The 69,145-nt window shown below is 38.2% G+C and overlaps 7 protein-coding genes and 1 pseudogene across 10 annotated transcripts; 5 read left to right on the forward strand and 3 right to left on the reverse strand.

Moving 5' to 3' along the window:
* Window positions 1-5,514: 5,514 nt before the first annotated feature.
* LOC117625654 (G-type lectin S-receptor-like serine/threonine-protein kinase SD2-5) lies at window positions 5,515-7,163 on the forward strand. Its single transcript, XM_034357181.1, has 2 exons — window positions 5,515-5,898; window positions 6,018-7,163. Exons 1-2 carry the CDS (start codon window positions 5,515-5,517, stop codon window positions 7,053-7,055), a joined length of 1,422 nt encoding a protein of 473 aa, XP_034213072.1. The 3' UTR covers window positions 7,056-7,163.
* A 2,087-nt stretch (window positions 7,164-9,250) lies between these two features.
* On the forward strand, window positions 9,251-11,993 carry LOC117626150 (40S ribosomal protein S13). Its single transcript, XM_034357796.1, has 6 exons — window positions 9,251-9,390; window positions 9,629-9,705; window positions 9,829-9,901; window positions 10,704-10,842; window positions 10,939-11,125; window positions 11,702-11,993. Exons 2-6 carry the CDS (start codon window positions 9,683-9,685, stop codon window positions 11,733-11,735), a joined length of 456 nt encoding a protein of 151 aa, XP_034213687.1. The 5' UTR covers window positions 9,251-9,390; window positions 9,629-9,682; the 3' UTR covers window positions 11,736-11,993.
* Window positions 11,994-25,603: 13,610 nt separating this feature from the next.
* LOC117625656 (glutamic acid-rich protein) lies at window positions 25,604-30,284 on the forward strand. Its single transcript, XM_034357182.1, has 4 exons — window positions 25,604-25,937; window positions 26,028-27,691; window positions 29,351-29,547; window positions 30,040-30,284. Exons 1-4 carry the CDS (start codon window positions 25,604-25,606, stop codon window positions 30,155-30,157), a joined length of 2,313 nt encoding a protein of 770 aa, XP_034213073.1. The 3' UTR covers window positions 30,158-30,284.
* A 4,764-nt stretch (window positions 30,285-35,048) lies between these two features.
* Window positions 35,049-35,684, forward strand: LOC117625657 (VQ motif-containing protein 31-like). Its single transcript, XM_034357183.1, has one exon. The coding sequence runs from the start codon at window positions 35,049-35,051 to the stop codon at window positions 35,682-35,684; it is 636 nt and encodes a 211-aa protein (XP_034213074.1).
* Window positions 35,685-35,741: 57 nt separating this feature from the next.
* On the reverse strand, window positions 35,742-42,009 carry LOC117626128 (uncharacterized protein At5g08430-like). Of its 2 annotated transcripts, none has more exons than XM_034357779.1 (6): window positions 40,766-42,009; window positions 40,144-40,203; window positions 38,351-38,401; window positions 37,157-37,227; window positions 36,710-36,987; window positions 35,742-36,351 (listed from the first exon to the last, which is right to left on the reverse strand). In XM_034357779.1, exons 1-6 carry the CDS (start codon window positions 41,627-41,629, stop codon window positions 35,930-35,932), a joined length of 1,746 nt encoding a protein of 581 aa, XP_034213670.1. In that variant the 5' UTR covers window positions 41,630-42,009; the 3' UTR covers window positions 35,742-35,929. The 2 variants fall into 2 exon arrangements, with proteins under 2 accessions (XP_034213670.1, XP_034213672.1); XM_034357781.1 differs by having other exon boundaries at window positions 35,742-36,348; window positions 40,766-42,008.
* An 8,899-nt stretch (window positions 42,010-50,908) lies between these two features.
* On the forward strand, window positions 50,909-52,506 carry LOC117625658 (annotated as a pseudogene).
* Window positions 52,507-57,759: 5,253 nt separating this feature from the next.
* LOC117623792 (dolichyl-diphosphooligosaccharide--protein glycosyltransferase subunit DAD1) lies at window positions 57,760-60,613 on the reverse strand. Of its 2 annotated transcripts, XR_004585226.1 has the most exons (6): window positions 60,382-60,613; window positions 60,246-60,293; window positions 59,167-59,254; window positions 59,032-59,075; window positions 58,679-58,825; window positions 57,760-57,868 (listed from the first exon to the last, which is right to left on the reverse strand). XR_004585226.1 is itself a non-coding variant. In XM_034354773.1 (5 exons), exons 1-5 carry the CDS (start codon window positions 60,475-60,477, stop codon window positions 58,742-58,744), a joined length of 360 nt encoding a protein of 119 aa, XP_034210664.1. In that variant the 5' UTR covers window positions 60,478-60,611; the 3' UTR covers window positions 58,568-58,741. The 2 variants fall into 2 exon arrangements, 1 of the variants encoding a protein (XP_034210664.1); XM_034354773.1 differs by lacking the exon at window positions 57,760-57,868 and having other exon boundaries at window positions 58,568-58,825; window positions 60,382-60,611.
* A 675-nt stretch (window positions 60,614-61,288) lies between these two features.
* On the reverse strand, window positions 61,289-65,556 carry LOC117625748 (pyruvate kinase, cytosolic isozyme). 2 transcript variants are annotated; one of them, XM_034357290.1, is made up of 4 exons: window positions 65,335-65,556; window positions 63,318-63,660; window positions 62,644-63,105; window positions 61,289-62,404 (listed from the first exon to the last, which is right to left on the reverse strand). In XM_034357290.1, exons 2-4 carry the CDS (start codon window positions 63,573-63,575, stop codon window positions 61,592-61,594), a joined length of 1,533 nt encoding a protein of 510 aa, XP_034213181.1. In that variant the 5' UTR covers window positions 63,576-63,660; window positions 65,335-65,556; the 3' UTR covers window positions 61,289-61,591. The 2 variants fall into 2 exon arrangements, with proteins under 2 accessions (XP_034213181.1, XP_034213182.1); XM_034357291.1 differs by having other exon boundaries at window positions 61,399-62,404; window positions 63,318-63,654.
* Window positions 65,557-69,145: the final 3,589 nt, after the last annotated feature.

Raw genomic sequence — 69,145 nt, forward strand, 5'->3', positions numbered from 1 at the left:
CATCCTCCTTATTAACTAGCTTTGATATTGAATCCATTTGATATTTCCTTTTATTTAAATGAATATAAGCACTATTTGATATTCCCTTATCAGTAGGACCTGATGCAGACATGGGAACAAGTTGCCTTAATCTAATACCAGATGCCAGTTGCAACCTGTTATCTATTGTATTTAGATGAGCTTAAGCCATCTCTAGCTATAGGGCAAATGTCAGCAGGATATATTCTGACACGTGTAGCGCACCCAGAGTGTACACGTGGCACATGCCCCATTTTTTCCATGATGCCACTCAAAGTCTTAAAGGACCCTGCTGATGCCCACTACAGAGAATGGCACTCGATTAATGTTTTAACACCCAACGCATTTAGATGGGCGGGTGTCCCACAAGCAGGCGCAAGCTGCACTTGTACGCCATTTTTACTGCACAATAATACAAGCAAAATCGTTTACAAATATTAAGTTATTTCACTATAAATCAGATTTTTTGTTCATATTTGAGGAGGTTATATCCGAGTAGGTTAATTGGTAAGAGACTGTGTGTTTATTTTTTCAATAACGCTACGGGCACCAACTTGTTTACCAATTTTTGAATACCAACACATGTGGCACATGACATGGCAACCTATGTCATCTGCCACCTCATTTATTTTAATTACATAATTTGTTATATAAATAAAAGAATTTCACACCGAAAAAAGAAAAAAGAAAAAAGAAAAAGAAAAAGAAATTCTTTTATTTATATAACAAATTATGTAATTAAAATAAATGAGGTGGCAGATGACATAGGTTGCATTGTCATGTGCCACATGTGTTGGTATTCAAAAGTTGGTAAACAAGTTGGTGCCCGTAGCGTTATTGTTATTTTTTACACTCAAATTCGAACCTCTCTCCCCCCTTATGCAATTGAATAGTATAGAAAGATTTGTCAATATTTAACAAAATTTTCTTTTGAGAGATTATAATTGGTTAGACCACCTTAATTCTCCTTGGTTAATGCTGCCTTATCTTGCATAGATTTCTAAAGTCAACTCTTTCAAATGTGAATCCCAATAGTTTTGGAATTCTTTTTTATGTATTTAGGAGTTTCCCAAATCTTCACAATCTAACAAAAATTTATGAGAATTTTTGGTGAATTAATGCCCTTTACCAAAAACATCCTCACGTGGGCAGCCTGTAGAGAATCACCTTTGAATACCTTAACTTTTTATTATACCTTACCAAGAATATTCATAAGCCATTCCAGCGTGCCATGAGTAACCCCACTAACTTCCCCACATTTGCAGATATTAGAGCAACTCCACCCATGAGGGCAAAGTCTAAGGCAAGGGCAAGCAAGGGCTGCCACTATTCACGTGAATAGTGTCAACCTTACCATTTGTGGTTCCACCTACGAGGGCAAAGTCTAGGGCAAGTCTAGGGCAATTACTATTTATTGTACTTTATTTCCTATTTTTTTATACTTTAAATCATTAATTTTGATAATCTTTTGTAATTAAATTTTCGGATGAGAATCTCGGTTGCCACGTGTCTTATTCCAGATAAAATTTTTGGATATTCATTAATAAAAATTATAATCTTAGATTTCCGATAAAATTTTCACCCTCTAAAATTGTGCCACGTGTCCCATGTCAGATAAGATTTTCAAATATTTTTAAAAAATTATAATCTCATATTTCAGATAAGATTTTCCCCCTCTAAAATTGTGCCACGTGTCCCATGTCTGATAAGATTTTCAGATATTTTTTTTACAAATAGTGATCTCAGATTTCAGATAAGATTTTCACCCTCTAAAATTGTGCCACGTGTCATCTCTATCTTCTGAATCCTTCTATAAAACTACACCATCAACACCACTCCTCTCACACCATCTCTTATATATTCCTTCATTTCTCAGATTTTACAAAACACATTATACTCTCAATGTCAAACTTCATGAGGGTGTTGGAGAGGCAACAGAAAGAATGGGAAGAAATCCGGCATAGACGTGAGGAAGAAGATCGGGACGCTGATGAAGAAGAGGAAGAAATGCTTGAAGTAGCGGCGGTGTGTATGATGAATCAATCAAGCCAACACCATCGTCGTCGTGCCCCGAATGTGGACAGACGCAGAGAGTCTCGGGGTAAGAATCTCTTGGAGGATTACTTTATCCCAAATTCATTATATCCTGCTCATAAGTTTCGAGAGAGATATAGAATGCAGCCACATTTGTTCCAAAAAATCATGCATGATATTTGTAATTACGACACATACTTCATTCAAAAGCATGATGCTGTTTGAGTTTTGGGTCTTATCCCGGAGCAAAAACTTACAGCTGCTTTGCGGATGCTTGCTTATGGGGCATCTGCAGAGCAGGTGGATGAGATTGCAAGGATGGGAAAATCTACTATCCTAGAGTGCTTGGTGAGATTCTGTGATGCAGTGAAAAATTTGTACACGAGGGAGTACCTTCGCAAACCCACTCCGAGGGACCTGCAAAGGCTTCTACAAAAAGGCAAGGCTCGAGGTTTCCCAGGAATGATCGGAAGCATCGATTGCATGCATTGGCAGTGGAAGAATTGTCCTACTGCGCGGCAAGGAGAGTATGGGAATCGGAAGGGCAAAAAAAGTATCATTTTGGAGGCCGTAGCTTCATTCGACACTTGGGTTTGGCATGCCTTTTTTGGGGTTGCCGGATCTCAGAATGACCTCAATGTCCTTGGTCAATCCCCGGTGTTCGACGAGGTATTGCGAGGTCATTCCCCTCAGGTCACATACCAAATCAACAATACCGTATACTTTGGTGCATACTACCTTGCCGACGGAATTTATCCTAGGTGGACGACATTCGTGAAAACAATTCTGAATCCCCAATCCGAGAAGGAAAGAAGCTTTGCTTCCTTTCAAGAAGGTTACAGGAAAGACGTGGAAATGTGTTTCGGTATCTTGCAAGCTCGTTGGGCAATTATCAGGGGTGCTGCTCGGATGCTAGACGAGGAGGTGTTGAGGAGTATTATGATGACTTGCATCATCCTCCACAACATGATTGTGGAGGATGAGTATGACTACGATGCTCCAGAGGTGTTTGAACCCGATCCTATGAACACGGCGTTGACAAGAATATATGAAAGGCCGATAGGACCAAATGGACTACCATTGGAGCCCGAACCGTTACTTCAGGATGGTCGATTCAACAACCCCATGATTGATCGTTATCAAGAAATGCAATCTTCATATGTTCACGAAAGACGTCAAGTTGACTTGATCGAGCACTTGTGGCAGATGAAAGGCAATCACAATGGATGAAGGCTAGATTCGTGCTTTGTTTGGAATTATGCTTTGTTTTTAATTATGCTTTGTTTTTGTGTGTTGTGTTTTGTGGAATTATTGCGAGGTCTTTTTTATTATTATGCTTTTATGTATGGTTTGTTTTGTGTGTTGTTTGCAATAAATGAAGGTTTGTTTTTAATTAATCTTTGTGAGGAATGCTCAAATGTTTTTAATAAATAGTCCAATTATAGAATGCTTTTTTGATTGAATAAAAAAGAAACAATACAACAAATTAAAGGATAATACAACAATTTAAAAAAAAATACAACAATTATTAAAAAATACAACAATACAATCTAATGGTTTTCATCATTTAGCCAATCCGTATTGCTAGGACCGTCGTCATGGAAAAGTTTTCTTCTCATCACATCCCTTCGTTTATGCTTCCAATAGGCCTTTGTTTCAGGAGACATATGGCTCGTATCCATGGCCATGATTTTCATCTCTCTTTCATCGTCTTCTTTTTCTTTTGCATGTTGCTTTTCAATTGCAAAGGCTTCCAATCGTGCCTTGTCCGCTTCATCTCTCCTCAAGTCTCTCTCAAATCTTAGAGAGTTGTTCTTAGCTATTTGCTCGAATATTTGAACACAATCAATGTTCGAAGTGGCCCCTCTCTTGGCCTTTGCCGCCTTTCTCCCAATAGGTCTCAGCGGACGTGGGAGTGGTGACTCCGTTTCCATTGGGGAGTCCAATGGCGAATCGGTTGATGGCGATTCATGGAGCGGCGTCTCATGCAACACAACCGGGGGTGCGGTAGGAATAATTTTGAATCTGGAACAATCCTTGACAATTTCCCAACATTGGAAATGCACAAAACTTTTTTTCCCTTGCCCCGTGGCGCCAAACCACATTTGTGCTTGTATGATCTATTCAAAATAAATAATTGGAAGTGCATTAAAAAAATATACAATGCAAGAAATTATAAACTATTTTGAAATGCAAGAATAAAATTGATTATGTAAATAAATATAGACAAATTGAAAATGCAAAAACAAAAATAAAGATTATGCATGAAATTATAAACTATTTTGAAATGCAAGAATAAAATTGATTATGTAAATAAATAAAGCCAATTAGGAAATGCAAAAATAAAATAAACATTGTGCAACAAAAAATAAATAGAATATGCAATAAAAAAAAAAGTTACATTAAATTGATTAAAATGGCAATTAAAAATATTTTACCTCATCGGAAAGATTCGCACCGCTCCGAATGTTCTCCCTTGCTTTTGTCAAGGCATTTCTCCATTTCCCTAACTCTTTGTTTAGAATTTTCCATCTACTAGACAAAGCCATTTCGGTCCGAATGGAACCCGATCTTTGACAAAATTCTCCATGAATTTTGCTCCACATATGATGGAACTTCATCTCATTGCCCATGATAGGGTCATGACTAACGTTCACCCAAGACTCGCACAACGCAATATCTTCCTGGGTTGACCACGAGCCTCCGATTTCGACAGAAGATGCCATTTGTTTATTTTCTACAAATGGAAAGTAGTACAAAAATGTGAGTGGATATTAAAAAATATTGGAAGGAGAAGAGTTTGTATGTAATTGGTGTGGAAAGTGGAAAATATGAGTAGAGAGTAAAAAATATTGGAAGGAGATGAGTTTGTATGGAGATTTGGTGTGGAAAATGAATTATGTGAGTGGAGAGTAGAAAATATTGTATGGAGAAGAAATTGTATGAAGATTTGGTATTGAAAGTAGATAAAATGGTTAGGTATTTATAGGGAAAAATACATACTTTTTTGGTATTTTTTTAAAAAAAATTTCAGAATTTTTTCGGATTTTCCGTAGGAATTCTGAAAAAAATCCAATCGGAGCCACTCGATGTTGACACTTGGCAGGTAACCGTTGGTGGTGACGTCACGACGACGTCAGAGCAGGTAAATTCAAATTTTTTTACCGTTGGCGCGTGTAAAACGTCACGACGACGTCAGCGCACGGAATTTAAATTTTTTTACCGTTGGCGCGTGTATTACACGCGCCAACGGTAAAAAAATTTGAATTTACCTGCGTTGACGTCGTCGTGACGCCAGCGCTGACGTCACCAGAACTCAGACTCGAGCCCAGTCGATTTTCTGCCATTTGGGCCTGCCCAGGCTTCGTGCCTACTCTTCTCAATTCTTGCCAGAAAAGAAAAGAAAGGAAAAGGGAAATCTCAATGCCTTGCTAAGCGAAATTTGAGACTGCAAATTCACACATGCAGCTCTATTTGTTCATTTCTCTCTCTCTTTTCTTCACTTATGGCCATTCCAAAACAGATATCTCTCTTGGGTACCAGCTCACTGTGGCAGTGCCTATTGAATACAGTTTAGGATTCATTGGGAGAGCTTTTTTGATGGAGACAAATGAAATCACACAAACTTTTAAAACTGCATTAAGTGTTGAAGCTGTGAATGACAAATACTCATGCTCCTTGGAAGTCTGTCTTGGAGATGTCAAGGTTTGGAACTCTGGTCATTACTCAAAGTTTTATACTTCAAATATGTGCGTCCTTCAACTCACCCAAGATGGAGATTTGAGGTTGAAGGGTCCAAAAGACAGAGTTGGATGGAGAACTGGGACTTCTGGACAAGGTGTGAAGGTAAAGCTATAGCCAAAAAGAGAAAAAAAAAAAAAACCAAGAAATTTATGTTATTTTTCCTGTTTATGTGATCAATGTTGAAATATTTTTTTTTTGCTTTTTTGGTCATTTTGATGCAGAGGTTGCAGATATTAAGGACAGGAAATTTAGTTCTGCTAGATGGGTTGGGCAATATCAAGTGGCAGAGTTTTAATTTTCCAACTGATGTAATGCTTTGGGGTCAGAGACTAAGTGTGGCTTCTAGGTTGATTTCATTTCCAACCAACTCCACTTCATACTACTCACTTGAAATTGAACAGAGCAGGATTGCTCTCTACTTGAATTCTGGTAAGTGGAACTATTCCTATTGGGAATTTAAGCCTACCAAGAACAGAAACATCGCTTATGTTCAACTGGGTCGCAAGGGTTTAGAGTTATTCAATGACAAACTAAAGAAAATTGCGCAGATTCATCCATCTGATCATCAAACAGTTCAGTTTGGTCAGCCCCTGAGGTTCTTAGCATTGGGGAACAGAACAGGAAATTTGAAGCTATATTTTTACTCACCCAGCATTGCTAAATTTGATGTTGCTTTTCAAGCACTCAACACCACATGTGATCTTCCATTGGCTTGTAAGCCTTATGGGATTTGCACCTTGTCCAGTGCTTGTTCATGCATTCAAGTTTTGATAGCTGAAAATGAGACCAGTAGAAGTGGTAATTCTGATTGCAGTCAAGGAATTTCAGGTGGGTTTTGTGGCAATGGCAAGACTAAAGCAGAGATGCTTGAATTAAAGGGTGTTGGTAGTGTTTTGAGGGGTGCTCCTAAAATAGTTAATGTGAGCAAAGAAGCATGTGCTAATTTGTGCTTAGAAGACTGTAATTGTACATCTGCATTGTATTCAACTGCAAAAGGAGGCATGGAAGTAGAAGAGTGCTTTCTTTATGGAATGGTAATTGGGGTTAAACAGGTTGAAAGGGGAAGTGGATTGAGCTACATGGTTAAGGTTCGAAAAGGAGCTCATGGGGGCCATGGAAAGTCCAATTTGAAAAGGTGGGTTTTGGTCCTGGTGGGAGTGGTTGATGGGTTGATTATTCATCTGGTTTTTGGAGGCCTTGGCTACTACTTGATAAAGAAGAGAAGAAAACACACATTGCCTAATGGCCATAACAATTGACTCTAGGTCTTCTTGTCAGTCAGATTTCAAGGCCATGATACTATTTTTTTTATTTTTTTTTTATTTTTATCTTTTCCGAATTCAAGTTAGAAAGGAAAGGAAAACACAGATTTGGTTGTTTTTGAAATGTTCATAAGAGAAACAATGTGATTTTGTTCAAACACTAGAATTTGCAATTCAACAGCTAAAACCAATTTTTGTTTTCTGGGTTAGGCAATTTCTCAAGGATTAGACTCAAAGAGTTGCATTATGTAGGAGAAAAGACATTGTCCAAATACAAGTAACATACCAAGATGTACAAGTACTTCATCACATGAAAGAACGCTACATATTTTTTCTTTTTTGTAGATTTATATTGTGGTAAATGATAAATAATTATTCTTTCGCAGTTTACTAAAATGCTTGGGGTGTTCTGGAAGAAGGAAAGTAGATGTCTAGCGAAAAAAAGAGTGGGGGAGTGGGGTGTTCAAATAACATTGGATGGGAAGCGATGTGAATGACAGCCTGATTTTCACAAAAGAGAGTCACATGGTATGTGGATCTTTAAAGTCCAAATCATTGAGAAGTCCTTGGAGCCAAATTAATTCGCAAGATACAGCAGCCATGCCTCTATATTGGTTCAGCATTTGAACGAGCAATAACACTTCGTTTCTTGCTCTTCCATCTTACCAAATTTCCTCCAGTGAAGGTACAATATCCTGTGGTAGATTTCCGGTCAACTTGGCACCGTTAGGTAACGAAGAATCCGTTTGATTGCCTGCAGGTGAGTTGATCGAGGAGAATGTATGAATTGGCTTACTAAGTTTACTACATGATAGATGTCAGGACGAGTGATAGTAAGATAACTAAGCCTCCCAACCAGCCTCAGATAATAACTAGCATCTGCCAACAATTCTCCATCTAGACCAAGTTTGGCCTTGCAGTCAATTGGGGTAATAACTAGTTTGGTTCTAGCATTCTAGTTTCTTGAAGAAAATCTAGCACATACTTGCATTGATTAAGAAATAAAACTTTGCTTGAGGAGGCAATTTCAATACGCCAAAAATATTTGAAGGACCCTAAATCCTTAATAGCAAACTTCTTGTGAAGAAAGGACTTGAGTTTATGAATCTCTCCCCTGTTGTTGCCTGTAACAATGAGATCATCAACATATATAAGTACCACCAATCTTCCAGGAAGCCCAATTTTAACAAACAGAGATGAATATGCATTACTTCTCTTGAAATCTATACTTTCAAGAACTGAACTTAATTTAGCATACCAAGCTCGTGGGCATTACTTTTCTTGAGAATGACTAGGCAACAAGCTCATATCTTTGCTACAGGAGCAAAAGTTTCCTTGTAGTCTGCACTAAACGTTTGAGTAAACCTTTTAGCCACCAACCTTGTCTTGTGTCTTTCAATGGATCCATCGTTGTTAAACTTGGTTTTATAAATACATATGCAACCAACCACTTTCTTCCTTTGGGCAACTTGACAATGGTCAGGTTTGATTTTCATGAAGAGCTTTACGTTCTTCTCTCATTGCATTTTGCCAAATCAATTGGGAATTTTCCTCTTGAAAAGAGCTGGGTTTACAAGAGCTTGAAATTTTGCTTAGAAATTTTGCTTGAAAGTTTGAAACTCTATATGTAAATACCCAACCTCTTCTTCATGATAGAACCTTCGTTTGGGAGAGAATAACCAAAAAAGAAGAAGAAATATGAAGAATGAATTAGAAGCTATCGTATTTACCCATGACGAATATGAAGAATGAAGTTAGAGATTTGGGAAGTGGCTTCTCGATGTTTTAATTTGTTTTTGTGTTTTTTTTTTATATGGTTTGAACAATTTTATGAAGACTTTTATTTTGTGTTTTGTTTATGAAGACTTGTATTTTGTGTTTAGTTTTATGTTTTGAACTTATGATGGATACACTATTAATTTTTTCTATTTATATAATTTTTTAAATATATATTATTTTAATCGCCCCTATTGATGTTGTGTATGTATCTTAGTTTTTGAAATTTTACCGTATTGGCGTACTCATATCCGTGCAACATAAGACATATCCATTGAAGATGCTCTAACAAAATGGTGTCACGTTATTTACTCAAAAAAGAAAAAGTAAAATAAAATGATGTGCAGTGAGAAATTTTGAGTGGTTGGAACTTTATATTAGCATACACCTGCACACACGCGATATAATACTCGTCGCGTTAGTAAACCCTAACTCTTTTCTTCTCTCTATATCTCAGCATATTTCCGCCGCGCAACCCTCTTTTCTTGTTGGCCGCCTTCTATTATCTTCCTTGTTCTAACAGAACCCATCACCCCTTCTTCTCTCTCCACTCTCGGTACGTTCTATTTTCCCCACATTTTCTTCTTGTTGGGTTCCAATGCATTCCACAGATATATAAATTTTGGGTGATAATATTGCTTTTTTTGTTTGGTTTTTATTTCTTTTTGGGTTTAGTTCAGAATTGCAGTTGCTGTTGTGTGGGGATTCAAAATTACAGATTTGTAATGTTCATACTTAAGAATTTGACAGTTTGAGTTACTGAATTTCGTTAGCCACCTCTCTCTTTATTTTAGGGTTTCTCGGCAGGTAACAGAGGGCGGCAAAACTAGAGTGACCAGAACGGCACCATGGGGCGTATGCACAGCAGAGGGTTCGTTATTTTCTTGTTAGCTGAACAAGCTCTGTAAATAAGCTCCGTGAAGCCTTCTCGCCTTCTGTTGATATGTTTGAGCTTGACCACTTTTTGGTGTTGTACTTTGTGCTGTTTTTGCAGTAAGGGTATATCGGCTTCGGCTCTTCCATACAAGAGGACCCCTCCGAGCTGGTTAAAGATCTCAACTCAGGATGTGAGAAACCTTAACTCAACTAGTTTGGTTTGTTGTGATTTGTTTGGTTAATGTGAATTGAAGTAAGTTTTGAATATTTTGCTCAATGTCATTCCCCACTTTTGGGAAAAAGAACAAAACAGAAGCTGTTATTACCCAATTGGTTTCAGACAGTAAAGGATTGTTTTACGTTTTTTGGGTCTTCTTTAGTCAATTAGCAACCAAACAGAGCCTTATTAGTTCAACTCTGCCTGTCTGTCTGTCTTTCATCTTCATTGAATGGATTGATTAAACAGTGAGAGAATAAAAAAAAAGGTAGCAGATTCTTTTAATGTAATTTGGGTACATCTTTCCTTGCTGTTTGCACCAAATGAAACCTTGAGGCTGGTTATAGTGTACTACACATAGTAGTGATGTTCTAATTAGCATGAATTTTTCGTACTTACAAGTCTGTTAATGTTGCGATTGTAGTTGGCATCTTTGTAATTCTAACATTGAAAACAAAGCATAATGACCTTTTCTTTTGTTTGGTTCTATTTGAGTGGTTTTTGGCGTTTTAGAATAATCAAAACTTAGTTTGTTTTCTGCGTTCCATGTTCATATAATCAATTGTTATGCCTTTATATCTAAAATGAATGGCCACGTACCTTTGTGTCAATGGAAAACGCTGCAAACCCATTCCTCTCTATTGAGTGAATGAGAGTATATTTGGTTGTCTGTTAACTACTGATATTTCTAAGATAATTGATTCCCAATGCAAAGGAACTAAACACTAATTACCATTTTGTGTATTATACTTACCAAGTTGTTTTTTATGTTTAAGGTTGAGGAGAACATTTGCAAATTTGCCAAGAAGGGTCTAACACCCTCTCAAATTGGTGTCATTCTGCGTGATTCTCATGGGATTGCTCAGGTGAAGAGTGTTACTGGAAGCAAGATATTACGTATACTGAAGGCACATGGTGCGTCTTCTCCTGGTTTCTGTTCCATGTTTTGTTTTTATATTTGAACACAAATGAGTAAATGGTTTCGTTCTCCTTTTTTCTTTGCTGGGTTAGGTCTTGCTCCTGAAATACCTGAGGATTTATACCACCTCATCAAGAAAGCTGTCTCAATTAGGAAGCATTTGGAAAGGAACAGGAAGGACAAGGATTCTAAATTTAGACTGATTCTGGTTGAGAGCAGAATCCATCGCCTTGCTCGTTACTACAAGAAGACAAAGAAGCTTCCACCAGTGTGGAAATAGTAAGTATCTTTTCTTCTTCTTTTTTCTGTTTTGGAATCATTTTGTCTTATTCATGGGACTGTCGTAGGGGTTTCATTAGCCTCACTTGAAGACACCTAATGGAATTCTTCTCTAACACTAGGTAGAGTGTGTTAATATCCTATATGGAAAATAGATGTTGCCATAGCTCCGTAAACAATTTAGGATTCTTCTGCTTACTGTGTATTAATTTGCCTTCCGCGAAACATTCACAATCTGAAGAACTCATTATATGTGGCAAACTAATAGTTTTATATGCTGTCCGCAAGAAACTTATACATTTCTAGAGTGCTTTTCCCTTGGAGATGAAATCTATGTGAGATATGTCAAATATTAGCGTTTGGTTTTCCCCCAATTCCATAAACATGCTAGTTATAGGGTGGCATCTGTGACAATGAGACTGGAGCGGTTCTCCGTTAAGTTATCTTCTTTTCATGACTGGTTATACAAATTTGCGCTACGAGCATTGCTTCTGCTGTTTGATCATTTCAATTATATCTTATTTTGTGTCAATAGTTGTTCCCTAATTGCTTATATCATTTGATCTCTTTTTGCAGTGAATCTACCACCGCCAGCACCCTTGTGGCGTAGGTCAGATATGATTGGCACCAAGGCTTAGGTCGGATATGATTGGCACCAATTTCGGGTGTGGCCACATTAAAAAAAAGGACTAGTTTTTAGTTTGTTACTTGTTTGCTTCAAGTTGGGAATTTTATGAAAATCTGGGTTGTGGAACTCCTTGGTAGTTGTTTTTTGTTCGGATATTTAAGAGTTCGGAACTTCTGTTTTGGCGGATTTATCTTTTATTTTTCAGTTGGATCATTTTAAGTCGTTGCATCAGTTTGATCATTTTAATGTCGTTGCATCAGTTTGATCATTTGTCCTCATGAAAATGATTTGGAATGAGCTTCGAGAGTCATTGAACATGAAGACAATGATTTTACATTTTCAATAGTACAAAAAATTGAATTTTTTTTTTTTTTTCTTTTGAATCGTGAAGAAAAGGATTGCATGACCATGAATTAGGTGACAAGTTTGAACAGGATAACCAAATTGCCAATAATTAAAAATAAAGGGAAATTTTGATATATACCATATAAACTTTGAGGCATGTGTGTGTAGGGGTGGGTGCTCAAATTGGCAAAACGGAAATTGGAGTTGAACCACACCGAACCAAATTGGAAAAAAATCGAGTTGATCAAAAAGTCACCAACCGGTCAAAAACCGAATTGGATCAGTTTTGGATCCGGTTCTATGTCTTCAAAAATCGGATCGGAGTGAATCGAATTGGTCAAATTAAAAAAAAAATAATTTTAATATATATTTATATTTAATGCTATATTTTTAATTTTACAAAAAAAAAAACTAATATTTATTCAAGTTCAATTTCAAAATATCTCTCTTTTCTAACTTTAATATTTATTTTTATATGAAATTGAATAATTTGTTAATTTTCAAGTAAAAAAATAATATTTTCAGTTGAGAATTGTACTAAAAAATAATTTTTATAATCCGATTCAAAACCGAACCGAAATCGGACGTTGTTGAATTTTTTTTATTAAAACCGCACCGAACCAAACTGGATGAATAGTACATAATCGGTTCTAATTTGAGGCAAAAATCGGTCCAACCCGAACTGTGCCCACCCCTATGTGCGTGATTATCACTTGTACTTGCACTTTTAATTTTTATTTTCCGTTATGTCAATATATTTTATAAGAATTTTTCTATTAAAAAAATAATAATAATAAATTATCCAATGACTTCTTTGAGCCTCCTTCCTCCCCTACCTTGCCATACACCCTTCAATCTTTGATGGAAGGTTGGGAGTAGTGGCGAACCTATTTTGGTGCACAGAGATGCAGTTGCATTTTCACTCGTTATATGTACTTCAAATTGTTCCTCTGCTCAACCTGATGGTAATACCTTAGCCAAATTATGTATGTTGCGTTGTTGTTTTGGGCCAAGGCACTAAAAACAAGCTCTAGAGAAGAAATAGTATTTGGCGGGCTTTCAACAAAGGCTTGCACATTTCTTGACTTTTAATTTAAACAAGGATTCTTTCTTAAAGCAATTCTTTTTGTGGGCTTTAAAACATCAATTCTTTCTTAAAGCAATTCATTAAACAAGGCATGCATTTTGTGGGCTTCAAGCAATTCTTTCTTTTTTGATTTGAGGTTTTCATGATATGAAACCTCGTCGTCAACTATTGTAGGTTAATTGTAATGTTTTTTTTTTTTTTTTTTTGGTTAAAATTTTTTTTTTATGACTTATGAATGACATTAATATTGTTTAAATTATAAGGATATTTGGTTGTCAAATTTTTTATATATGAAACTTTTAGACTTTTAAAATTGCACATTTGATAAAAAAATTCCTGGGTCCGCTAGTGGTTGGAGGAGAATTAGTTTCATCAAGCTCGGTCTAATCAGCTGGTTTGAGCTAAAACCAAGTGGTCGTGATGGTGTTTTTGTTGGCGTGACTTGTAGACTAATTAAACTTTCTTTGCACACCAAGGATCTTCATATTAATTGTAATTGATTTCCCTTTTATTTTTGATTTCTTACTGTAAATAGAATTAAGCGTTATTACTTTTCTTGACTTTCAAGGTTTTCTTGTACCATAAATATGACCTCATACAAGGAGAAGAATACACAGAAAATTCTCATAAACACATATTCTCTCATAGTTTCTCATATATTAGCATGGTATCAAAGCAACAATCTTGGGATTGCTAACGCTAGTTTCATACTGTAAGAATCCCACATCAACCAACGGAGAGGGGGTTATGTGCCTTATATGTGCACACCCGCATTCATCTAGCACGAGGCCTTTTGGGAGCTCATTGCCTTCGAAGTTGTAGGAACTCCGAAGTTAAGCGAGTTGGGAGCTAGAGCAATCCCAGGATAGGTGACCCACTGGGAAGTTGCTCGTGAGCTCCCAGAAACAAAACCGTGCGGGCAGAGAGGGGGGCCCAAAGCGGACAATATCGTGCTACGGCGGAGTTGATCCCGGGGTGTGACAATTTGGTATCAAAGCCACTCTGCCGTGTGGTGCGAGTGTGCCGACGGGTACGTTGGGCCCTTAAGGGGGGTGGATTGTAAGAATCCCACATCAACCAACAGAGAGGGGGTTATGTGTCTTATATGTGCACACCCGCATCCATCTAGCACGAGGCCTTTTGGGAGCTCATTGGCTTCGGAGTTGTAGGAACTCCGAAGTTAAGCGAGTTAGGGGCTAGAGCAATCCCAGGATAGGTGACCCACTGGGAAGTTGCTTGTGAGTTCCCAGAAACAAAACCGCGAGGGCAGAGAGGGGAGCCCAAAGAGGACAATATTGTGCTACGGCGGAGTTGATCCTGGGATATGACACATACCCTCACCACCCGGGGGGAGGAAGATTTTTTCATTCCTCATGGAGGTAGCACCATCGACCCTGGCTCTAATTCTCACCCGACCTTAGTCGAATTGAGCTGATAGGACTCGACCCAAATTCCACTAATATTCCATCAATTTCAAGTGTCACATAAGCGACACATCCTCGCAGGCCTCGGAAACACAAAGTCAACCCGAGCCGCATTCCTCGCAAGACTCAAGGGACACTTAGTCAATCTGAGCCATATTCCTCGCAAGACTCAGGGAACACTTAGTCAACCTGAACCGCATTCCTCACAGAACTCGAGGGCCATGTAGTCAGCCCGAGAATGCACATCCTAGCAAAACTCGGGGGACATGTAGTCAGCCCGAGAACGCATATTCTCGCACAACACAGTTCAGGTTTCCCCGAGACCGTGGGGCATTTTCATAAATGAATAAATAGTTCCAAAGGCAACTTAGGGGAAAAGGGGTGGGGAGGGGGGGTGTAATCTTGTGGTGGGTTTGAAAATCTTTTTTCGAAACTTGTCATAAAATTTCTCTTTTTCCAACAAATCCCTTTTCACAATTCCATTTTCCGAATCCTTTCTCAAGCACAATTACCATTAAGACCTAAAACTATTCACAGTCACCATGATCAAAATAATCACAATTTATATAAATATGCACGACAATCCATAAAATGCTTCCATAAAATAATATATAATAAAAGATGATATTCTCATAATCCAAACGTAATCAAATACTTCATATAATAGTCAAGCCTCATTTATAAGATCGTTCTAGTACTTCTCGAAGTATGAAACTACCTTGGAAGACTCTTGGTTAGCCGAGTGGTCAAACTTTCCAAATCTAGTCAACTGGGACCTCGGGGCCCACAACCTCCGATTTTCGATCCGAAAGTTCCTAAGAGTTCAACAAGCTTTACTATACATGTCCTCCAAGTTTGGTCCAAATTGAACGGTCGGATAGCTCGCGATTGCACGATCGGACGATTATCATTTAACAAAAGCTTTAAATCATTGAATCAGAGTATTCGAGACTCCAATTCACGATCCGCAAATTCCTACACGATCATAGGGATGCCTAGATCAACATATTTGAAAATGAAGTCGATCAACGGTCTGAACATATCGAACCCAGATAACGCCTAATATGCGATATCGGTCCACAGTCAAACGATTACCAAATTCAAATATGAGCATATCATCGTGTTCGAGACGACATGAGGATCATTTTAGGACTCAAAGACTTGCCACAAAGTGGCCCACGCTCAGCCACAAGCGCGGGCAGCTCGTGGGTGTCCATAGTAATTTTCAACGATTGGAAAATCTCCAAACCGCCAATCAAGGCAAATAATAAACTCAAATAAGAATTATGAATACCAAACGCAACTCACAACATCTAACTTTCCCAATTCCAACATACGAGGTTTTAACCTCCTAACACAATCACATCTCGTTCTCACCCGAATTTCAGGACCAACGACAAGGTCCGCACCACATTCAATAAAAGTTTAATCTGTGGCTGCACCTAGGCACTACCCTCGGCTACCTACGTACCCTTACTGAGGGATTAAGCCACGCGTAGTTCTTTTGACAACAAAAATCACAAATTCCTTAAATATAATAAAACATTGAAACAATCTTACGTTTGTAACCCAACTCTTAAATTCTTTAATTTATTATTACGTCACAAACAACATCTAAAATTCATAATTTTCAAATCAAACCTTCTACATAAAACCATACATGTAACCACCCGTATAGTGCATATCCTGCTATCACCCACGAAGGGTATATGGAACACATAGTTTCATCCGAAGGCAACCTTTATATTTTCCAAAGACAACAATGTAATCTTTTTCGAAGACAACCGGTATATTTTCCGAAGGCAACAATATCATCTTTTCTGAAGGCAACCAGTATATTTTTCGAAGGCAACAGGTATCTAATATATTTTCCGAAGGCAACCGGTATATTTTTCAAAGGCAACCAATATATTTTCCTAAGGCAACCGATATATTCTCTGAAGGCAACCAATATATTTTTCAAAGGCAACCGGGGAATGGGGGAACCTAACCAACCACATGGGTAAAAAAATCAGGCAGGTGGCTGGGGAACTGGCCGGACACCTGCAAAGTGATCTCAATGCAAGTACAGGTAAATCACTGGCCGAACACCTATAGAGTAATCTCTATGTAGGTACATGCAATATCCACTGGCGGACACCCACATAAGCAGGTATAGGCAATATCCACTGGGTGGACACCTACATAGTAATCTCCATGTAGGTACAGGCAATCCAAATCAATGCACACACTCTGCCCAAAGCAATCGACCCAATTCCCAAATCCTTTGTCAAAACTGTCATAAAAGTTTCATCATTTCCACACATCCACTTCCCCAACGCTATGTTCCCAATCCTTTCTCGACTTCCCAAAGATCTGCTTATCAGCAAATGAACAAATCTCAATATAACATAATAATCCTTTATTCATCTCCCAATTAATCACATAATCTCCCCATACGCAGAAAAATTCTACGCCATGTATGAGGTCTGTCAATACGCGGGAAAATCCTACGCCAAGTGTGACCTATCATCTCATATATAATTTCCTACAATAATATTTATTTCCAAATTCCCCTAGTTTAAAACAATAAACTAATATCCAAATCCCACATAATCAACATAACTCAACAACGCTCAAGACCTGTCATTAGGGTCATTATAATCCTCCTAGGAAGGTAAAACTACCTCGGAAAACTCACGGTCAACCAATAGTCAAACTACCCAAACTTAGTCAAACGGGCCCACGGGGCCCAAGGCCTCTGTTTTACTATTCGAAAGTTCCTATGGTTTTCACAAGGTTTAGGATACACGTCCTGCAAGTTTGGTCCAGATCAGACAGTCGGATCGCTCACGATCAGATAGTTACTGTGAACCTGGCCCTAGGGTTGGCATTTCCAGAGTATCCGGGACTTTGTTTTACGATCCGTCGAATCCCACACGATCCTGAGAATGTCTAGATTAACATATCATAAATTCAAGACTATGCAACGGTTCAAACCTATCAAACTCAGATAACGCACAATATGCGATATCCGTTCGAGATTCAAACGGTATCTAAATTGACATCCGAGCACACTTACGAGCTCGAGATAACAAGGGGATCGCATCGGGACACAATGCCCCTTTTCTACAGTGCCCACACGCACTGGCGGACCTAGAAATTTTTTAGCGAATGTGCAATATTGACTAAGTATGAAAAATGATTTTTCGGAATAATCATTTTCTCAATATAATTTTTGGCGGCTTTTATTCCTTACACATCAAATAAGAAACTTGATTTTATGGGATTTTATTATGAAATATATGTTGACTTAATGAGCCATCATTTTTAGCCTAAATCATATTTTACACTAAAACCAATTTGTCATATTTTGATTTGGTGGGAATTTAATTTTCTAGTATTTTTATTTGAATCTAAATGGGGGGTACTTCCTTATTTACATTGTAAACTTAGTAAATGGAGTAATTTAAAAATAAATGAAAGTAAAATAAGGTAATCTGTACACCAGTTGAGCAAAGGGGCAGTTTGAAGTACCTACAATGATTTTTCCGGCGAGGGGAGGCGCAGTTGCACCTCCTTGCGCCTGAATAGGTCCGCCATTGCCCATGCGCCGCCACACACGCCGGCAGTGCGGGGGTGTCCAAAGCAATTACGCGTCACCAGAAAAAAATCTCAAAATCACGACTCAAGGTTCTTACCCTATGTTTAACACCCTATTTGGAGTCACTCTTGTTCTTGGACCTATCCCAAAACTGACCGAAAGTGGCCGAAAACGCAAACCCAAAATCTGCAGAATTTCAAAACGAAAATCAACTAACCTAAGCTCAAAATTAATGAAATCCTACCAAACCATCAGCTAGATCATGAAAAATATGTGAAAATCCATACCTTATACGTCCAAATCGGTGGAGAAATGAGAGAGAACGAGAGATTTGAAAATTTGAGAACAACCGGCTAGTTTTCTGCAATTTTCGACCAGCACAGAGGACAGCAGCGTCTGGGAACAGTCGGGAAGGAAAAAGAGTTGGTTGCGGTTCGAACTGGTCAAGCCTCGTGGCCGATGGTGGCAACGGTGTCTCTTGGAAGCCAAGGCTGGGAAGAAAAAATGAAGGGGGAGGGGGCTACGCGAGGGGAGAGAGAGGGGGAGAAAAATCAGATTTTTAGTTAACCCTTTTTGCCAAAATTATGGTTATGCCACTGAACTTCTTTTGATCGTCATTTCTCTGTTACAACTCTGATTCGAATCCACTACGTACATATGGATTCGTTTCAACGTGTTCTACGCAACGGTACAATTGGAATTCCCAAATTCCTTCCCAAACTTAAAATAACCTTTTTGCCCCTTGTAATGTTAAATAATATTTTAATTTCTCGAAAACCTTAATTAATTCAAATCATTTTATTTTAAATGTTTATTTCAATTTATTTCCTCATTTAAATTTATTCTCTCTTACTTTAATTATCTAAACATTTTTTCGGACCGGGATGTAACAATTTCATCAAAGTCTCCTCGGTCAACAAGTCAACATGTAAACCTATTAAAATATTACGGGGTAACATTGTCTTTTCCTTTAATAATTGAGTATTTAATTATTAATTTAGGATCCGGTCGTTACATTAAAACAGTCACCACACGCATGGTTTGGACGGTTCACCATGGTGATGAAGAAAAAAGGTTTCTGGTAGAGTAACTCAAATCATACTGTGTTCTTGAAACATCAGAAAAGGGAAGGTAACTGCTTTAATAATCTATGTAGATGATATGATTTTTACTGGGAATGATAAACAAGAAATATCTTAGCTACAAGACTATTTAGCTACTGAATTTGGGATCAAAAATCTAGGTGCACTCAATTATTTCTTGAGGATTGAGGTCGCCCGATCAAAGCAAGGAACATTTCTCTCTCAAAGGAAATATGTCTTGGACTTCTTGACAGACACATGAATGCTAGATTGTAAACTTGTAGACACTCCTATTGTTCAGAATCATCATCTTGGAGAATACCCGGATCAATTTCCAACTAACAAAGAAAGATACCAAAGGTTAGTGGGAAGATTGATCTACTTGTCACATACCCGACCAGAAATTGCTTATGTGGTGAGCGTCGTCAGTCAATTTATGCATTCTCCAAGTGAAGACCACATGAATGCAGTTATTTTGATACTTAGATATTTGAAGTCTGCACCCGGAAAAAGGACTTATGTTCTCAAAACATGGTCATCTGAATATTGATGGGTATTCATATGTAGATTAGATAGGTAGTGTAACAGATAAAAGATTCACATCTAGTTATTTCACATTCGTGGAGGTAATTTGGTGACATGGCGGAGCAAGAAACAGAAGGTAATAGCTCTATCTAGTGCAGAAGCTGAGTTCAGAGGTATGACTAAAGGAATTTGTGAGCTTCTTTGGTTAAGGAAGTTTCTTACTGAACTTGAATATGAACCTACATCCACAATGAATCTCTTTTGTGACAACAAGGCTACAATAGCTATTGCATAGAATCCAGTTCAACATGATCGCACCAAATATGTTTAGGTGGATCGACACTTCATCAAATAGAAGCTTGAGGCTAAAGTGATTCAGTTTCCTTTCGTGAAGTCCGAGGATTAATTGGTGAATATTTTGTCGAAGAAAATTTACAGTAGAGCGTTTCACAATTCACTGGACTAGTTGCACATTAGTGTCATCTATGCACCAACTTGAGGGAGAGTGTTGGTTTGACTTGTGGACTAATTAAACTTTCCTTGCACACTAAAATTCCCATATTAATTGTAATTGATTCCCCTTATATTTATGATTTCCTACTATAAATAGAATTATGAGTTATTACTTTCCTTGACCTTCAAGGTTTTATTATACTATAAATATGACCTCCTACAAAGAGAAAAGTACACAAAATTCTCACAAACACATATTCTCTCATAGTTTCTTATGTTTTAGCAGTTTCATCATCCAATGGCACTTTAGCTGGCGGTGGAGGAAATTCCATGGATCCTCCAAATACAAATCCATCATCTAAGCTCTCCAATTTGCTAAAAAGATCATCTCCTATAGTAGCCAAGTTACAGTTGATGTCTTTGTAGTAGTACCTGCTTATGTTCTTGAAAAAAAAAAAATTCAGATGATTAACAATGTATTGTGAAAGGGAAAAAGACGAAAAGTTGGGGAGGGAGAAATGAAAGCGAGCGGAGAGCTTGTCAAGAAAATGAGAAGGAGAGTTCTGTCTATATGAGTAAGAAGAAAGTGGTCTTGGCCTTAAGCATACGGCTTTTATGAACCAATCTATGTTGGCCATGGTTGGACGGAGATTGTTGCAACAAAAAGATAACCTTTGGTCTGATGCTTTGACTAAAAAAATACCTACAAGGGAATAGCTCGAACAACATCAAGAATGGAAGGCCTATGTCTTCTTCCCCTTCCCCTACATGGCTTGCTATTGAACATGGTGTTGACATCTTGAAAATTTGAGTGAAAATTAGAAGGGGTGACGGGTTGCATATCCTCTTTTGGACTGATTATTGGTTTGGTGATGGCCTTCTGATTTAGAGTGTTGAGGGAATGGATGAAGATAAACTCCCGTTGAAAGTTGCTGATTACCTTGCTCATAGAACTTGGGAACTTCAGAAGTTAAAGGAAGACTTATCCCTTGAGATGGTTGCTTATATCATTTGTGTCCCTGCTGGGTTATGTTGTAAACCTGACTCTCCTATTTGGAAACATACTTCTAATGGCTCTTTTAGTGTCAAAACTTCTTACAGGGCTAACTGCAAGGACTTTTCCAATATGGATCTTAGCTGGGGCCTTTATTTGGACTTTAAAGGCTCCCCCTAAGATTAAATATTTTCTTTGGTTACTCCATCAAGATCGGTTATGAAAAAAGGGTCAAGCAGAGGATGACTCTACATGCAAATTGTGACATTTGTGGTGCCCCTGTGGAGAATATGGATCATATTGTTAGGAATTGTTTAATGGCTTCTCTTGTTTGGCGCCAATCCTCCTTGCCTGTAAGTTTGAACTTGTCGCAGGATGACAACTGGATTACTTGGGCTAGAAAAAATTTACACAACTGCACCTTAATAAGGTATGGGGTTGTGTGTTCTACTTTGTTTGCTTTCCGATGCTGGTTCCCTTGGAAATGGAGAAACAAGAATATTTTTTATCTTGGGTTTGTCTTCCCTCCCAATCCCAGTCACATAGTTCTTTTGGCTACTGTAGATTGGCAACATGCCAACACTGATCTTGCTCATAAACCCATTCGCTCCCTAGCCACTCTATGTTGGTAATACCCTGTTACATGAGTGACTAAAATTAATATTGATGCTTGCCGAAATGGAGAGACTGGTCACATTGCTGCTAGTGGTGTTCTTAGATCAAGCTCTCGGATGTGGGTTAAAGGGTTTGCTATTAATATTGGTTATGGTCAAGTATTAGATGCTGAGTTATGGGGTATCTACTATGGTCTCAAATTTTCTTGGGATATGGGTTGTAGTGATGTTGTGCTGGAATCTGACTTAGCCATTGCAGTGCATCTTCTCAATAAAGTTGTGGATGCCCTTCACCCTCTTGCTACCTCGTTATGGGGCTACCAAGACTACATAAAAAAAAAATGTTTGGGCTGCTCTATTTATCATGTCTATCGTGAATGCAATATAGTGGCTGATAGACTTGCTAACTTGGGCTCTTGTCTTGATTTGGGTCTCTGTACCTTTCAAGTGTCTCCCGATAGTATTAGGTCCTTTATTTAATGACCTGCGTGGTCTCTATAGGCCTTGGGCTATAGTTTAGTGTTCTCTTTTGGGCATGGCCCCACCAAAAAAAGGGGAGAGTAATCCATCACCGTCATTGAACTCTATTTGTGATTTTTGATGATACTTAGTTCGGATTTGTTTTGTGTGAACTGTGCAGGGGTGGGGGAGGGATATTGGGAAGGCGGTGTTTGAAGGGGGTGGGGGAAGCCATGGATAATTAGGTTTGTTTGACAGGACCCGACCCAATTTCCACTTTGAAATTCGAGCCAAGTCCTGTGCGTGTCCGACACCTGGCGAATGTCGGGCACAAAGGACCTTTTTACCCTTCTTGTTTCAAATTCTTTTTAAACTCTCCCTTAGACTTCTGCCGGAATTTCGGCAGAGTCTCCCCTGTAATTTGACCAAACCCAAATTTTTTTACCTGTTAAACAATCAAATAATTTCACACCAACTGCCAGAATAGGATAACCACTTATTTGCCAGCTTCAGTTTTCCACTAAAATCAGATATCAGAGCAAATTCTAAAGTTCACAGGATTTCAAGAATTTTTCCACAAAACTCTACCTTACTTGGTGGTGCGGAAGCTAGGGATGGCCCGATGGTGGATCCTGCGCACTTCTACGGCCTGGGGGCGAAAAACAGGTTGAAAATGTGAGTGGACAAAAATAATGTTCTTGAAAACAATTTTATAAACATAATAACTCCCATTTAAAAATAAGAAGGGATCTAAATCGAGGGTTTGTCTATATTTCAATACAGGGTATTCAAATAAGCATGTAAAAACCTACTGATGACTGTGCTTGTATAACTGAACAAATATGTAAAGATATAAATGCACGAATATCAAAGAAACTGATATAAAATAACTGAAAGTCATAATTGAATAAAAGAAAACTCAAAATCCTTTGAAAATACCACCTATTTGTACCCCTGTCATATCCGTCAATTCCCCTGGCAGGTCTCGGGCGCCACGCAGTCTACCCGAGCCGCAAACTGGCGAAATCAGGGGACTATGATCAGCCTGATCCGCCGGCAGGTCCTCGATGACACCAAGTCACTCGAGTCGCTCTGGCAGGATGCAGGGGACCGTAGTCAGCCTGATCCGCAATCCTGGCAGGTCTCGGGGACACAGAGTCAGCCGAGCCGCAATCCTGGCAGGTCTCGGGACACCAAGTCTGCCGAGCCGCAAATCCTGGCACTCACGGTCCGAGCGTCCCCGTAACTCGTGAGGCAAAGTCAAGTGCACTGACGTAAACTGAAATCGGACTGGATGTCCGTAGACATCGGTCCAACTCTGGGTAATCACCAAATAAAGGGTGGGTACATGGTGGTTCTAAAATAAACTATTTTTAGAAAAATCTAATAACTCACTGCCTTTCTTGTGAAACTGAAATGTAACTGCTGTCTCCTCTGATAGAGTTCTCAAACTCTGCTTTTTATATTTCTGGAACTTCAGTAACTAAACGACACGTAAATCAAAGCATTGTACCGCTCAAATCACGTTCAAAATGAATAGTTCATAAAACTTCTTCAAGATCAAATAATGAAAGTAATTCCATATAAACTGATTTATAAAAGCTTATTTGTATAAAATCATTATAAAATCATTTAAATAATCTCATTGATATAAATCATTTATATAACTCATGCATATAAGATCGTTTACGAAAGAAAGTCCACTCATTGGTGGTCCGAGCTAGCTGGACCCTTAGTAGGTCCCTCCTGTAGGTCGACCGGACCTCTGGTGCCTTACTCGATCGATTTGGTGGAGAATTGAAGGAGTAAATCGAGCTCAAAGTTCAAACTAGAAATTCGGCGAAAATGGAGTTTTCCGGCGAGCTCCGGCGACAGCAACTCCGGCGACAGCAACTCCGGCGAAGGGTCAAGAAACGTCGGCGGTCGAGTGGTGGTTCGTTTAGTACCAACGGCGGAGATCGGCTCCAAGTGTGGCGGCCGTGGCGTCTTGGAGAAGGAGGAAAGGTCGGTGGCTGGAGCAAAAATCGGGAGGAGATAGAAATGAGGAGAGAGAGAGAGAGAGAGAGAGAAGGAAAAAGGGGTTAAAAATCTGACTTTTTGGCCAAATTACCATTTTGCCCTTCGCGGTATTTTGATCGTATCATCTTCGTTACAACTCCGATTCGGGTCTACTCCATGTCTACGGACTCGTTTCGCCGTGCTCTACGCAACGGCCCGAGCGGAATTCCCAAATTCTTTCTCGATCAAAAAGTCAACTTTTTCTCTATTAAATTATGGGAGGGCAAAATTGTCTTTTTGCTAGAAGATATTATCCTTACTTTTTAGATATTTTATTTCTTTTTAGATATTTTGTTTTGGGTTATTACATTGTTTGTTTGTTTGTTTTTTTTTAAAATTATGTTAGTTAAAATTTAAAATTATAATGAATGAATTGACAGAAAATGAAGTTAAAATTTTGATTTGACGGAAATTGTAATGTTGTTAGACTCAGGCGCAAATTACAATACTTTACAAATTTTAGGTGGTTAAAAGTAAAAATTAAAAGTTAAGGTGACAATTGAACACAGCCCCAAAATGTGGTATTTATGCAAATTTCTCAAAAATAAACAAATGAGTATGAGTTAGGGATAATTGTGTTTATGTTGAAATGGGGTTAAAATATAAACAATTCGTATTTCGGCCAATCCTAACTTTTTCTTTTATAAAAATAAAATAAAATATATGTTTCACTAAAATGAAAAAGTTTATAACAATGGTAAGGTAAGACTTATGTGTTTGTTTAGATCTAATGGATTGCTAGACTAATTTGGTTCGGATTAGTCCAAATAAGAAAATTTGATGCTTTAAAAAAAAATTAAAAAAAAAGAAGAAATTTATGTCTTCTATGATGAATTTTTATATATAAAAATTATAGTAAATTTGAGAATTCATAATGGTTAGGTTGGGTCAAGATAAGAAATTGATGGATCCATCTATATAGCATAATAATTTTTGGAGTCGTTCACATGAAAAGTCCATATATCTGAATAGTAACGTCATATGAGTTATCTGAATAGTAACTTCACTTAAGTTTAATGAAATAATCATATGGCTAATATAAAGGTTGACATAAAAAGTCACCTTTATTATAGAATTTCGTAGAATTCTTGATCCAGTTTTGTGGGCCCAAGTTGAATGAGTAAAGTGCAACAAGTCTGGGCCTTAGGAGCTTTTTTACTAGCAGAACCGCTGTGCAAGTGTAACAGTGAATGCGAGGAGGAGCGAGGGAAGTAGGAAGTGGGAAAATGGTGGAAGGCGAGAGGGAAAAGAAGAAGAAGAAGAAGAAAAGGCAGCCTCAGCCTCAGCCATTAGAGGAAGAAGATAACGAGCCTAAGCATAAGAAGAAGAAAAAAAGGGAGGGTTTCTATGTCAATTTCTCCGGTGGACCAGTTCAAAGTGAAACCCAAACCCATGAAGAAGAAGAAGAAGAAAATAAAAAGGGTAAGAGCGAGGGAAAGAATAAGAGAAGACGAAAAGTCAATGCCATACGCGTTGGCAAGCGGCTGGTTTCTCCTTATTTCCACAATCAAGGAGGAGGAGGAGGAGGAGGAGGAGGAGGAGGAGTTGATGGAGAAAAAGGTAAGACCTCTACTAAAATTATTAATTCAGACAGTTGTGATGTACTAGTAGTTGTTGAGACTGAAACAATTTGTTATGAAAATAAAACAGAGAAAAAGAAGAAGAAGAAAAAGGAACAAGAAGGCAACTACAATGTGGATTTAGACGAGGCCAATGCCAACGCCAACCATAAAAGAAGAAGAAGAAGAAAAGTTCTGAAATGCGATGATGGCAAACGGGTGGTTTCACCCTATTTTCAGAATCAAGGAGGAGATGGAGAAAAGGGTAAGATATTCCCAACCTCTCCCACCAATCCAGGCATTGTTGTTAATGTAGTAGCTCAAACTGAAAAGGCTTCTTATGAAAACAAACCCAAGACAAAGAAGAAAAAGGAAAAACTAAATTGCAATGTGGGTTTACTTGAGGCCAATGTTAATTCCGACCACAAAAGAAGAAGAAAAGCCCCTATATGCATTGGACAGCGAGTGGTTTCTCCCTATTTTCAGAATCAAGGGGGAGATGGAAAAAAGGGTAAGAAATTTGCGACCTACCGTAATGTAGTAGCTGAAATTGAAAAAGTTTCTGGTGAAAATAAAACCGAGGAAAAGGAACAAGTAAATTTCAATGACGTTTTTTATGGTATTAGCATAAAGAAGAAGAGGAGAAGGGTAACACGACATGATAAGGATGACAGTGGTTGCAGAAATGCTCTGGAGCCCGAGCCCGAGCCCGAGGAGATTACAGAGTTCCTGCCAACCTCTCCGGAAGCCATTCACAAAGATGAAAGTATAGAACCTGCAGGTGTTGCCAATGAGGATGTGACTTCAGTGGAGGTATCCGGTGCTAATGACATCGGAAAGAAAAAGAAGAAGAGGGGAAACCGTGAAACAAGCACTATGATGAATGTAGTAAATGAGAAAGAAAAGGAAGTGGAAGAGAAGTCTGAGATGAATCCCCAAATAAAGGCTAATAAAAGTAATAATGGGATTTTGAAACTTGAGGATGTACTTGCACAATTTGCATACAAGGGTGGTGCTAACGTGAACAACATACAGATTGACAAACAGAAGAAGATGGGCACACCGTTGCAAACTTATTATCAAATTAGTGGTGTGAAAAAACAAGAAGTGGAAGAAGAGAAGGAGGAGAAAAAATATCAGAAGGAAAGTGAAACAGCACCCCATTTCCCATTGAATAATATTATCAATTCTTCCATTGTAGTAAGTGAGAGTGCCAGGAACACAACTGAGGAGCATGCCACTGTGCCAAGCACCTGCAGAACCTTCAAAGAAGAAAAAGTGAGTCAGAATAGTGCAGAAAATGGAAAGGTTTCTTCCAAGAGGAGGAAAAATGAAAATCACCAAAGAATGGCACGTGTGGAAGTCCGAAAGGTTTCCCCTTACTTCCAAACATCAGGAGTGCAAGAATTGTTGGTAAATGGGACTGATGATGCAAAAGCTAAGCCACCTAAACGCTGTTCAAAAACTTGTTCCAAGTCTGTTAAGGTCTCTTCCTACTTTCAGAAAGAATCCAAAGAAGAAGATAATGTGGATGGCCACTTGTTGGAAAGTAAAAAAAGGCGTAAGAGATCTCCGGCAATTAACACTGCTCTTTCTGCTTCCCAGAAGAAAGACGAAGCATACCGAAGAAGAACTCCAGATAACACATGGATTCCTCCTCGCTCAGAATATGGTCTCATGCAAGAGGATCATTTCCATGATCCCTGGAGAGTATTGGTGATTTGCATGCTCCTTAATCGGACAACGGGATTGCAGGTCTTGTTTCTTTATATAACTTTGTCACTTGATTACTTGACCATTCATAGTATTATGTCTATTAGATTTGGACTACTATAAATTGCATGATTCATAGAAGTACATATATAGAGAAAGTCGGGATTTAGTAAGTAAAAACTATAAGTAGTTAAAATAAGTAACCAATCATTAACCGTTAAGTCTAGTTTGGAATCATTCTGATTGGCAAAGTAAAATATTCCCACCCAAGTCTCTTAACATTAGCCTTAGAAAGAGTTCATGATTTGTTTATTTATTTCAGAAAGAGATATTGGCTCAACTTCTGGCTATGCCATCTCATTTAAAACATAATAGTTTGAGTAATGGTACCAAATACCCCCTATATCTAACTGAAGCATATATGATCTAATTCTTCCGAATGATAGCCGTCACTTGTTGCAGGCAATTTGTTTAATGAGGTTTTTGAAAATGCATAATTATCATGGATTTTTAGAAGAGATAATTGTACATGCATATTTAGGACTAGTTCCACCCCTTACCCGTAAGGCATTTTCTGTCTGTTCTTTGTATCTTTTAGTAGAGTTCCCCCAGCTTTATTGTTTTTGTTGGTTGTTCTCTTCATGGCTTATGAGTTATTTCCATGTCTTGCTCTAAGAAAGCACTGGAAAATGGAAAAGGAATAATTACTAGAATGACATCAAATTGAATTGACTGATCTTATTAAAATTTGGGTTGCTAGAACATTAGACGCTTTTTAACTTCTACATTGTGTGGTAATGACTATACATAGCCATTTGTGTACTAGGATTGGCAAAGAGGTTTGCAAGCAGAAAGATTATAGAACTTCTCCCTATGATGTTATTGAAGTTAATTTATCTACACTTGTCCTCAGGAGGGACTGGAAGTTTATTTTAATTTCAAACAATATTTCCTTACAGATAACGTAGAATGTATTTTCAAATTAGTATGGAAAGTATTAACTTTGGGATTATATATTGGATGATGGTTCTGGTGGAGACTGTTATTGAAAGTATGGTGCTTAGTTCTCTAGTCCAGTGACAACTAGTCCATTGCTTTGCATAATTTCATTTCCATTAGTGAATTTTTTTTCCTATCTAAAACCTCAGAATTTATCTCAGGCCATTCAAGTCTTTAAAATCAGAATCATAGGATTTGGATTTATAACAGTTTATTGTTTCCAAAAAAAAAAAAAAAAAGATGCTAACTTGAGTAAGCCTGTTAGAATTTGATTTAATGTGTATGGCTGCAGTCTTAACTGTTAAATAGTATTTATGAAGGTGACTGTTATGTTTTATCAAATAATCCTGTTTACTTGCTTTTCAAAAAAATAAAAATAAAATCCTGTTTTCTATTGCTAACTGTGCAGTCTAGGTTCTCACATTAGTACAGTTGAGCTACATGATACCTTTATGTAAACTACACTGAAGATTACTAATCTAAGTTATGCTTTTTCGTTTATGATTTAATATAATGGGTCCACGGTTTTGTTTCATGGCATCCTTGATCTGGTGTTGGACTGTAGATTGGAAAAAAAATAAATAAATAAATAAAAAATAAAAATGTGATCTTGACTTTTAATACTCATTTCAAAGTGATGAAAGATGTGAATACTTTTCCCTACTGTTCCTATGGATTTATTGTTTAATGGATTATATGCAGGCAAGAAGAGTTATATCAGATCTCTTCACTTTGTGTCCCAATGCAAAGGCTGCTACTGAGGCTGCCACAGAGGATATAGAAAAGGTTATAAAAAGTCTTGGTCTACAAAAGAAGAGGGCAGCGATGATACAGCGATTGTCTCAGGAGTATTTGGAGGAAAGCTGGAGCTATGTAACTGAGTTGCATGGTGTTGGCAAGTAAATTGGCTAATCTAAAATCCTTTTATTTGCTTATATATTCTTGTTCTTTCTATTTGTTCCTCTTCCTCCTGTTTATTTTGGCAATGCTTAAGAAGCCCAAGCCTATGTCTGGTTTCTCTGGAGTTTTGGAGTTTTGGAGGATGAGTACATGGTTCCCGAATGTATATGTCAAAATAAAATCATGACCTGCCTAGCCTGGATAAAGCGGTTGCTTTCAGCAATCCAACCATTCATGATGAAATTCATGTTTTCATGGATCGCACTGCCTTATTTTGAGGGATAAAAAATGGTATCATTTTGATGGCATGATGTGACACAACGTGAAACGTTAATTTTCTCTTTAATGGTTGAGATTTTGCAGAGTCCAGACTAGTGTTCTCCCCAAACTCCAGAGAAGCCAATTGACTTCCCTCCCCATCCAATTGCATGCAAGTTATACAACTTGATCTTGATGCAAGCAAGCTGAATTTTCCTGTTTATTTGAGCTAGGTATGCAGCTGATGCATATGCAATATTTTGCACCGGAAAATGGGAACGAGTGAAGCCTACAGACCACATGCTAAATTATTACTGGGAATTTCTCGGCAGAATTGTTCCTCCAGTCTAAGAGGCAGTTTGGCGAGACTTTGTCGTTGAAGACTTACAGGTGTCTTTTAGACGTTTTTCTTTATTACTCATATGTACTAAGAGCATCACCATTAATAGTTCAATAAATTGATCTTTTTTGGCATATTGAATTGAATTGCACTTTTAGTTGAAACGATAAAGTTCAATAGCTTCAAATTAATAGTTGTATCTAATTACACATTTTTTTACGTACTCAAATAATATAAAAGGGATAAATTTAGAGTTTTTTATTTAAACCTTACACTTTTTTTTTGTTCACCCCAATACTTAAAGTATTAAGCTCTTTAGTTTTATTATTGGATAAAAAGACAAAAAAATCATATACTTGACCTTAGTACATCTATACACACCCGACCACTTGGAAGAAGTCAAATTCAATTTGACTTTCCTGGGCGGCTGGTATGGCAGTTATCCTCACACCCATAGACTGAATCTAACTCGTCTTTCCCTTCTCTTTAAAAAAAAAACAAAAATTCAATTTGAGTTTCTTCGTTTTTGATGAATTGGCTTAAATATCTTGAAGAGTATGTGAAAGACTAAAGTTTGGATGGCCACATGCAAAAGTGTGATTGCTGATACAAAATTAAAAGCTCTGGTGACCACTGGTGACCATGAAGTGATTGCTGAAAATAAAACCAAAACCTCCTTGGAATTTTAATAATAAATAAAATAAAACCAAAACATCTAGTAAAACTTAATAATAATAATAATAATAATAATAAATAAATAAAAATAATGCTGCTACACATTTGACAACAGTATTTTTATCTCTTTAAGTAATGTGAGGTTGAAGTGAACTTAAGAGTAGTGAGGGCAAGATAATGGGGTGTCCGGCATGGGGTGTGAGGTTGATGATTTTTTTTTTTTTTGGTTGGGTGTGTATTTAGGGATAGTTTGGGAAGATAGTGGGGTTTTCTTAGAAATTGTGAAATTTTGGATTAGAACTTGGGGTGAACATAGAATATGGGGTGAACAAAGATAAGTGCGGGGTTTAAATAGAAAAACTCCAAATTTAATAACACTAAAAATTGTACTATTGCAATATTCTCAAAGAGATCTTTAAAAAGAGACCAATTTTGAATTTTTCAATTAAGCTTATTGCAATTGCAATAGAGGGTAAATCACACAATTGCAAGTGAGATTTTACTGCTTTAATTCAATTTTATGCAATAAAATTGCATTGATAATAATCATTGCAGATGTTCTAAGTACCAATGTTTTAAATCGTGATTCCGTATCGCATCGCAAATTATGTAAGCTATTGCGTTGCGTAAAAATCAATGACGCATTGTCGTGTAAACTTTTTGGGAATATAAACATATTAATTATATATATATATATAATTCATATTGTAACTCTTTATAAGTAATAAAAAAACAAGGCCATCCAAAAGTTTTAATTATCCTCCTCCCCATCCATAAGTTATGGGCAGATTCAACTAACTCATATATCTTCATTCTCATCAGCAAGCATTCCTCCTTGATTTTTTGATGAATTATTGAATTAGGTTAAAAGGCCAAATATTTTGTCTGGATCCCAAGTTTATTTCTCCCATCCAAACACATCGTAAGAGATTATTCTCTTTTGGATGACGGGTTACAAGATCCTTAAGGATGCCAAGCACTTGGTCAACTATCTCTTTTGGGCTAAGCTCCTTCGACAATGGTTAGTTTGGCAAATTGGCAATGGAAAAAATATCAACTTTTGGACTGATAGGTTCAAGGGCATTACAAAATAACTTTACTTGTGTACCCCACACATAGTCATATAGTACGAAAGAAATTTAGGCATAAAAGCAATAAATTTATAGAAAATTCAGGCAAATGCCCCAACAAAACTACAACTGCAACTAGAACCTTTAACCTCTCATAAATAAGCTACAAGTAGAGACTGCAAACACGAAATACTAAAAAATAGTTGATACAGGTATTACAACTCAAAAACCTATAACACAACAATAAAATAAAAGCCAATAAGCCACCATGTCAAGACAACTAAGCACCTGAATGCAACCAAAAGTTGAGATGGGCAAGTAGCATAGGGGTGGGGTGGAGGGGGGAGGGAGGGGGTGGGAAAAGGAGGAGAGGGGAGAGGAGGGGGTGTGGGGGGCGGTGGGGAATTAAACGTTAATTATTTTTTACACAGTGATACATTAGTTTACCATTATGAATCAAACAATAATAATATCCTTCATTTAGTGATGAAATGTACCATATAACGATTTTCGTAATTAATCAGTATTCAATCAAGAAATTTTGTCTTGATACTTAAATAAAATCATACTTTTTGTGATTGTTCAATTTGAGTTGCAAGAAAACATAGGGTTTATGTTTTAGTTTAACTCATATTCTTGAAAGACTAACACTTACTAGATTTATGCCAACAATTAGGATCATCAATTGACATTCATTGGATCAATCCAAAACGAATTCAAGTGGACATGGAACATTGAAGAAAAATCGTCTTTTAGATCCTAATTTCTCCTAAATTTATAAATTTTATGAACTTTGGTAACTTCTCTAAATCGGTCTTTAAAAATTTTAAAATGCTATCCAGTCAGGCATGGTGCATGTGATGATTTTCAACTAACGTTGCCCTATAACTGGTTATCGAGTTCATCAAAATTAATTGCATTTCTATTACATATGACGTATGTAAGACAATTCATTGTCTTAACCATGAATTGTGGTCTTTTAATTATGTGAGGACTCGAGAGGTTTGCATGTTCAGGAAGTATATTCAGACTTATCGGATTATCTCTATATAAAAGCTATTCTAATTGTAATACAAGAGATAATAGAATTTCTAATTCTACGTGGATTGAAACAACCTAATTCTAATGCAACTGGAACACTCGACTGCTCCTTGATGGGCAAGGCATTCAAGTAATGCATATATACAGTCCCGATCTCTTGGACCACAGGAGTCCAAGAGATTGTGGTCACCCACCGTTGGATATTAATCCAATGGTTCAAAATAATATATATATATATATATATATATATATATATGCAATATGACATAAATGATTATTACCCGATTCAAGTCATAAATGAGTGAACCGTTGAATTTACATCCAACGGTGAGTGACCATAAATCTCTTGGACTACAGGGGTCCAAGAGATCAGGACTGTGCATATATATAAAGGTCCCTTCTCTAGCAACAATACACGCTAAAACAGTTCTCACCTCATCTAGAGAAATAGCATTGCAGTGTTGCATAAAGAAGAAGATCATTTACAGTCAATATGTCTGATCAAGGTTAGTGTTGAGTTATGAAAGTCTAGTACAGATTAACAACGAATTCCCACTAAAGAAATATTGTAAAGAACATTACTCAAAAAGATTGAAACTGGAGTGGAACTAGGATAAATCTATTTTGATGCCAAATAATTTTTTTTTTTCTTTTTTGGCCAAAGTTGCCAAATAAATTGGCTCTTTTATTATATATAACTAGTCTCTTTGCACGCGCTTCCACGCCTGCGATAGTCCTTTTTTAAAAAAAAATTTTAATTTATTTTAGAATTTAAAAAAATAATAGGTAGTTGTGTTCCATAAAAATAGGATTCATTATCTTATTTTTCTTTTAATTTTCATTTTTTTAATATGAAAAAGTGTGAATTTACCATATTATCCTCATTTAATTAATAATTTTAATTCTTAATGTTTGGATTAACCAATGGCATTTTCTGGTATTTTGCTTAAGAAAAAGGCAGAGAATGGTGAAACATTCAAAATACGAGAAAATGCCTTTGGTTAATCCAAACATTAAGAATTAAAATTATTAATTAAATGAGGATAATATGGTAAATTCATATTTTTCATATTAAAATAAAATAAAATTAAAAACAAAATCCCATATTATCTTTTCTTAAATTCAAAAAAGAAAAAAGAAAACCAATTGGCATATGCGTAAGCATGTGTCAAGGGGCTAGTATATAGATATACAGAAATTTTCCTATGTGGACATTCAGAAGTTATTATCGTGCGGACGTTATGTATTTTGTACTACCCCTCTCTGTTTTCTTGCATGTTCACAATGACATCCGCACGATAATAATGTGCAGACATCCGAATATGAGAATAACTGTATATATTCCCCCAAAAAAATATATATATAACTGTATATATTATATGTAGTTATACAAGTTATGTTTGGCGAGAGGCGGATAAAGGAGAATTGAAGACAATATCGAATCCTCACACCATTGAAAATGACCATTATTTATTGTTTTTTTCCTTTCAACAGTAGGTATTTTTGAGTCAATACTATGTTTTAGCAAGGAAATTGGAAGTAGTTGTAGTGTTTACCACCACACCACGACCTTAGCATTTGTAATGTAAATTGCTGTACATAAAAAAGAATTTGTTTTTGATAAGTAATAAAACAAAAATAGAAAATGGAACTAACAACCGACCATGATTTGGTCAGAAATTGAAATTGGAAAGTCAAGTCCACAAGTCAACGTGTCAGAGTCATTGGCGGTAAAAGATGAATGGCAATTTTGCTAAAAGTACAACTGTCATGTGGTTGTCCCCCCCAAAAATGGGTAATTTTGAAAACAAATGTTGTAACAAAGCAGAGGCAATTCTGGTAGTTTTGTTTACCCTCACTGGCTTCTCACTGTACGACAGGAAACCATTCCTTCATTTTTAATCTTACCTACCTAAGCGCTAAACTAAACTAACCTAACCTCTCTCTTCTTAACTAATTTATGTCCACCTTATTTATTAATTTGGGTCTTCCTATCAGCCTAAACCTCAATCCTTCATTCCGATTCTCAATCCGACAACTTTCATATTTATAAATATAGATGATCAAAGGTGGATAGGTTGAGGCAGTGGTTTGTGAACCCCAGCTCAATCCATAGATGGGCATGGAGACATCAGAATTAGGCATAACTACTGGTTGTAATAAGCTACCCTTGACTACTACATTCATCCAAACCGACACAAATGCCTTCCGAGAAGTAGTGCAGCGTTTAACAGGCACCAGCAGCCCGCCATCTGATCCTGCACAAGTGCAGCGTTTAACAGGCACCAGCAGCCCGCCATCTGATCCTGCACAACAAGCACAACTCAAGAGAACGAGCGCGGGCACGATAACGAGCACCAGCATTCCTAATAATATTACTAATAGTACTGTTAGGAAGACCAAGACATGGTCATCGACGCAGACTTGCAAACTTCATGAAAGAAGGCAGTACATGAAGATGAGGCCCAAGCTTGAGATAGTGAAGCCACCCACCATGACCTTTCATTCCAAGCCACCCAGTTCATCAAGTTCAAGCCCCTCAGTACCGAGCCCTAGTACAATATTCTCAAAGCTGTCTATATTGCAGCTGGAACAAGCTGAAGAAAACAAATCAACGAATACTCAAGAAGAAGAAGAGAGAGCAATTCAAGAGAGGAGATTTTACTTGCATCCATCACCCTGCGGGGGCAGGCCACCTGAACTCCTTACCTTGTTCCCTCTTACATCTCCCAAATCAAGTCAAAAGGAATGATCATTTCCCACAAAAATACTTAGCCAAATGTCATCCTCTACGTCATTTCAAAATCCGTAGTATAAATTAGCATTGCATATTCAATTACCAGCACAAATCAAATTATCTGAAATCTCAAGAATTTCCAGTAAAGCAAGCTCTAAGCATTAAAATTCATCACCATGACAGCCAAGATTGTCATATCATGCATGGAAATTTTATTCGGATAAAGACAGATGAACCCTGAACTAATGACTAACCAAAATCTAATCTTTTGAAACTTTATTCGGATAAGTCTGCTGAAGAATGCGTTTCAATAATACAGCTTGATTTAGGCTCTGACCTGCCTTCCAAATTTTGAAATCTGGAGGAAAGTATTCAGCATCGCTCCATGACTTTAAGGAATCAATTGAAAAGGGACCCTGTATGTTTCCCTGGGGATCTAAATAATGCCATATCAAGCTCCCCAGCTGATCACCAGGAATCTCCTTTACGTCATATCTTTCTTCATTTTCCTCATCATTACTTAAATCAATTACCTGAGATGTTATTACCAGCTTATCCACCAGGTTCTGAAATCCCTTAGTGTCTATAATTCCATGCTTTTTCTCACCATTGCTCCTGTTTACGGAGTACTCTGTCGGTTGTTCCCGCCATTCTTGCCAAGAAGCATCATGCTTGCTTGCTGCTGAAAAATAATGAACATAAATATCATTTTTCATTTTTTTGAAATGGTATTGTTTCCTTATTTCTACCAACAACAACAACAACAATATTAATAATGATAATAATAAAATGTAATGACAAAAATAGCTAATGTTTATATTCTCAACAGGCCACCCTCACATAAAGACATGAATATTTGGGAGACCTGGGGCACATCTAGGCAACTTGGGCCTGACATGTAGATGAATTGCCCGCTTTATACCATGTTAAACTTGGAGCGTCAAACCCAAGACCAATTGGCCATGAGTGAGGCCCAAAATTTTATTGATGCAAAGGTTTAGCATATCTGACATGAAATCATCATCTTCTTAAAAACGCACCTTCAGAATCCACGCCACCTGAGGTCCGAGTTAATAGAGCTTCTTCTTCTGGTACATCACAAGTAGGAGCTGGCATATCACAAATAGGAGCTTCTGAAGCACCCCTTTGGATATCTGTTGGTGAACTGTGGTTTCTTTCTTGTACTTCATCTGGAGCATCCTTCGGTGCAACTTCTAGCTCTATTTCATCTGCAATGACTTCTGGAACCTCATGCAACAATCTTGCCTGTTCATCTGGAGTCTGAAGCAATTGTCTTCTCTCCAAGTACTCAAACAGCGTAAAATATCAACCAAGTTAAAGATCCAATGAGCAATTTCTTTCACTTCTGTTATAAAATATGAATCATATTGCCTCATTGTGAGTAAAAGTTGATTGGGCAATACTTCTGCAAATCAGGCAACATATTAAAGCATGGCATATAAGCTGTAGATATTTTGAAAGGATATTCTCGGCGCCATCCCTTTTCATTGGCTCGATCAATTAGTTTCTGTAACAAAGCAAGTTCTCTCACGAGCCACTGAAACAAATCCACCACAAGATGGAGAAAATGTCACACAATCAACCTCCACTTACATCACAGGCATCAGAGAAAGTCCATAGTTTGGGTGAGAAGTGGTAGCCCCACAAGGGAGACGCCAATATAAATAAATAAAAGTTAATCAATTTTCTGTTTAGAATTTAGTCCCTGATGATAAGGAATCAGCAGAATTGCAAAATATGGTTAGAGAGCTAACATATGCAGAATATGCTATATGTCTGTAGAGGGAAAAGAAGGATATCCCTTGGATCATGATTTATTTTGGACATTACAGCACAACACCTATAGGATATGTCGAGAAAATAGGGAAAGAATGAGATTCCTTAATCCTAACCCTACAATGCGTTTAAATAGAATACAACTCTCATCACAATATGAAACTAAATAACAACCAAATAACTTAATTCACAAAACTAGACCGCACCCTTAAACAAACCAGGCAAACAAACATTCTGACCTACTTTGATTCATATTTATCACAAACCAGACCCTCTCTCATAAGTCAACCACCTCCCCACGCCCAACATCATCAAATGTCCTTCTATTTCTTTTCTTCCAAACTACGCAACAAATAGCCGTCACAGCACACCTCCCCAAGACCACAACCCTGTTGCCCCCAAAAAAATTAAGCTTCCACATAATGATGTATTACATGAAGCAAGAGTAACCCAGCTAAAACTAAACACCCTTAGCCACAATGACAGTGCAACTAATGACTACGCAAATGATGCATGCCTTCAGCACCACATCTAAACGCAGCACACAAACAGGGAGAACATCAAAAAGACCTTCTCCTTTGAGCCATATCACAAAGGTTCATTCTCACATGAGCAGTTATCCAAGGTAACACCTGTACCATAGGTGATCCTTTACGTACAATAAACTTTTATTCTCCAACACTACCCCTCAAGCAACAGCAAAGATGTAAAAAACATTTTGGCATGGCATGCATATTATCGATAAACATCTCTTCCTTTTGGGTTCATTACACACGAACAATATAAAAACTTAGCCCCTATTTGAAAAAATACACAAACTTGCAAAACACTCTGACAGAGATTCTTCTGTTGACATGAAAATTTATCTATAGTTGAATACTTACATGCTTTGTTATATCCTCATGCAACATCTGGACCTTTTGTTGAAGCTCCACCTGTCAAAAGTTTAACAAACAGATTAAAAAGATGAAGGGTAAAATATTAGAACATATGTAGCTGACCATAAAGAGAAAAGAAAAAGACTATTCTGCACATAGATCTGATAATCAATAGCATGGCAAAGAGAATAAAAACTCCACACCAAAGACAACCAAAATTACAAGGTTCAACAAGTTGACTACGTTCATAGAGGAGAGAATCCACAAATAAGCAGTAATAATTTTAAAGGTGTTAACCTCTTTAACAGTTATCTGAAAAGTTTGCCATGAAGGAAGCCCCCACAAGGGGTAGCTGAGTAAGAGGCTCACCTGTTACCTCTGCCCTCTAGAGAGGAAGGCCCTAGGGCAGTATAAATTAGTATCCCTTAATATATTGAACATAAGACAACACATGATGGCTTTCGCTCAGTAAGTATTATATCAAGCAATGAATTCCGTTGCTTCATGGTACCCACTTGCACCCTTTTGGTGGACTACGCTCAAGTCCAAGGTAATTCTTGAGTATATTTGTTAGGACTAGCTTAGCTTAGCAAACATAGCAGTAAATTTGTTATCTGAGTTTTATTTTGGTTAGTTGGGGAGGCGGGCATCTATTGGTTTCTGTTGTGTTCCTGATGGTTTTCTTGTCCATATTATTTTGTAATTTCTTTTTGCTCTAACAAAATTGTTGTTTCCTATTATATCCAATTACCAACGAGATGGTTGGCCAAGCAAATAACCTTCTTCCCATTTTGATAGGTTAATAAACATTAGTATAAGAATGCCCAGCCACCATTACCTGAGTTGTATACAAGAGGACAAAGGTATATAGCCAAAAACAGAATCCAACAAAAGGTGAGATAATAACAGGTATCCTAATTCACCACTCAAACAACCACCTTAACATATTGGACATCACTTCCACAGTGGAATGTTCTACCCTTCAAAATCTATTACGTTCCTTTCTAGTCACAAGGACCAGAAAGGCACACCTTATCCAGCAAAAACTCTTGTAGAAAATATTAAACATTAGACAATCTCCAACACACAGAACTTTAGCAAAAGCACCTACTACTAAGATTCTCAATCAGAGTTTGCAACCTCCCCTAAAACCAAAAGTTATCCAATTTTAACGTGCTTAAAAGGTATTCCAAAATAACTACCTTAACCGCATTCAATACTTCTTTCCAAACTTTTACAGGTACTGGCTACCAAGGGCCATGCTAAGTAGACAAGAGATAAACAAGACCAGTTCACGCCACTAGATACATGAGAAATTCAACCACACTAATATATGGAACCGAAGGCATGCTGCCCAACTCATTGTCTGAATTCGGGAATATCTTTGGTGAGAATTTAGAAGAACAAAATCCAGAATAAAAGTACATTTAACCATAACTGGTTTCCATATTATTATGCAACTAACACCCATTCAACCATGGCATATGTGTTTGGGCATCGAAAGACGGTAATCATGTGGAACTAAACCATTTATTTTGAAACCTTGAACAGACTAAATCCTTGCTTTCACCTCAAGACCTCTGTTGTGTAAGAAAAAGCTTCTTGATGGTTATATAGAGTAGATTAGTAGTTACTAAACATGTGAAAGGAAGCAAAGTTCCATAAGTTTCGCGTATGACGTGGTAACATTCTTTTTTCTATGTTTCCAAAATACTACCTACTTTTGGCATAGGAAACATGATTTGTATAGAAGCCAAAAAAGAAGAGAAATTTTACAGGGACAAGAAATTAGCAGTTACCACTGTAAGACTCTTGAGCAACCCATCTTTTATTCTTTGACGCAAATCCTCACATTCTTCCTGCAAAGCAACCAGCAGAAATGGTTAGGCAAGATAAATAAAACATGCACAATTATATTAACGAATGCCAGAACCTGATGCATACTTAAAAGAAGGAATTACTGACAGAAGGCTTTTGAGGAATTTCACAAGAACAGGGTAAGAAATGCACCAACAAATGAAACATACATTAATCTCATTTTAAACAGGGAAGATTCAGCGTGTGTGACATTAGAACAATAAGCTTGGTATCAAGTATTGAATTATAGGATATATCATTTAGGGAGGTCTTGGGCGACACAGTGTTAATTTAATCAGCACAAAGGGTTTTTTTAAAAGGGAGGCAAATTTTCAAGATCGATTTTTCAAAAGGCTAAGGTTTTAAGACAATATGGAGTGGAGGTGGAGTTTTATTGTGGAGAAGAAAAATTTGTTTGGCAGGCAGCGTATTCATCTGAAATTATTAAAATAACCCTAATTTAGAATTGTTCCCAAAAAAAAAAACACCAATTGGCATTTGAGGAACTAGACAGCAGCAACAGGAGTGATCCATTAAGTAGATTGATTAGATTTCGGGTTTTACCGGGGAGAAGTTATCATCGGACAGCTCGGAAATTTGGACTTGTTTTGGGAGGACGAGACCGGAAAGCCGAAGAAGAACACCTCTGTTGCTGCTGCTTACATTATCATCATGAACAACACCTGTAACTTGGAGAAGCTGGTGAGAGTTCTTCTGCGAGATGTCATTAGGGTCGGCCTTGATTCTGACAAGGCTTCCCACAACTTTAGCCTCCTCAAACAACGCTTGATTTTGTGGCTGCTGCTGCTGCTGCTCCTGCTGATTGTGAAGAAGAAGAAGATGCTCCACCAAAGACCTCCGCAAATACACCAGCTTTATATTCTCGGGGATGACGGCCGCAAAACAGCTTTTGCTTTTTGGAGGACAAGCAGAATCGATTCTCTTGGGATTTTTCTGCTTCCGCTGTCGAGGTTGCGATTGAGAAATGTTGTCGTCTGCTGAGCCTAAGAAGTAATTGGAAAAGGGGTTTTCGTCGTCGTCGTCGTTTTCGTGGTCGTCGGTTGAGTCGTCTTGTTGATTTTCGGCGAAATGTTGGTGAAGCAAGTCGTAGATTTTGACTCGGCCAATGGTTTTGCGGCCGAAGAGCGAGTGGAGTGTGTCGTCGCAGACGATTCTCTTCTTCTTGGTGGGGTGCTGAAGCTTGTGTTGATTGACGTAGTCGGTGATGATGGAGGCGACGTCGTATTGCGAGATTGGATTGCTGGTGTCTCTGCCAATCGATTCCAGAAACTCAAAGAGCCGCCTGGAGCCCCACCCGGTAAACTCCACTTGTTTCTTGGACCGGACCCGTTTGCTTTGTCTGAACGGAGTCGAATTCGGATCCGGGTTCGGAGTCGGATCCACCATCCAACTGAATGAACAATCCATCGATCAAATCAAAACCACCTTCTTGTTCTTCTTTTACCTCCACAGCGAAAACGCTCAGAGACTCACATAGTGAAGAAGAAACTGAACAATGATGACGTTGGCCAGTTAGACGCTTTTACGCCTCTTCAGGCACACCTGGCTGCCCACGTCAACAACAAATCGCCACATGTCTCTTCTTTTCAGCTCCTCTTCAATTAAATTAAATAAATAAATTTGAATTTCCGAAGGACACTTTCTTCTTTTATTTTCTTTCTTTCTTTCTTTCTTTGTACAATCAATTTGGTAACTATTTGGTACAAGTGGAATCAATCCAATATAGGGCGGCCTCGTCGGAATCAATCTACTCAGCTGCATGGAACCGCCTTCCTGAAAAGACCCACCTTTTTTCCGTTTTTTCTTTCCTTCATGGGATTTTTCAGACAATGTAAATGTTTTTTTTTTTTAAATGCAAAAAGGAGAATTACAAACTAAAATCTCGCGAGGACGGAGGTCAAAAGAGGTCAAAAAAGAAAGCGGAGGAACAGAATGAGGGAACGTGGTTTCGATTTGAATGGGGGAAATGTAAATTTGAATTTTTTTTTAAAAGTTTTTTTCACAAATAAATTGACTTAAATTTATTTAAATAAACCGTTGGATTGTAAAATAAATTTAATTTGAACTGTTGGTTTATTATCACGTATGTACATAAAATTTGAGAACCCGAAAAGATTTCATCTCACATCATTATTATTTCTTATTTGCACACAATTCAAAATCTAACATGACAAGATTTCATCTTATTTTCAATCGTTGGATTGAATCCTCTTACCTCAATCTCAATCATCAAATTCTTATCTCAAATATCATCTACGTTTATACCATATCTTATCGGCCAATTACTTTGCGACATGTGGAACATGGGACTCACAAAGCGGGTCCACAAAGACTAGTGAAGTACTAAAGCCCATGAATTACCATCGGCGATAGGTGAGCTTCGGCAACCCATCCTACCGATCTGGCCAACGAAGGCGCCTCACAAAGTTATCACTTACATGGACATGTGGCAACCTCTCAGGAAATGCCTAAAGTCCCACATTGATAAACAACTCGAGATGCACACCCCCTAAAAGTCTATAAATAGGGGCACAAGTCCCCAAAAGCAAGATAACAGGAACATTCGGCTACTTAGCCCTTACTCTATCAAAATCATTATTCATTTCATTCTTAAAGTTAACTTAAGCATCAAAGAGCCTTTGACTGATGCCACACCAATACCTAAGGTCTTATCGTTTGTTATCTGTCTTGTTGATCGTCCACGTCTGCCGAAAAGCTTGAGACCCGAGACTATTAGCGCCACTGGTCATCGTCATCGACAACACTAATAATTATTGAAAATTTTAAAAAACCCAAGTTTGTTAACCATCAGTAACAGACGTTGGTAATAATCGGCAGGTAGCCTATTTTATTTCCTTAATTATTAGCCATCGGCAATAGGATAATAAGCATCACATGCAAACACTATTATCTACGATTAAATTCGCATAATCATATGCATAAAAATAAACAAGTAGGTTATCATAAAAGAACGGTCCAACGACCCCAAAATATATGTTTTTTAAAATAAAATAAATAAATAAAGCCTTTCGTCACACTCTTTAAAGTATTAGAAATACATATCCACAGGTAGTTGATAAATAAAAAAGCTTCAAATCATTCTCTCGACAGTTTTTTCAATCAAAGCAGGCACAACATCCTCAGCAGCAACAGGGTCCGGTAAAGCTCCTTCTGTCTTCTCGGGAACGGCATCTCCATCAATCACCTTCTGAGAGGCATCTTCACCTTCATATTCTTCTATCATTTCCTCTGTTAGGTCTTTTGACAGAGACAACATCTTTCCCATGAAGTTCTTATTCAGCTTATGGCTTGGGTTGAAGCGCTTGAACCTATAAATAAGGTCATCACACTCCATGCCAACTTCTTTATCTATAAGAGTCGCAAAATCCTTTGACGAACGATAATTGGCAATGGCTTTTGCCACTACCGCTTCCACTTTGATAAGGTCATAATTTCACACATTTGCATGCCTTCTTTGCTTAGTAATTTTGTTTAGCTTCTCTTTATTTTCAGTCTCTTACCTTTGTTTGTGTGTTTTATAGGTTAAGACAGCAAGGGGATGACATTTGATACAATTCATGCATGTTAAGGGCTGAGTGGCACAAGAGGAATATGAGCTTAAAGACAAAACCAATTTGAGCCACACTCCTTGTCAGTCCAGTTTCGTAGGTCATCTTGCAGGCCTCATTTCAGCAACTTACACAGGTTAGATGAGGAGACATCCTTGATAGAAGTTGTTCCAATGGGTGTCTATTATAACATATCCAAATTTCAGCCCAATTGGATATATCTGGAAGCCCTCAGCACGTCAAAGACTGAACCAAGTCCACAGAAATGTCATGTTGGCTGCCATCACATTTAATGTGGCTACATCCCTAGAGCCATGTGTACACATGGGCAGCCACACATAGGAGTCAAATCAGCTCAGAAGCTCAGAAAGATGAACAAAATTCAAGCTTTCCATAAAGAACCCATACCAAAGCATGTATTTGTCAGCTGGAGCAGTTGGCAAGAATGGGCAAGTATGGGCAGCTGGAGCAGTTGGAGCAGCTAAGAGAGGTGTGCTTCACCAGCCAAAGGGGAGGACGAAATTGCACTCTATAAATAGAGAGTTGCACACTCATTCGAGGGGTCAGACACACACATTCACTTCATCCATTACTCTCATACACACATTCAGATTCACCACAAAGAGAGAAGAGAGCTTGGAGCTGTCAAGGGAGCTTGGAGCTGTCCTGGGAACTTCCTTGCTGCCATCATCTAGTTCTTCTCCTCTCTTTATCCTATCTATGTATTTCTTATTTTCTGTATTCATAGTTATGTCTAACTAATCCATTTTGTTAGGGCTTAGGATGAAGCCCTAGTCATGAATATTCAATGTTATGGATGATTTTATAGTTAATTGATTTCCTTGCTTTTATTATCAAGTTGTTAATCTCCAGTTTATTATGTGCTTGATGTATGTTTTCTTGGAGTAGCTAACTAGGATTTTATGCATCTAGCACAGGTTGGGAAGGGGTTTAGATTCACCAATTCTACTCTCCTTTCACAAGCAACACATGAATGGCCTAAGAATCATTCAAGGGGTTAATAACCATAAGTTGACTAGGACAGATACCATGTTCTAGGACTTGTGTGATTATCATATTCTCAAGGAGCTTAATGACTCTTGTATGCTTTATTCTAAGTAGATACCATGCTTAGGTTGCATATTAGAGATCACGTGTTGTGTAGATACCATGCATAATCACATGCCTTAGGAGAATCATGCATCCTGCACCTAGATACCATAGGCTTGTATGCGATAATCTATTGTTGATGAAGCTTGAGTCAATTTCTATGCATTCATAACTTGGATAGGAAAACTAGTGGTGGATTCCAAGGCTCTAACATCTCTCAATCATTGTTTCACAACTTGTTGATTGCTGCTAGTGTTTAATTTCGAGTACTTTCATTTCACCTTCTTCTTTTCATTTCAACAACAAAACCCCCCAATTCGAGTGCGTGTGTGGTGCTAGGATTCTGTCCTAGACCTTGAGTAATTAGCAAGAGGCATTGTTGAATTCGACCTTGCCTTTAGCTAGTTAGTCAGTTTCTTTGTTTTATGTTTTTTTTTTCTAGCATTCTAAGTAATTTAACTTGGAACCAAGTTACCATTCTCCGTGGGATCGACCTCGTATTTACATAAGCTATACTATAAATGGTTCGTGCACTTGCGAGAATTAAAGTTGCTGTTTTTAATAACTCATTTTAGTTGTTAAGAATTGGCTCAACAAGTTTTTGGCGCCGTTGCCGGGGAATCGGTAACGATGGTGCTATAGTTAGATTACTTTGATTGTTTTGTTTTTGTTTGTTTCATTTGTTTCTTTTCATTGGTTTTTCTTTTAGTATTCAGTTTTTGTATTTAGTTTTATCTCCATTGAAAGCACTGAATTGACTTCCTTGGTGTGTGCATGTCCAAATCTGACCAGGAGCAAAGTTCACCTGAGCCACTCTCTTAAAGCTCACTAGAGTTTGGACGTCCGGCTGAAGACGTGAAACTTAGCGCTTCTTGGGAGGCAACCCAAGGTGACGAGGAGAAGATAGAATATGCAAGGAAGCTTGCTTGCGTCCTAATCGCTTCAAAGGGGAGTTTTTCTGAACTCTAACCTTTGGTTATGTCTTTCCCTTGTCTTCTTTCCTTTCATTTATGAGGCATTGCTTTTTCTTACACTCTAAACAATGAGGACAATGTTTCATTTAAGTTTGGGGGGAAGGATTTAGTTAGTTTCTTTCAAATTATCAAATTTTAAAATTTTGAGTGTGTTTAATGGCCAAAAACGCAGGATTTTGTGTTTTGTTTTGTTATCCTTCCAAACACCTATGATAAGACTTGGATCTAATACAAATATGGTTTCTCAAAAATTGATAGTCATTGTTTAAGGACTTTGTGTGGTTCTGAGTTAACTCTGTCTTGCATGCCATCCTTGCACTTATTGAGCACTTTGCCAAGTTAGTCCAATTTCTTGCTACTTGGAGATGTTATGCAATTCTACTTATCTCATGATCTTGGTTTCATACTCTAGAACTTATTTGAATATCTCTTGAGACGTTTTGTTGCCATACAATGCTTAGGAAGTGATTTAGGCCATGTTTGAACCGTTTGAGCTTTTCTAACCATCCCTCTACATGTATTCATCCCTAGTCAACCCATTTGAGCCTACGTTAATCCTCTCTTTGTGTAAACCATTCCTACCATAATGAACCTCTGTGTTCTTATTCTTACTTATTCTTTGAGCAATTAAAGTTATCTTCAAAAGAGAGTTATAAAGAATGCAAGGTTTTTGGAGCAAAAGTGAATCATTAGTGCCATAACCCAAGTGTTGAAAAGAAATAAGTTTGGGGGGTATTGGTAACTAATCAAAAGAGGTAATGAAGTGTGACCAATGTAGTCACGGCCCTAGGGTGTTATAAAAGAGAAGATCATGGTGATCTAGGGTAAAGAGCCACAAAATTAGGCCAAAATACACAGATATGAAGGTGCTGAAATTATGTTCAAAATATGCTCATGTATGTGTTCCTTGCTTGTTACAAAGTTCAGTCATCTCTCATGCTCTTACCTATGCTTTAGTTGTTCTCAAGATGTTGTTATATATCCATATCCCCTCTTCCATTCAACTACTACCCTAAGCCTCATTACAACCCTTGCAAAGTCCTTTTGATCCTTGGTATTGTATGGTATTACTGTGGAGAGCTGATTTGATAATGAGCTTATGGGGTTTGGAATTCTTGATTTTGATAGAAGTGTGTGCGCATGTACTTTTCTGAGTTGCAGGTGTTGTTCTGATTTGGCATTCACACACTACACTTAAGGGTGTCATTGTGAGCTTTGCTTTCTCTTGAATCATGTGTGGAACTTAGATTGTGATTGTTGTGTTTCTTTGGGGCCAATGCTGTGATTCTTTGAGGATATTGTTTGGAAGGCTAGTTGCTTATTTCCTGTTTCCTAAATTGTAGTTTTATTTTGTTTTGCTTGAGGACTAGCAAAATCTAAGTTTGGGGGTATTTGATAAGGTCATAATTTCACACATTTGCATGCCTTCTTTGCTTAGTAATTTTGTTTAGCTTCTCTTTATTTTCAGTCTCTTACCTTTGTTTGTGTGTTTTATAGGTTAAGACAGCAAGGGGATGACATTTGATACAATTCATGCATGTTAAGGGCTGAGTGGCACAAGAGGAATATGAGCTTAAAGACAAAACCAATTTGAGCCACACTCCTTGTCAGTCCAGTTTCGTGGGTCATCTTGCAGGCCTCATTTCAGCAACTTACACAGGGTGGATGAGGAGACATCCTTGATAGAAGTTGTTCCAATGGGTGTCTACTATAACATATCCAAATTTCAGCCCAATTTGATATATCTGGACCCCTCAGCACATCAAAGACTGAACTAAGTCCACAGAAATGTCATGTTGGCTGCCATCACTTTTAATGTGACTACATCCCTAGAGCCATGTGCCAAGCATGGGCAGCCACACATGTATTTGTCAGCTGCAGACAAGCATGGGTAGACAAGCATGGTAGCAAGCATGGGCAGACAAGCATGGGCAGACAAGCATGGGTAGACCAAGCATGGGCAGCCAAGCATGGGCAGACAAGCATGGGCAGCCAAGTATGGGTCAGCTGGAGCAGTTGGGAGCAGCTAAGAGAAGTGTGCTTCACCAGCCAAAGGGGAGCTCGAAATTCACTCTATAAATAGAGAGTTTGCACACTCATTCAAGGGGAGAGTCAGACACACACATTCACATAATCCATACTCTCATACACACATTCACCACAAAGAGAGAAGAGAGCTTGGAGCTGTCAAGGGAGCTTGGAGCTGTCCTGGGAACTTCCTTGCTGCCATCATCTAGTTCTTCTCCTCTCTTTATCCTATCTATGTATTTTTATTTTCTGTATTCATAGTTATGTCTAACTAATCCATTTAGTTAGGGCTTAGGATGAAGCCCTAGTCATGAATATTCAATGTTATGGATGATTTTATAGTTAATTGATTTCCTTGCTTTTATTATCAAGTTGTTAATCTCCAGTTTATTATGTGCTTGATGTATGTTTTCTTGGAGTAGCTAACTAGGATTTTATGCATCTAGCACAGGTTGGGAAGGGGTTTAGATTCACCAATTCTACTCTCCTTTCACAAGCAACACATGAATGGCCTAAGAATCATTCAAGGGGTTAATAACCATAAGTTGACTAGGACAGATACCATGTTCTAGGACTTGTGTGATTATCATATTCTCAAGGAGCTTAATGACTCTTGTATGCTTTATTCTAAGTAGATACCATGCTTAGGTTGCATATTAGAGATCACGTGTTGTGTAGATACCATGCATAATCACATGCCTTAGGAGAATCATGCATCCTGCACCTAGATACCATAGGCTTGTATGCGATAATCTATTGTTGATGAAGCTTGAGTCAATTTCTATGCATTCATAACTTGGATAGGAAAACTAGTGGTGGATTCCAAGGCTCTAACATCTCTCAATCATTGTTTCACAACTTGTTGATTGCTGCTAGTGTTTAATTTCGAGTACTTTCATTTCACCTTCTTCTTTTCATTTCAACAACAAAACCCCCAATTCGAGTGCGTGTGTGGTGCTAGGATTCTGTCCTAGACCTTGAGTAATTAGCAAGAGGCATTGTTGAATTCGACCTTGCCTTTAGCTAGTTAGTCAGTTTCTTTGTTTTATGTTTTTTTTTCTAGCATTCTAAGTAATCTAACTTGGAACCAAGTTACCATTCTCCGTGGGATCGACCTCGTATTTACATAAGCTATACTATAAACGGTTCGTGCACTTGCGAGAATTAAAGTTGCTGTTTTTAATAACTCATTTTAGTTGTTAAGAATTGGCTCAACACACTTATTCGGCTCTCACTCGCTCCATAGCATATACCGCCACCTCCACTGTCGCCTATGCCACTTCGGCATCCCTAGCCGCTTTGATCGCTGCATCCAGATTAAACCTCAAGTTTGGCCTCAGAAGCTTGCACCTACCGTTTGGCAACCTCTTTATCCTTGAGCAAATGGGCATACGCTTGCAGTGCGAGACCAATAGCAACCTCTGAACGAAGCCTCTACTTAGATCCACCACCAACGTGCTGCTTAAGCTGCCTTTACTTTTGTTGGTGTAAAATGCTTCCTTTTCACCTTTTAATGAGACCCCTCCCATTTTTTTAGCCATAGCTTCTTGATCGGCAAGCAAATTTTCAAACTCAACAAGTGATGGTTGAGTATGCCACCTTTGCACATCGACAACGAAGCCTCGGTATTCAGGTCTCAGACCATGGATAATTATTCTTTTTATCCCAGATTCCACAATAGCAGCAGTAGGATCTAAATTAGAAATTTCACGGCATATGGACTTTACCTTGTGGAAGTACTGAGCAATTGTCATGTTGCGTTGTGCAACGGATAGCAGCTCGTTCTCAAGAAGCTGTAGTCTTGTGTCATTCCTTTTTTTAAAAAGTGTTGCAAAGGTGTCCCATGCTTCCTTTGGTGTTTTGGCTTTCCTTATGTGCTCCAATGTTTCTTCTTCAATTGTTGTCTTTAGGGCAAACATAGCTTTACCTGCTTTGATCTTCCACTTACGCAAAATGTCACTCTTGCCTTCTCGTGGTTGTGTAACATCATTGCCCCCCACGATATCCCAAAAATCTTGACCTTGCAAATAAGACTCCATACATGTTGCCCATGTGTTGTAATTTTTGTTGTTGAGCTTCATGAGTCCTCCAACTACGTGAAGATCACCCACCCATCGTGTCGGCATAATTCAGAAAGTACCGAACAAGCTTGATCTAAAGATGCAAACTTGTAGAGACAAACTCTTCAAACCTCAAGAAAGCTCCTGCAGAATCAGTCACTGACTGTACCGCTCTGATACCAATTGTTGAGCAAATTAGAGTACACAACTCTAATATAGACTTGTTGGAGACAAAACAAGTAAACAATTTACTTGTATTAGACTCACAAAATATTACAACAAGACAACTCTCAAAGGAAACACCAACTCTTACAAGCACTCTTTCTCACTTCTAAAGATAAACTCTAAAACACTCACACATCTCACAAAGACTGCTTAATTCTATAGCTTATTGCTCACTCTTCTTATTGATACTCTTCACTTCTTGATTGGTTGATTATACAATGCATGGCTTCATGCCTATTTATAGTTGTTCCTAGCCGACTTTGCCAAGTTCCACCGACTTGGGACTTCTTCTCCTAGCCACATATTGTTTCTTCTCTAGATAATTCTCCAAGCTTCAATTTGGCTACAAACTTGCTTACTCCACCGACTTGGGCTTTTATACTTCAGTTATTACTTTCGTTCTCTCCTAGATTGATCTACATATATATATATATAGTCCTGATCTCTTGGACCCCTGTAGTCCAAGAGATTTATGGTCACTCACCGTTGGATGTAAATTCAACTGTTCACTCATTTATGACTTGAATCGGGTAATAATCATTTATGTCATATTGCATTTATATATATCATTTTGAACCATTAGATTAATATCCAACGGTGGGTGACCACAATCTCTTGGACTCCTGTGGTCCAAGAGATCGGGACTGATATATATATATATATATATTATTCTAGATATTTGTAGTGGTAACAGACATTATCACCTTGTTGTTTACACTTATGGTGCTTCTAGAACATTGTAGAGATTGCTCCTCAAAATGGGCTAAGCTGGGGTTGATATTTTAACAGTTCTTGGGTCATGTGTTGCAATTTTGGCTCTTTGGCTTTTGAGGCAAATTCATGCAGTTATTTTCAAGTATGGTTTCGGTGGGAATGTGATTTTAGAGAGTTCACTTGTTGACATATATGGGAAATGTGGGGTTATGAGGGATGCTCGTGGAATATTTGATGAGATCCAGAATCCAAATGGCATATCTTGGAATATAACTGTGAGGCAGTATCTCGAGATGGGTGATGGAAAAAAATGCAATAATGATGTTTTTCCAGATGTTTGCGGTAGTTGTACGACCATTGAATTTCATATTTTCTAGTACTCTTGTTGCTTATTGGAGTATTTGTGCACTTGAAGAGGGAATGCAGATTCATTGAGCTATAATTGAAATAGGTTTTGAAAATGATAAGGTTGTTTTGAGCTCCCTTATCAATATGTACTCCAAGTGTGGGTAACTAGAGAATGCTTGTGCAATTTTCGATCAGCCCAAGTCGAAAAATTTGATTTATGAGACTTCAATTGTTTTAGGATATTCAATGAGTGGACAAACATGGAAGGCAAAGGAGTTCTTCAATGAAATGCCTGAACTCAATGTCGTAACTTGGAATGCAATGTTGGCAGGGTACACTCATTACTTCCAATGGGAAGAGGTCCTGATGGTGAACACAACGAAAAATATAGACCAAGCCACTCTTCAGTTAAGCCTCAAGGTGTGTGCTAGCCTTTCGGATGTTGAAATGGGAAAACATGTTCATGGATTCATTTACCGACATGGTTTCTATTCCTTTATCTTCGTTAGAAATGGCCTTCTTGACATGTATGGTGAATGTGGGAACTTGAGAGGTGCCAAAACAGACTGGTTTCACCAAATTAGACAACATCAAGACAGAGTTTCTTGGAATGCTTTGTTGTGTAGCTATGCTCATCATGGCCAGAGCAAACTAGCTATGACAATATTTGTGAAATGCAATTGGAGGAAACACCTTATGAGTTTATGTTTGCAATTCTCCTAGAAGCTTGTGCAAATATTTTTGCACTTGACCAATGAAAACAAATTCACTGTTTCATGATCAGAAATGGTTACACAATCGATAGTGTGGTCAAAGGGGCATTAGTTGACATGTATTCCAAGTGTCGTTCTATTGAGTATGCTATCATGGTTTTCAAAGAGAGGGCTTCAAGAGATGTAATTTTGTGGAACTCCATGATTTTGGAATGCTGTCACAACTATAAGGGGAGAGAAGTACTTAAATTGTTTGGTTTGATGGAGAAGTAACATTTCAAGGTGTTTTACATGCTTGTACATATAAAGGTCTTGTTGAGTTGGGTGGGTGGTATTTTGATTCGATCCAATGAGTACAGTACTATACCTAGATTAGAGCACTATGAGTGCATGGTTGAACTCTATAGCCAATGGGGGTACATGGATGAGCTTGAAAATTTTGTAAAGAAAATGCCATTTAATCCAACAGTCCCAGGTAGTGATTGCCAACGTTGCAGATTTGGAAGCTTAAACCACTACCTTGTCGAAAACATTCTACATTGAATGAAATTTGTTTGACGTAATGTCTGAGGCAACATTATTTGTTGGTCATGCGAAAATGATTGTGTTCACCCGTCTAGATTTAGTTCTTGTGATGGTAGGGTAAAATCAAGTCTACTTTCTTCGGTGTGCTAGTGTGCCACTGATAGCAATTAAAAACCCTAACAGACTTATGAAAAATAGATAACTTGCGCCCCAAGTTACTGAATTTAAACAAGTGATTGTGAATTTGGGTAGGGAATATCTCCCAAGTAAGTTCTTTTCTTGCCTCAAACTGGTGAGGACTTTACAATTTCCCACAGTAAACTAGTAGTTCTGGCCAAAATGAATATTGAAAATAAATCAAACTGTTTCAAAGATAAATGCCTATTACACAATTTAAAACAAAAGGGGACTGCCACGTCTGAAAGGACTGCAAAACATTGGGCTTCGATTTCTACTTGGATTGTTGCCTATGATTCAAGCTAGACTGGATGTATCTATGCTGGATTCAAACGTCAGCACCTTCAACTGATGAGGTTCAGCTGGAAATCGATACTAATGTTGAGATTGGCAGAGCTTTAATCTATTTAGCCATGGAGAGGCTTGTTGGATGGGCAAAACTAGGATTTCTTCAATCTGGATTGGATTGGAAGTGGCTGGATAGACGATCTCTAGTTCGGAACTATACTTCAGCATCTATTCTGCTTAATTATGGGGTCACCTGTGATTTGTTCTGATGATTCTTAGACATCAAGGCATTTCTGTAAATTTGTTAAGGTTTTCATATTATGAAAAACCTGAATTCTACTCGATTGATGCTTAACCAAATTTGTAACGAGAGAAATCTTGTTTCCTTTGTGAGCTGCCTCCCTGAGTTGAGTTGGAGTCAGAAGTCTGAGTTTTGCCTGTTTTGTTTAGGAGCTAGATGGATTTTCAAACCAAGTGGTCTGATAGCTTCAGAGTCTGAAGGCCTTTTGAGATTGTATGATCTTGTTTGAGTTTGTCAGAATGACTGAGAATTTTTGTTTTGATTGAATTTTTGGCTGTCCTCTATCCTGTTCACCTCCTCGCATATTTATAGAGAATCTGAATGAGGGATTATTCCTTAATATCTGGAGGACGTATTGGAGAGGATCTGTAATATGCCAAACCAAAAATTCATAATTAAGGAATATTTTATTCTGTGAAAAGACAATTTTGACCTCGTAATATTTTATTAAGAAAAAGGTGATTTTTTGATCGAGAAGGAATTTGACAATTCCGCTTGTGCCATTGTGTAGAGCATGGCGAAACGAGTTCATAGACACGTAGTGGGCCCGAATCGGAGTTGTAACGAAAGAGTTATGATCAAAAGAGTCTCAGTGGCATAACCGTAAATATTTCAAAGTTGGATCTATAAAAACCCAGCCAGCTCTCTCCTCTCGCGCGAAACTGCACCACCGGCCACGGGACCGGTGGCGTTGGAACCGCCGTCGAGTCCCCTACCTTTCTCGACCCTTCCCCGCCGGCGGCACGGCATGTGCTGGCCGGAAATTGCAGAAAAGCGACAGGAACTCATCGAAACTTCAAGGCGGCCGATCTCCCTCCTCCGGCCACCATTTTCGTCGACCCAAGTATGGATCTTGAACCTCTCGAGCTTTTCTAGCTGCCTGTTGTGTCGGATTAGATCGATTCGTAGCGTAGCCATCGGATTTTTGAGATTAAAGTTTCAGCCAATTTTTGGCCACTTCCAGCCACTTTTTGGGGTAGGTCCAAGAACAAAAGTGGCTCCAAATATGGTGTTTTACCTAGGATAGGAGTTTGGAGCCGTGGTTTGAAGTTTTTCCGGCGAGCCGAAATCACTTTAGACACCCATTGCTGCCGGCGCGTACTGGGGCGCGTGGGTGAGGGTGGTGCCGTGGCACTGTGTCTTGTTGCGATCCTTATGTTGTCACGAGCGCGTAGGATTTCGCGGATCTCAATTTGAATTCCGTTTGAGCCCCGAACGGATTTTCCATATTGTGCGATTTCCGGGTTCAATATTACCGAACCGTTGGATCGCGCTCAATTTCGGATATATTATTCCAGATAATTTCAGAATCGTGTAGGAGTTGACGGATCGTGAATCGGAGTCTCGGATACTTCGAAATCACGAACCCTGGGGCTAGGGTTTGGAAATTTTATGATTTCACGATCGTGGTCAACCCGATCGTCAGTTTCAGACCAAACTTGCAAGACATGGTTCCTTAAACGTGAGGAACTTAAAGGAACTCTCAGATTGGTTATTGGAGGTCGTGGACCCCACGGGGGTTCGGTCTCGACCAAGGTGGAAGTTTATCGTAATAAAGTCTTGAGTCTTTTCGGCCGATTGTAAATATCTGAAATACCTAAGTGGGCAAGAAAATGACTTTAAAGTTACTGCACGTATTTCTAGAAGTCGGGGGTCTGGGTTTTACTTCAAAAGGTATATCGAGCAGTTTTATTAATTGAATATTCATGATAGTTTACCTAGGCACCGGGACCAGGCAGACCCGCAGGAGAGACCTTCAGGAGGTCTAGCGAGCTCGGACCAGGAGTGAGTGGACTGTTCTTTCATAAATGAATTTTATAAATGAATTTCATTATTTGATCTTGAATAAGTTTTATGCAATGTTTTTCCGAGCATGATTTGTGCTGCAAAATACTTTTATTTACATGCTGCTTAGTTAATTATGCCAAATTGATATAAAAGCAGAATTTAAGATTTATACTAGAGGAAATAGCAGTTTATTTCAGATTTACTGAAATACAGTTATTTAGCGGACTTTTCTATTATATTGTATTTTAAACCACCATGTACCCGATTTCGGTGATTACCCTCAGTTCGACCTATGTCTGCGGACATCCAGTCTATTTTCAATTTCGTCAATGCACTTGACATTTGCCTCACGAGTTTCCGGGACGCTCGGACCGTGAGTGCCAGGATTTGCGGCTCGGCTGACTTGGTGTCCCGAGACCTGCCAGGATTTGCGGCTCTGCTGACTTTGTGTCCCAGAGACCTGCCAGGATTGCGGATTAGGCTGATTACGGTCCCCTGAATCTTGCCAGAGCGGCTCGAGTCGACTTTGTGTCATCGAGACCTGCCAGCGGATCAGGCTGACTATAGGCCCTTGTATCCTGCCAGTTTGCGGCTCGGATAGACTGTGTGTTGCCGAGACCTGCCAGGGGAATTGACGGAATTATAGGGGTACATCCGAGTGGTAGTTTTGATTGATTGCAGTGATTTTATTCAAGTTTTGAGTACATTGCTTATATGCAGGTTTGATTTCAGTGCTTTTATGCGAATTTGGTTTTCAATGCTTTGGTGCAAGTTTTATTGCTCTTGAAAGCGATTACATATATTTCTATAAATATGTCACTGCACTGATTTTAATATGTTTCAAAGATAGTTTAAATATTTAGTTTTACGCAACTGTAATGGATTTCATTGCTTTTATGCGAGCATTATTGAGTTCGAATATGATTTACATATAATGCCTTGAGTTAGTTTGCTTTAAATGCAGAATACGTATTTAGATTTATTTCACTATTCTTACAATAGGGGGTTAGTATATTCTTATATATTTTATGAACCTTTATTTTTGGTCCACTCACACTTTCAACTGTTTTGCGCCCCCAGGCTGTAGCATGCACAAGACATCCACCACCGGGCCATCGTGACTTCCACGCCTTCTGGCTCAAAAATGTTGGTATATAAAATAATTAAGTAATCCGTACACTATCAAAATTGCTCTGATACATTGCCCTAGAGTGAGAATGGAACTTTTGGCATGTTTATTGAAGTGCTGGCAGTTGGTTGTGTAGATATTTTGCTCATTCTGACAGGTGAAAATTTTGGGATTGAGCAAATTACAGGGGAGACTCTGCCGAAATTTCGGCAGAAGTCAAGGTCAAAATTTTAAGAAAAAGGGCAAATAGGTCTTTTGTGCCCGACATTTGCCAAGTATCGGACACGCACAGGGTTCGACTCGAATTCCAAAGCGGAATTTGATTCGGGTCCTGTCAGGATCCTCTGCTCGAGCGCCAAAAAAGGGTGGTGGTTAGTCTAATAAGAAAGGAAGCCCCCATCAAAAGTTAGTTTTCATGATCATCAATTTTGATCTTCTGACAACCAACTCTCTTATCTCTTGTAAACCTAACTTGCACTGATACAAAAACACTCACAAGCATAGGAAGGAAACTTGACCCTCTTTTCTAGCATTAAATGGTTAAGAGAAAAGGGGGGGGGGGAGGAGGTGGTGTGATTTCCGATTTAACCTTTCTACAAACTCTCCATCACGTCCTCTGTCCTGTTGAAATCTTAACTTTAGAGTCACGTGGGCTTTTGTGGAGAGAAAGATCTTCCCCAAAATCTGCTGCCCTGATTTCTGAATTTGTGATCAACGTTGATGACCAAACTTTGGGCCTTTGGAGAGATTATAAGCTGAGTTTAATTTTAGACCAATTAAATCTGATTTTGCATATTAAATCACCACTAATGGCAATTAATTTTAAAGCTGTAAAAATATTTCTTGTAATTGGTTCACAAGGGTCTGGGCTTCTAAACCAATCTGGGTTGACTTCAGATTTTGGTGACACAAAGCCCAAGCCACTATTTTAGACATGGGCCAATAGTTAGTTGGGCTAGTGCGTGGAATTTAAGCCGAAACAGATTGTTTTTTGGGAGATTCACTATAATACCTAATATAAGAACCCAAATTATAAAATTAAAACAAATTTTAAAAAAAATCCTATATGAAATGAACTTTAGAAACACACACAAGCTCATTTACAACATAACAAAAAGACTTTTAACTTCTTTTAAATTACAAACTGCCATTGATTTCTTAAAACAAACTCAACCCCAAATCCTCATAAAAAAGCTTAAAACACTCAATGGGGCATCAAAATAATTTAATAATTAAAATTAAATTCAAAGGATCAGCTTTCATTTTTTGAGTTTTTATTGAATTTGTATATAAATAAAATGGTGTAGGTTTTATTTGTAGTTTTAGTGCTAAAAATAGATATATAACTAACAGTCCCAATCTCTTGGACCACAGGAGTCCAAGAGATTGTGGTCACCCACCGTTGAATATTAATCCAATGGTTCAAAATGATATATATAAATGCAATATGACATAAATGATTATTACCCGATTCAAGTCATAAATGAGTGAAGCGTTGAATTTACATCCAACGGTGAGTGACCATAAATCTCTTGGATTACAGGGGTCCAAGAGATCAGGACTGATATAACTAAATATCTCTTGTTTTTTCCCAACATGTTCCCACATCCACGATGACAACAGTAGGTAATGACTACTGATGATAGCCGATCGGGCTGACACCCTTTCCCCAACTCTGATGTGCCAATTTTCTGTGCCTGCAAGTTGGAAAGTCACCATTTTATTTGTCTTGGCAAATCAGGGTTCGGGATACACCGTTTTCCTCTTATTGTCGTATATTCTTCTATTTAATTTTTATACTTCAATTCAAATGAAGCAGAAAGAGGAAAAGGAGAATCGCAAGGGCTTTTCAAGCCTCTGTGTTCTATCTAAGAGTTGCTTATCTTGCTGCTTGAGCTTGATGATAAGCTTCTCTTGCCCCTTTTCTCAGATTGTCATGAGTAATTTTAATGTTACAAAAACTATCCCAAAAAACGCATTGTTCTGCTTTTTTGCTAGTAATGCTCGAGTAGGATATGACAGTAAACATGTGCTCATTATGCTTTCTGGTCATACCCTGTAATGGTGAGCCACTTTATATCCACAACTAAGTGCTATTGTTTGTAATCATACAGCAGACAAGTTATCCAAACAAGGGAAAAGAACATTCAACAGATAAACTACATAAATCCGTAACCTATTGAACGCCCAAATTTCAAAGGCCTAAACACTAACTGAGCATTAAAATGGTCTGTGGCAGATACAAGTTTAACCATCTCTAGAATGAACAAATCCACAGCAACCAGTAATGTAACTAAGACATGTAAAAATAGTTTACAGTATTTTTTTTTAAAAAGAAAACAAGAAAACACAAGATCAAAACAGTTCCAATAAAGTATTTAAAGAAGAGATCCTGATAATGTAATTAAAGACAGATTCTATTGCAGGTTCATTTTTCAAATATTGTGGCTACATAACTTATCATGTTAAGTTTATCAAATAAAAGAAAACTACCAAGAAAAAGTTACCGCATCATATCTTATCATCATTGTTCCAGGAAACAGTATCAATGAAGACCAAAAGATGCTAACTTATCCAAGGAAATTCATAATCACCAAGTGCAGCACCAAGTTGCAGAGAACAAAATCTGCAAAAGCCCGTTCTGGTGGTAAATCCTGCAGTTTTACAAACAAACACTGATCAGGACAAGGATGGAAGAGGATAGGTCAAGGTGGGCAAAACAACATTACCAACATTGTCAATTCCTTAATACATGAGGAAGAAGGACCATCAGAAACGAAAACTGGTTTAGAGTGCACAAACTTCCCACAACTCACAATTTGTGAATCAGACAGAAGGACACGAAACAAACAGAGTTTACCTTAAATTCTTTGTTTTCTTTGTTCACTTGAATACGGAGACAAACTGCAAAAGAAGTAATCAGTTTCCAAGTTAACCTCCTCATGTCCAATATGAGCTTTCACCCAACAAAGAAAAAACTACATCTTCCCCTTACCAGCAAGGACTGCTGTCCCTGTACAAGAAAGTACTCCTGAGAGAAATGAGTTAAATGGGAATGATCCGACGATAGCCATGTAAACTACCTGTTCATCAACAAAGTAGATAACTAAATCAAAGATTAAAGAAACCATATCAAATTGCAACAAAGGTGGCTTCCACCATTCATGGGTTATGATTGTAGTAGTTAATGCATGATGGCATCATTAGAAATAGGTGGAAGAATATGTTGAAGTGGGCTAGGAGGGGAAAATGACAAAATTGATCCACAAATGTGAATCCGACAGGTTGGTTTCCTTCCAATAATTTATGAAGGAGATTATCATATTCTCACGATTCAATTAAATGTCATATCTAAAATCATCCCTTTTGTGGTTGTATGAGATGAATTTTGTTGGACTCTTTTTTTTTTTTTTTAGGAATTATATGTAGACAGCAACACTAGAACATCAAGCCTCAAACATATGTCCTTACAAGTTTTCTTCTTCTTTTTTTCTGCGGAACCTCCAAACACCTAATTATTAATATTTCTCCCTGTTAGATTCTTCAAATCCGTTGGTATATTAAACCAAATGGTGCTTCAGAAACCTCTTAAAGGCAATCTGTTGAGTCAACGCAGCTTCCATAAACCATGTATTAAAAATTATGTTAACAACATTCACCAAATAGATTCATGCACAACGGTGCCTTGTGGAATGCAAAACTATGTACATAATCAAACCGGAAGGCATACAAACTCATGATAGAAAAGACTGAGGCTCAGATAACTATACATTTATATTCAAAAAAGAAAAAGATTTTACTGATCCTAGCTATTCACATTGATCTAACTAAATAGTAAGGAGTTCAAATGGAAAGGCAGGTCAAATTGCAAGCCTATCCAAGAATCCAAAATGCTTTCCCTTCTCCCCCTTTGCTTTTGTTTTTTTAGTTTTAAGAGTAAATCAAAATGAGGCATTTCAATTCTGCATCTCGACAACTGCCCAAAAATTTAGGGCACCCAAACAGAGTAAATAAAAAAATTATATATATAAACATATAAAAATGGAGAAGGGAAAATTGAGATCATGGGAGTACCTGGATGAGAGCTGTGGACACAGCGAAAGCAACATAGAGATCAATGATCTGCAAATTTATAAAAGAAAATAACAAAGTGAGTAAAGCATTTCTTATCCTTATTTAGTGAATTCTCAGAGAGAGAGGAGAGAGGGACCTTGAGGGTGATGGGAGTGGCAGAGTAAGCTGAGCGAAGAGAACTGAGGAGGGCAAGCGCGTCCTTGGTCGTTGACGATGTCGATGCTTTCCCCATTGTTTCTCTTCCTCTATACTTCACTACTTCGTCGTCGTCGGCTGGTTTCTGAGTTTTAGATGGATCGAATACTTGACCACTCTGGTCAACCAGAACTAAATGGTTAGGGACATTATCGTCATTTTGGATAATTGTAAAAGAATCGGGTAGTAGGGTTGGGTGGGCTTCTTCAGTCTTCCCCAGTCACCACCACTACGCTACCCCAACTTCTCAACTGCATGTAGCAATCAATCATATTCAAGTCCAAAGAGAGAAGTCCAAACCAAAGTCGGCTGAACTTCCATTCTGAAACTTATAAATTCTATTTACATCATCTGCTTTTCATGGATTGGTTCTTCTCGTTCTGAAATTGTGCTCACTGCTGAGACTTGAGATTATTATATTTAATCTGGGAATGCAGGTATGAGCAGAGCTTATCTGTTCTAAAGCATGCAAAACAAGAGAGGCCCTTGAACCTTGATTGATAATAGTGACCTGTTTATGTGTTTGTTTCTTCAGTTGGCCTATGAGTATGAACTAGCTACCTGATTGACTCTTGCATTTTCTGAGAGTTGTTTGTACAATTTGAATCATATTTATTTGGATTTCACATTACAATTTAACATTTGGAGCTAGCTAGCTCCATGTCCTGAAAATCCGTTCTGCGTACTAAAGATGGAACAAGTTCTTTTTCTTTTCTTTTCTTTTTTAGTCAAAAGTTGTTGTTGATTTTATATGCAAATGCAAGCTTCACAAATATTATTATGTTTCTTTGATATTACAATCCATCCATCCATCCTCCCTCTAGCAGATTGACTGTTTTTCTTGCTCATAAACACAAGTGTGGCGGCATCTCCACATTTATCCAACCATGTGCTGCAGACTGTTTCATGAAAACTCCATGACAGCTGATACATTTTGTGCATCATAAAGCAATAAAAATACAGAGCGACCAAATATCCTCTCTCGCATGGCTTAAGGAAATGGAAAATAACTACACTTTTCAGTGCGCTGTGTAAGGCTAGCTAAAACATAATAAAGTACAGAGATACTAGAAAGAAAGCAAAGTACAAGTCCATCTCAGCCACACTGTCTGCCTTAACAACGCAAATGTTGACATTCTGCATCCTCAATTTTATTTTACCACGCAGATCTTAATAACAGAGGCGACTCCAATACGATGAAGTGCCACCACTGCATCACCAAGCTTGCACAGTCCCCTCTCTGTTGCTGACTTGAGAGCAGCTTCCAGGATCACCTCCGTGGATTCTGCATCAGTAGCTTTTGCAGATCCTTCAGCCAATAGAGGAATCAGCCCCCTGTAGATCAGGCTATGCCTTGCCGGGGTCTCATCACTGCAGCTCCAATCAAATGAGTCTGTTGTCAAAACTGGAACAACCACCGACAGGATAGGAACTGCTGGCCTGTACTTGGCCACCAATTTGGCTGTGCTCCCACCACGTGTCAACACAACAATGAGTTTGGCTCTGGCCTTGTTGGCTGTTCGGACAGCGGAGGATGCAAGACTCTCCAACGGGCTCATTGGAAGTGGTGTCGACTTTATCATCTCCTTAAAGATAGCCCCGTAATCAAGGGAAGATTCTGCCTCAATACATATTCGAGCCATGATCTTCACAGCAAGTTCCGGATAGGACCCAGCTGCACTCTCACCACTAAGCATGACACAATCAGTGCCATCAAGGACAGCATTAGCTACATCTGTGGCTTCAGCACGGGTTGGCCGCGGAGACTTGATCATTGATTCAAGCATCTGAGTGGCAGTGACCACAGGCTTCCCCACAAGATTACACTTATATATCATCATTTTCTGTGCCAGGAAGATTTTTTCAACTGGGATTTCCATTCCAAGATCACCACGGGCAACCATGAATGAATCAGTCTCACGCAATATTTCATCAAAGTTGATAACTCCTTCCTGGTTCTCAACCTTTAGAAACCACAAGAAACACACATTCACTTGTTAACTAATGAAAATAATATCCAGTCTACTATCAATAAATCCATTAGTTTATTTGCTATGTGAGAGAGAGAGAGAGAGAGAGAGAGAGAGAGAGAGAGAGAGAATGCAGACACAAAACAAAACACAAAAACCGAAAAAAAAAATAAAGCTGCAGGTCATCTTAGTATATGAATGCCTGGATAATTAAACATTGAAATGGCACATACCTTTGACATCAATTGTATGTGCTTGGCATGGGGTCCAAGAACTTTACGGACATTAACAAGATCTGATCCCTTGCGTACAAATGAAAGAGCAATCATATCAATCTTGTTGGGCACACCCCATTCCAGAATATCTTCCTTATCCTTCTCTGTCAGTGTAGGAAGATCCACCACGACACCAGGAAGATTGACATTTTTTCTCTCACCCAGCATTGCAGTGTTCTCACAGCGGCACCTAACTGTACCAGCTGCTAGATCACAAGACAATACAGTGAGGGAAATGGTACCATCTGCACATAAAATGGTATTTCCAGGCTTCAAGTCCACAGCCAGCTTCTTGTAGCTCATGGAAATCATCTCTTGGTCCCCCTTAATGTCGTAATCAATAGTAATGGTGATTTCCTGCCCTTCCTTAAGTTGAATAGGTTTGCCACCATTGAGGAATCCAGTACGAATCTCAGGCCCCTACAAAAAAGAAATGGCAAATTCATGGTTAAACAATTCTAATTAGCGGTACTTCAAGCATAAGTATGACATGTTCAGAAGTAGCGTTGGTGTCGAGCATAACGGCGCAGAGGATCTTGGTGTTGAGCATGACGGCGCATAAGTATGACATATTTAAGTAAGTAGCAGACGGGAAATGTGAAATGAAAAAAAGGGTAAGGAAAGAGAGAGACCTTGGTGTCGAGCATGATGGCGCAGAGGATCTGGGTGTTGTGCATGGCAGTGCGGAGATTGTTTAGGGTCTCCTGGTGGTAGTCGTGGGTCCCATGGGAGAAGTTAAAGCGGGCGACGTTCATGCCAGCCCTCAGCAGCTTCTCCAACATCACCACCGACCGGGAGGATGGGCCCAACGTGCACACGATCTTTGTTTTGGGGATACGCCCATCGTTGGGCAGATCCTTCATTATTCCCCCGATGTCTATGTTCGCCATTCACTTGGATTGATTGATTGATTTTTAAGATCTTTGATAGATCTTTGGATTGGATTGGAAACTCTTTCTTTCTTTTCACCTACAACTTCAAAAAATGAGAGAGAAACTCAGTCTAGCTATCTGTTATGAAGCTAAGCTAGCAAATAAGTGATGTAGCAGTAAGTTGCACCATATTTGACTATGCTGGACGGTTCAAAGTGCAAACTAATTCTTTATTGTTGATATTAAAATTTTCATTAATTGAACATGACAACCTCGTATATGTTGTCAGTTATTACTGTACTGATAACTATGGCATTCCCAAGGTTAAGAAGGAGAGAACTTTCTATGAAAGTATGTCTTTTACTTTCTTTCAAATTTATTCAGAGTGGAATGGTGGAAAATGATTTATGCAAGAAGGTTTAAAACAGCTTCTAAAACCAACTTCTACTGGCTACAATCATTCATATGGTCATTAATTTGCATTGTATTCGGCAGATAACAGACTATTTTGTCTGTGCCTGCTATGCCAAGAAGAAAAAGCAACAGATAAAATAATTTACACTACATAAATCTAAAACCCTTCAAAGAACACAACATTTCAAGTTTTACCATTGCAGTTGCTGAATGATGATTTTCAATTCTTTCTTCTCTTCTCAAGAATTGATTTCAATCCGCAGCATGAAACTCTTCCCAGAAGAAAAGAGTATCGCAAAGGTTTAACAAATCACTAACAAATTATACCACAAGACCTAACGACTGAAAAGGCCATTTACAAAAGGAAAATCAAAAGAGCAATGAAATAGTGAGCAACAAATATGGGGAAAAAGTATACATTCTCTTGGAGCTAATGGCAGCGATAGCACAAGTTTCACATTTTCTTTAGCGAATTGAGGATTGTTTTGGCTAAGCCACTAGTTCAAATACCTGATGACTGAAATGCCTAACTGAAGCTGGCAATTCCATGAATAATGGAGTCCCAAGGCAGTTCAACGAGGGCTGTGATAATGTTATGATGATACCAATGATCATAAAGATCTTAATCTCCCCAACTTATGTGAATATCATTTATAATGGAGGTGAGGGTCCAGAAATACCAACATTTATTTTCTTTAAAAAAAAGTCATAAACACTAATATGTAAAACTTTAACATTTGGATGAAGATGATGAAAGAAAGAAAATGGGAAATGCAGTTTCAGTTCTTAGTATTATGATTCCATATAATTCTACCAATAAAAAATTTGACCCTTTCGATTCAACTTTGAGATTTGATTCAGAATGGTAAAGGGATAAATATAGGCAAAGAGAATTAAATGGCTTAACCGCTCAAGAGATGATATTAAACGGACAAAAGATGGCTGCCCATGATAAAACCTGCCTTCTACCTTCACTCAATATCTCAAGAACAACACTGTCACTATTTGTTTACCCAAAAAATGGTAAAGGGGTTTGTCCCCCCGTTTTCACCCAAAAAAAATTACATTTCTCTCAACAACCCTTACAATACAAACTCTCTCGACTGATATAGTGCTAACCCAAACCAAACAAACCCTCAACTAACCCTAGCCTAACTGATGTTTAACAAACTAACCATAGTGCCAGCTCATCAAGTTAACTTCATCAACTTAGATATGGATTCCCATCAGTCCATACCAAAGCAGTAGATAAAAAAAGATGCAAGAATCTGATATAGAGCATAAGCATAAGTCCCTAATAAGAGTAAAGAAAAAGGCAGCATGAAGATGAAAACCAAACAGCCAGAGATCCAAGGTTTCTTACCACAAATTCGCCAACTGGGAAAAATCCAGAAGCCAAAACAAGAGAGATCTTTGAAAACTGTGGTGGTCTACAGAAACAAAGCACAAGGAGAAAGGCAGAGAACGAGTAGACCGAAAGTAGCACAGACAGTAATTTGTACGGAGTAGAGTGTGATAATTAGACAGATTATGCTTTTGGGAGTTGCAGAGAGACATGCGATAGATAAAGCTTTGAAACGCCAACAAACACCACACCACCCAACCCACGTGGGCACCCACCGCATTTGTGCACCCACTCTCAGCAGCCCCCCCCGCAGACGCTCACACGCGCGGGGAGGGACCATTTTTTAATCTCGCTCGCCATGCGTCCACTTACAAACTGTTTGGGCCCAAAAATGGAAATGTGACCATTGAAAGGTTTTTTGAAATCTTTGATAGGCCTTGGGCCACTTGTTTTTACTAAAAGGGAAGTTGGGTTAAAGACAGGCCCAAGTCTCCATCAACCCAATTGGATTCCACTCTTTAGTCCACGAGCTTAAACGACTTTACCCGGGTAAAGACACTTTACTCAAAAACAAGACTCAAGTTGACTTTGACAACTTAAAATTTTCAAGTGGCGAAAGGAGAACTGAGCAACTGCATTAAATGCGATTTGAGACATGAACATTTACTGAGCCAACCTGTCTGTCGGGAAATGCCATATTGAACCAATTCTCACCATCAGCGCGAGAATCAAAGCACTCGAGTTTACCAACTCACTTGTAAACAGCAGACCCATCCATCTTTCACCAAGCTCATTGTAAATTTATTTATAATGATTTATTATAATATTTTATATTTTATACATTGTTTGGTAAGATACAGTTGGTTCCTTTTTCTTCATAGTCGATCATTTTTGGAAATGGAGCGTGAGAGAGGAAGAAGCCGAGTTAACACCAATGCCCTAATTGTGTCCCTGGCTCATGAAAGGCTTGTTCAATTTCAGGCAAAATTGAAAGTTGGATTAGGTTGAGAAAGGCAGGCGAGCACGGCCTGGGCCCTAGCTGTTTGCTTTTTCTGGCCCAATCGTAGTTTGTATAGGCGTGCCACTATTGGGAATGAGACCAACCTAATAGACTTGGTGTATGTGATGTAGAATGCTTTGTTTGATGGACTTGCGCTTATTCTAGACCTCTAATCAAACTACAGTGCTCCAAATGGGGTATTGGCTCGGATGAGTTATTTTCTATGCTTCAATTAAGAGGATTTCAATATTCTTTCAATCGCGCGTCTATGGCTTGGAAAGTACAAACAGTACCTAGCCAAACAGAAAAACCGATGTTGTGGTCAATGTTCTCTTCATTGGGCTCAGAAACCTAATCTGGCCTAAGATAACCCCGGATTGAGTTAGAACTTAGTTAATTCAGGCCCGATGGTTTGGCTCGGGCCTGAATAAACCCTTGTTCTCAAGCTCAGAAAGCCCGATTCGGACCTAGAACCCTTGTTCTGGGCATGTCCAGTAATAAACAGTTATAATATTGTCAAAGTAAAGATTCAAATATAAAAATGCGGGGAAGTAAATTACTGGAAGTAAGGTACGAAAAAGATAAATGGCATGAATGTAAAGTGCGATTAAGGTAAATTACAAAGAGAATGAAGTTCCAGAAGCTGGAGATTTCTCTATCCAGCTCCAGCATGATAACAAATTAAAACAAAAGCCAAAGATCTCTCGATTTAGTAGTTTTTAAAGAACAAATTACGATATTCAAGAGATTGGAGATTTCTCTTATCCAATCTATACAAGTTTCATTTGTTTAGAGAGAAACTAGACTAACTGTTTAAACAAGAATCATACCATGAAGATGGTAGAGCAATAAAAAGATAAATGCATGAGTTGTCAACTGGTTATCTGGGAAACAAGTTGGCTTTTGAAAATTTTGAAACTTGTTCAAGTGTTTATAAGACGTTGCATTTGATTTTGGAGAGAGTCCTCGAGTGCTGTTGTTGAGCCTCTATATTTATAGGCAAAAATGTCCAATTGATGGCGGTAAAAGCTGGAGGACAATACTCGAGTGTTGTCCAAAGTCAGTTGCATATTTGTCCTCGTGAGTCGATCCATAGGCAGAAGAAGGGGTCTCCCAGATGAAAAAATTGGTTTCAAGGGATATTCCTTTGATTTGTCGTCTTTTGGCAGTTGGAAAACTAGTCGGAAGATGACTCCTTTCAATTTTGGCGTCAATCAGCCAACTTGCTTTCTTGCTGAGAGAGATAGCGGTCAAGTCATTCTTAATGGCGAAAACTCATCTTCAGGAAGTCACGTGGGTCAACTGGTAACGATTACCCATTTTCTAACTTTTAGTTTGGGTTGAGGCTGAAGTTTTTTGAATTATGGGCCTTCGAATAGATTTTACCAATTAATAGCCCAAATCCAAAAAAGCATTTTTTTGGTGGTTTTGAAAGAATGGTAGTGGACTTGGGTCTAATGTAATTTTATTTGAAAAATACATCAACTTTGGCTCATTTTCCAAATATGGTACAAACAGATATGTAAGTGATTTAGTACCACATAAAGTTCCTATAAGATTCAAATTTGAGTTATTTACACTAACACCCACTGAGGTTTTCGCTTTTTCACAAAACTCCTTGAGGTTTAAAAAATTACAACACTACCCCCCTGAGGTTTTAAATTGTTTTCACAAAACTCATTTTCATTGATTTTTCATCCAAAAATTGATGATTTTATACTAAAAAAATTCTCCAAATGACAAAGTTGGCCTTTGAGATTAGATTGCATATACTTCATTGAGGTTAATTTTGTCATTTGCATAATTTTTTTTTCAATGAAATCATCAATTTTTGGACAAACAATAACAAAAATGGGTTTTATGAAAACAAACTGAAACCTCAAGGGGTGTTCGTGTAATTTTTGAGACATGAGGGGATTTTGTGAAAACACAAAAAACTTTAGAAGGTGTTAGTGTAAATAACTCTTCTGTTATAAAATGAACTAGGATATGTGCGAATATTGAGCAAGTTAAATAGATGAGACACAGCATTTAACGAGATTCGGCAATGCCTACGTCCTCGGAGAGCAGCAGCAGTAACTTTTCACTATATGAAATAATATGGCTACAACTTTAGTGTTTACAATATGTATGGCTCACTCAATTTTCTCTCTTGGAGAATTTCTCTCTTGCTCTCTTTCCTCTCAACTCACTCATCCTCTTTCTTCCTTCTCTTCCTCATCTCTAAGCACCCACTTCTCTTGATGGAGGTATCTATTTATAGGCCTAAGACATTGGTGGTTCACCTCACAATATAATTGGTAGACAACATCATTAATATTCTTCAATCAATTGGGTAGTGGTTTGGTTTGGTGGGTGTGAGTTGGCTATGTGGGCTTCACCTATTCTTCTTTACTTATTCTTCTTTACAACACTCCCCCTTGGAGATCACATGTCCCTAGATTGGTTGCCTCATTAAAACCTTGCTTGGAGAAAACCCAGTGAGGTAGAAAACTGATGGAAGGAAGAAAGAAGAGTACAACAATCTGTATAGCATACTTCTGGATGCTCCCCCTGATTAATATCTCCCCCTGATGTCTTCATGACTATCTTTTGGAGTGAGAATCTTTCGGAGTGAGTGGAGGATGTAGCCATTAATAATTCTCGTAGTTGAGTAAGTAAATATATTTCCAGTGAGCTATCTCTATGTAAATCATAAATTTTTTTTTTTTTTTTTTTTAGAGTCCGCGTTTCCAACAAAACTTGGGCTATTTGTAAGTTCACTTGAAAGAATATGCCCGTACATGGTGTTATGCGGAGATAGCATCAAATATACCTCACATCATCCCA

Source organism: Prunus dulcis, chromosome 4, assembly GCF_902201215.1.
Source record: "Prunus dulcis chromosome 4, ALMONDv2, whole genome shotgun sequence".
NCBI classification, from domain to species: Eukaryota; Viridiplantae; Streptophyta; class Magnoliopsida; order Rosales; family Rosaceae; genus Prunus; species Prunus dulcis.

Coding starts and splice junctions, on each gene's coding strand:
- LOC117626128 (XM_034357779.1), bottom strand. CDS start 41,629: ATGGATTGTTCATTCAGTTGGATGGTGGATCCGACTCCGAACCCGGAT. Junction 40,204..40,765: donor CCGATGATAACTTCTCCCCG/GTAAAACCCGAA, acceptor GTTGCTTTGCAG/GAAGAATGTGAGGATTTGCG. Junction 38,402..40,143: donor TGCTCAAGAGTCTTACAGTG/GTAACTGCTAAT, acceptor AACTTTTGACAG/GTGGAGCTTCAACAAAAGGT.
- LOC117625654 (XM_034357181.1), top strand. CDS start 5,515: ATGCAGCTCTATTTGTTCATTTCTCTCTCTCTTTTCTTCACTTATGGC. Junction 5,899..6,017: donor CTTCTGGACAAGGTGTGAAG/GTAAAGCTATAG, acceptor ATTTTGATGCAG/AGGTTGCAGATATTAAGGAC.
- LOC117626150 (XM_034357796.1), top strand. CDS start 9,683: ATGGGGCGTATGCACAGCAGAGG. Junction 9,902..10,703: donor TAAAGATCTCAACTCAGGAT/GTGAGAAACCTT, acceptor TTTATGTTTAAG/GTTGAGGAGAACATTTGCAA. Junction 10,843..10,938: donor ACGTATACTGAAGGCACATG/GTGCGTCTTCTC, acceptor TTGCTGGGTTAG/GTCTTGCTCCTGAAATACCT.
- LOC117625748 (XM_034357290.1), bottom strand. CDS start 63,575: ATGGCGAACATAGACATCGGGGGAATAATGAAGGATCTGCCCAACGAT. Junction 63,106..63,317: donor CCATCATGCTCGACACCAAG/GTCTCTCTCTTT, acceptor TCTTTTTTGTAG/GGGCCTGAGATTCGTACTGG. Junction 62,405..62,643: donor ACATACAATTGATGTCAAAG/GTATGTGCCATT, acceptor TGGTTTCTAAAG/GTTGAGAACCAGGAAGGAGT.
- LOC117623792 (XM_034354773.1), bottom strand. CDS start 60,477: ATGGGGAAAGCATCGACATCGTCAACGACCAAGGACGCGCTTGCCCTC. Junction 60,294..60,381: donor CCACTCCCATCACCCTCAAG/GTCCCTCTCTCC, acceptor ATAAATTTGCAG/ATCATTGATCTCTATGTTGC. Junction 59,255..60,245: donor TGTCCACAGCTCTCATCCAG/GTACTCCCATGA, acceptor GTTGATGAACAG/GTAGTTTACATGGCTATCGT.
- LOC117625656 (XM_034357182.1), top strand. CDS start 25,604: ATGGTGGAAGGCGAGAGGGAAAAGAAGAAGAAGAAGAAGAAAAGGCAG. Junction 25,938..26,027: donor AGGAGTTGATGGAGAAAAAG/GTAAGACCTCTA, acceptor AAAATAAAACAG/AGAAAAAGAAGAAGAAGAAA. Junction 29,548..30,039: donor GAGTTGCATGGTGTTGGCAA/GTAAATTGGCTA, acceptor TATTTGAGCTAG/GTATGCAGCTGATGCATATG.
- LOC117625657 (XM_034357183.1), top strand. CDS start 35,049: ATGGGCATGGAGACATCAGAATTAGGCATAACTACTGGTTGTAATAAG.